Source organism: Ammospiza caudacuta, chromosome Z (assembly GCF_027887145.1).
Source record: "Ammospiza caudacuta isolate bAmmCau1 chromosome Z, bAmmCau1.pri, whole genome shotgun sequence".
Lineage (NCBI taxonomy): Eukaryota > Metazoa > Chordata > Aves > Passeriformes > Passerellidae > Ammospiza > Ammospiza caudacuta.
In genome coordinates this window covers 72029920-72088872 of record NC_080632.1, presented here as the reverse complement: position 1 = coordinate 72088872, position 58953 = coordinate 72029920, and the positions used below count along the sequence as shown (strand labels likewise).

General features: G+C 53.5%; 6 protein-coding genes across 6 annotated transcripts in view; all 6 read right to left on the bottom strand.

Annotated features, from left to right (window-relative positions):
* The window catches only part of LOC131571647 (serine/threonine-protein kinase PAK 3-like), a 2426-nt gene extending 1244 nt beyond the window's left edge, over nt 1-1182 (bottom strand). Inside the window, exons 1-2 of the mRNA XM_058824427.1 lie at nt 1076-1182; nt 700-817 (exon numbers count right to left, since the gene is read on the bottom strand). Of these exons, the coding sequence (XP_058680410.1) occupies nt 700-817; nt 1076-1173 (216 nt within the window). The 5' untranslated portion in view covers nt 1174-1182. The remainder of the gene's footprint in view (nt 1-699; nt 818-1075) is intronic.
* A 7729-nt stretch (nt 1183-8911) lies between these two features.
* On the bottom strand, nt 8912-15799 carry LOC131571542 (serine/threonine-protein kinase PAK 3-like). Its single transcript, XM_058824288.1, has 13 exons — nt 15721-15799; nt 14742-14779; nt 14177-14303; nt 14106-14117; nt 13072-13206; nt 12323-12386; nt 11641-11689; nt 11219-11331; nt 10843-10960; nt 9963-10062; nt 9495-9691; nt 9260-9397; nt 8912-9013 (listed from the first exon to the last, which is right to left on the bottom strand). The coding sequence occupies exons 1-13, from the start codon at nt 15797-15799 to the stop codon at nt 8912-8914; spliced, it is 1272 nt and encodes a 423-aa protein (XP_058680271.1).
* A 3262-nt stretch (nt 15800-19061) lies between these two features.
* Nucleotides 19062-25949, bottom strand: LOC131571646 (serine/threonine-protein kinase PAK 3-like). Its single transcript, XM_058824426.1, has 12 exons — nt 25871-25949; nt 24892-24929; nt 24331-24453; nt 23222-23366; nt 22473-22536; nt 21791-21839; nt 21369-21481; nt 20993-21110; nt 20113-20212; nt 19645-19841; nt 19410-19547; nt 19062-19163 (listed from the first exon to the last, which is right to left on the bottom strand). The coding sequence occupies exons 1-12, from the start codon at nt 25947-25949 to the stop codon at nt 19062-19064; spliced, it is 1266 nt and encodes a 421-aa protein (XP_058680409.1).
* A 3262-nt stretch (nt 25950-29211) lies between these two features.
* Nucleotides 29212-36090, bottom strand: LOC131571645 (serine/threonine-protein kinase PAK 3-like). Its single transcript, XM_058824424.1, has 12 exons — nt 36012-36090; nt 35033-35070; nt 34472-34594; nt 33363-33507; nt 32614-32677; nt 31932-31980; nt 31510-31622; nt 31134-31251; nt 30263-30362; nt 29795-29991; nt 29560-29697; nt 29212-29313 (listed from the first exon to the last, which is right to left on the bottom strand). Exons 1-12 carry the CDS (start codon nt 36088-36090, stop codon nt 29212-29214), a joined length of 1266 nt encoding a protein of 421 aa, XP_058680407.1.
* A 3251-nt stretch (nt 36091-39341) lies between these two features.
* On the bottom strand, nt 39342-46219 carry LOC131571644 (serine/threonine-protein kinase PAK 3-like). The gene is made up of 12 exons (XM_058824423.1): nt 46141-46219; nt 45162-45199; nt 44601-44723; nt 43492-43636; nt 42743-42806; nt 42061-42109; nt 41639-41751; nt 41263-41380; nt 40393-40492; nt 39925-40121; nt 39690-39827; nt 39342-39443 (listed from the first exon to the last, which is right to left on the bottom strand). The coding sequence occupies exons 1-12, from the start codon at nt 46217-46219 to the stop codon at nt 39342-39344; spliced, it is 1266 nt and encodes a 421-aa protein (XP_058680406.1).
* A 3252-nt stretch (nt 46220-49471) lies between these two features.
* Nucleotides 49472-56350, bottom strand: LOC131571643 (serine/threonine-protein kinase PAK 3-like). Its single transcript, XM_058824422.1, has 12 exons — nt 56272-56350; nt 55293-55330; nt 54732-54854; nt 53623-53767; nt 52874-52937; nt 52192-52240; nt 51770-51882; nt 51394-51511; nt 50523-50622; nt 50055-50251; nt 49820-49957; nt 49472-49573 (listed from the first exon to the last, which is right to left on the bottom strand). The coding sequence occupies exons 1-12, from the start codon at nt 56348-56350 to the stop codon at nt 49472-49474; spliced, it is 1266 nt and encodes a 421-aa protein (XP_058680405.1).
* Between the last annotated feature and the right edge of the window lie 2603 nt (nt 56351-58953).

Genomic DNA, 58953 nt, shown 5'->3' with positions numbered 1-58953 from the left:
TCAGGGAATTGTGAGCGAGGGCAAAACATCACGCTGCTGTCACCATGAAGAGCTTGCTGCTTCAACACTCTTGGAAGTTTTTTCTAGATTTCCAAGCAAAGGCATCTGGGCTCCCAAAAGTTCCACCGGCCTTGGGTAGGAAGCGCGCCACCTTTGGCTGGGAGGCGGCACGGCAAAGAATTTTGGGGAAGCCTAGTGGCAGCAGAAGAGGAAGCTGCTGGTGACAGCAGCACCTTCGAGCTGTTCCACAATGCATCGCCATGCAGGCTGCAATGCTAGCCTTTGAAGCTGAGGACAGCTCTTTGCCCTTAGCTTGAAATTCTGCCACCCGCATGCTGCCTTCCAGTGGCAAGCAATGTAGGACAGACAGACAGGCTCCAGGCAAACATTCCCAGGCAAAGCTGAGAAGAGGAAGAAAGAGAAATTGAGCCAGTGAGCGAGCACCAAGGCCAGAGGACAGACAGGATGGAAGAGTGCAAGAACAGAGCCTGAGGAGTGCAAGGGCACTGGCAGGCAGTACACTTCCCATGCTCTTTCTTCTCCTGTGTGGCGTGACAGCAGCAGCAGCAGCAGCAGCAGCAGCAGCAGCAGCAGCAGCAGCAAAAGAAAGGTGAGAGCAAGAAATCTCGGCTCTCCTTAAGCTCCAGCTGACAAGCAGCATCCGGGCAGTCTTGGGCAAGCACAAGCGGGATCCCTCACCTCCCAACAGACAGCGCCTATCTGTCCTTCCTCCAGGTACACTGCCCTCAGCACATCAAACAAGGTGCCGCCGTCCATGAACTCCATGGCCAGCCAGAGCTCCGCATCCACCAGGTAGCTGAAAGAAGAAAACCACGGCATGGAGCAACAGAATGGGCATAGCCTCAGTCACCCCAGGGCCTGAGACAGGTTTTTGCAGCTGCTCTCCAAGCTACGGGTGCCACAAGAGACTGTTGAACACCAGCTCCACCTCCTCCCACGCTCTGGACACACGCAGAGAAATCATCCCCAGCTCTGTTCTCTGCCAGCGACCAAAGGGCATCGTCTCTTTGCGCTTGCACCAGCTAAAGCTACATTGACACCAGAATATGCCAACCTGTCTAAGTAGGTAACGATATTGGGACTCCTGTTGTCCCTCATGGCCAGGATTTCATTGGCAGCCAGCTCCTCGGACATCTCCTCCTCGAGTGACATGATCTTGATTGCCACCTGCAATGACATTGGCCACCGGTACCTTGAGAAGACGCACCCCGCTCGAGATCACAAGGAGCACGGAGCGAGTGCTGGTGCAATGAGGCAGCACGCTGGGCCAAAGTGCCTTGTCACTAGACAGCAGAGCTTAGCAGAAGCACCAAAAGCCATCCCAAATGCATTCTGCCGCCTGAGCCTCGACTGTATTTCAGAGGAACAGCCCCTGCTGCAGACATGGAGCTGCCACCCAAACCTCCAAGCACAGCTCACAGCAGCGGGCAAAGCGCTCCAGAGCTGCAAAATGGCGTGGGGCTCTTGGCACTTTACCTGTTGTCCGCTGCTGGTGTCAAGGGCTTTATAAACAGCTCCAAACCCTCTAGAAAGACCAAAGCAGCAGAAAGAGACCTTTATCCCTCTGGCAGTGAAAGCAAGCCCAGGCAGCAGATCTCCCCAGGCTGCCTGGACGCCTTCCTTAGAAAAAATGCCTGGCTGCAGCATCTCTTCGGCCAACAGCATGTTAGCCCGTGAGCCCTCTGCCATGCGGGGCAGGCTGTCCAAGGGAACACTAAGGTGCAGCATGAAGACCAAGGGCCGCTGGAAATCTCCAAGGCGCACACCCTGCCAGGTCATTTCAGAACCTAAGGGGAACTCTCTCCTTGTGCGGGTGTGCATGCATGTGTGTGTCAAAAAAGGGAGAACAATTTGAGTCAGAAGACTGTCCTTGACAATCTGACCTTTCTTGGATGGCAAGGTGCTCTTTCAGGCCACAAAGCTGCAGGGCCAGGGCTTCTCCCAGCTCCTGCTCCTCACTGCTGCAAGCAAGACACTGCCAGCATCAACTTGTCTTTGATGAGGCCTTTGCATTGCTCTGACCGAGCAGTCCAGGCAGGCGACACGAGGTCAAGCCGGAGCCTGACCATGACTGGAGCTTGCCTGACTTCACGCTTGATATTGCACCAGCCAAAGACCTGGCCCACACTTTTGTAAAATGAGCTGACGTCACGCTTACCCTCGCCCGAGTTCCTCAAATGCCGTGTATTTGCCCGTTGGCCGGCCCGGACTCACGATGCTCCCTGAAAGACAAAAGCAGTGCAGGGCGCTCACTCGCACACAGAGACGCCGCTGCCCAGAGCGTCCCAAAGGCAGCCCCACTGCCCGCAGCTCTGGGCCCTTTGCGGTCCCGCGGCTTCCAGCTGCTGAGACCAGCAAGTGGGAGGGCCATCTTCTCCACCTTCCATCAGGTGGCCTTTCCAAGAAGGCCTTGATTTCTTTCAAGAGCAGCATCTCACGCGATAAGCCAAAATGATGAGCCCTTAAGAAGGGGGTCCTAAGAGGTAAGCAAGGGCCTTTGCTGCCTCCGCAGTCACACCCACCATCACTGGCAGGTCCACTGCCAGGGGCACAAAGTGTCTGGGCCGGAGGAGGAGTAAGAACCAGAGCCAGAAAACACCTGGGGCCAGACAGCTCCCTGGGCAATAGTCACTTGCTACGTGCCAGCCTTCTGCTCAAGCAGAAACAACCTCTGCTTTTGTCTTTGGCCCAGAAGGCAGCCCAGGCAGGGCCAAGCCAGGCCCAGCCGCCCTCACAGGCAGCAGGGACTCCCTGAGCGCTGCCGCGCTTCCTCAGAGCAGTACAACACCTTCTGCAGAGAGGCCTAAGTGCCTCTGAGACTGAGGGCCAGCATCTGGCGCAGCCTACACCCAGACACTCGCACAAGACCCTGCTCTGGCAGACAAGAAATGCACCAGACGGACGTACTCAGTGTCTTCAGGCCCTGCTCCTCCCTCATCTCGGGCTGCTGGGCTGCGCTGCTGCAGGAAGTGCCGGCAGCGGGGCTTGAGCTGGCTGCTGCAGGCCATGCTGGTCCGGCGGCACCAGGTTGAATGGCAGAGCCTGTCTTGCGCTGGGACAAGAAAGGATTGCCCGTCAGAAGGGTGGCTGGCACTCATGCCCCCCCCTAAGCGCACAGCAAAAGCAAGGCCTTGGGAAGGTGCTGCCAGCCACGGCCAGGCCTCTCCAGCTGGAGCAGTTCCCATGTCCCCTTCTCAAAGGCACCTTCGGGAGAAGCCCAAAGGCTACTTGGATCCAGCCCCTCCCGACCACCTCCATGCTCCACGTGTTCAGCTTTTCTGCAAGACACTGGCAACAAGGTATCGATGGGGCTGCCAAATCCACAAAGAGATCAGAGCAGGGCCCCAGAGCCTCGCTGCTTTCCTCCTCCTGTCTTTTCCTGGGCCGGAATGAAATCAGCCCGGAGTTGGCAGGCAACAGACTGCTCAGAAGCCCGCAGCGTGTCCCTTCTCTGATCTGTTTCACGGATTTCCCTTCTCTATGGCAGCCTTTAGAGAGCGGCCCTTGGGAGCCGCCTTCCAGCCCTGCCCAGACCCACCCGCCCTTTTACAATGCAGGGCTGCCGAGGATTCTCCTCTCCAAACTCTGCTCTGACCGGCTGGAAGTGAAGCACAGCCTGAAGCTAATTAGTCCACGGAGACAGCAGGTCCCTTCCAGGGGCCAGTGTCTGCCAGGTACCCTGCAAGGCTGTCAACTGCGTATTTGGGCCGCGCTGTCCGCTGACCACAGGCAGCCTGCACTGACAACGGGCACAAGGGGCTGACTCCTGCACTGAGAGTCACTCAATGCTGCCTCCTGTCTGATCCCAAGAGACACTCTGGCGCCCTCTCAGCATCCCAGCTTCAATGTCAAACTTCAGAACCCATTGGCCAGGGCTCCCCAGCTTGCCTGAAGCCGCACTACGTCACAGCAGGCACACGGCTGCCAGCATCTTCAGCCACGAGCAACAAGGGCTGCTCCAAAACGGGTAGCCTGGCCCTGCGCCAAAGGCAGTGCCAAGCTCAGCTGTCACTTACTGGCTCTGCAAGTTCAGGCTGTGAAGGGACAGCGGCTGAAGGTTTCATCTTCCTTTGCTCCTCTTCATCCTCTTCCTCAATGACAGAGGCAGCCAGAGGAGCTGCTGACCCTGCTGTTGTGCCCTGCAGGCAGACAGAAGTGAGAGAGATGGGCAAAAGCCAGTGCCTTAGGAGCTGCTTTCTATTGAGCTGGGAAAGCACCCAGAAGAAGGGCAAATCATAGACTTTGATACAAGTGGGCCTCTGAGTCACGCAAAGCCGAGGAAGCTGGCTGAACGAGCTGCTACTCCATCTTGCTGTGCATTTGAGCTTCCCTGCTGCCTAGAAGCAGCAAGATGCCTTGGAGCTGTCCCTTTTGCCTTTCATCTCTTGAAAGGCTTTTCACTGGAAAATCAGCAAACAGCCAGTGCTCCCTTTGCTACTGCTGATGCCACCGGGCAGCTGGCCTTTCCTTCAGCCTCCCACGCCGGCACTCCACACTCGGCTGCAACAGGCCAAGCTGGCAGAATTGCTGCACAATTCTCACACGCCAGCAACGTCTCAGCTTCCTTTGCCACTCACCAAAGGACAGGCTTGTCTCCATCCGCGTGTCAGGTGACCTGCAGCCAGCAAGGCAAAAGGAACCAGAGGCCCTTAGAAAAGTGCCTGTGCTGGCCACTCCCACAGCACAAGGCAGTCCCAACACAGAGCATTTCCCTTTCCCAACATGCCTCCAGGAGCAACAGCTCTTTCCCACAGCAAGCAAGAGAACAAGAAGGACCCTAGAGGAGCCTCTGGCTACATTTGGGCCTCTTTTGCCAAGAGAGAAATAGGAAGACGGTGCTGGAAATGCCCGCTGCTCTTCAAAACTTTGAGCTTCTCTTGTGCCTAACAGCTCAAGCTACATTTCCCTCTTCCCTTTCCTGCATTTTCCATATACATTCTTTTAAATTGCACGCCCTAATTCCCATCCCTTGGCTGAAGATGATAGCCCAGCAAAGCTTCCACAAAGGGTCCCTTCCCTGTGGCAGCTCCCTGCTGAAGCAGCCCAGGAACAGCTGCTGGGCTCAGCAGCAAACCCTCCCTGCACTGGAGTTTGTGCTGCATGGCCAAGGCAATCGCAGTCTTGGCACAGCATCAAAGGCTCAAGTCATGCAGCCAAGGCCTCTAAGGGGTAGAATATGGAGCAAAAGGTGCTTTCCTTCACTCCTGGAGAGAACCACTGAGTTGGTAGAAATACTTCTGAGGATCTGCCCTCAGAGTCTGCAATTTGCAGCTTGTCTTGCTTGAAGCAGCAAGCTGAGGAAATGACAGACTCCGCTGCCGCGCACTCTCCCGGGGAGGGAAGGCAACCGCTGCAGGTTGCATGGCAAATAGTCTGCACACGCTACCCAGTACAGATGCCCCCTTTGTAGCTGATGCTGCTGGCAGGACATTGACCAAAGCAGTGGCACCTTCACGGCCATTCTGTTCCCAAAGAAACTGGGCCACTGCTGCGGCATAAAGAGCAGAGCCAAGCAAAAGTCGGGCAATGCCAGCCCCAGGAGAAACCTTTACTTACGAGTCAGCTGGGTCAGGTAGTAGCCAGAATAGACAACAGAAAAGATGGTGCAAACGGCGGCACAGACTTGCCCAATCATTTTGGCAGTGCTGTGCGCGTTTGCACGCTGAGTGCCAGCCAAGGGAAAGCCAAGACTCCTCTCGGGGTGCAGGCCGTCTGCTGAGAGCTCCTTGAGCACAAGGATCCTCCTGCAGGGAGCCAGCGGAAGAGCTGCTCTGGACGACCAGGCCTGGCGCGCACCGGGACAACGCTGTGCTGACAGCACTGTGACGTGGCACCTCTGGCTTGACCTCACAATGGCAGCTGCTCTGTGGCTTTCTTGTGCCCAGCAAGACAACCTTGTGTACAGCTGATGCAAAAGAAAAGCCTGGGAAATTCTCCTCACTCACAAAGGCAGTGCTCAAGGCATGCCAGGGGAACTCAGAAAATGCACCAATCCAAGCGGCATCCAAGCAATGCAAGCAAACATGACTCTTGGTCCCAAAAGCTTTGACTGAAAGCAAGTCTGCTTCTTCTAGGTGGCATCCTAGCTGGTTTGGAAAAGCCTAACTTCTTCAGTGACATTTAGATGGCAAACGAAGCAAAGATAATAAATTTCCAGGACTATTGTAGGCTGCAGTTGCTCCTGGAGCACGCGGGTGCATGCTGACCTATGGAGGGGCTTTACAGCTGGCCTGCAAGCAAAGCCGAGTTCATGGAAGAAATAGCAGTTGATGGTTTTTGAGTGTATCCATAGCAAGGAAGAAGACAAGGCCGTCAGCATGGAAACCCATTAGAAGAGATTCAGGAAAAGTTGCGTATGCTAGACTAGGTGCTGAAGTAGATGTGCATACGTGCCTTATAAATTTCTGTAAAACTTTTGCCAGTTGTATTGATGTTAATTGCTTTGCACCAATGGATAGAAGAAGTTATTGTGATGTAGTTAGTGACTTGAGATCACGCTTTGTTAAGAGTGTATAAGCTGGAGAACATGCAGAATAAAACAAACAAACCTTTTTCTTCTTGGACCCTGATCACGTGTGTATGCCACGTCCGGCCTAACGGTGACGCTTGCCCCATCTCTGGGTCAAGAAACAAGTCTTGTCTGACTGGTAACTTTTCAACAAGCTGAGAAAGAAATTAGTAGCTGGACATGCAGATTTCTGAAGAGAGGAAAGAAAAGTGTTGACAAGAATAAACCTAAGTTTTCAATGCCTGAAGCACTCAAAAATAACATGTTTTGGGATAGTGTACCATATGTTAGACAGAGTTAAAACAAACCACAACTCATTAGTATCTGGACTTCATTGCCCACTCTGCTTAGAGATGTTGCTTGAAGGCACTTGGTGTCAAGGATCCAGTTCCTGTAGATCACTGTCGACGTAGATCAAAATCCTCCCAACAAATCAGTGTCAAAACCAGCAAGAGTGAGACTTTTGTCCTTGGCAGTAGCTTCCAGGTGCTCCTGGAAGTCACCAGGCCTTGACACAAAGATGTGTATTCAACGGAGGGAGAGAAGCATCATGCTTAGCTCTAAATGTGACCTTTGCTAGCAGATCACACTAGCAGGCAATAAATTACATTTGTTCTGCACTTCGGCAGAGCCAAGATTGGAATCAAAGTCTAGATCACAGGAGAAGATCACACGAGCCTCAGCTTTTCCAGAAGAGGAAAAATACAAAGGATAGTAAATTTGCGTTGGGTTTACAGGCTATTTTTGCAGATCGATAGACAAGGGATGAAGCTTAAAAGATGAGAGCAAAGGAAAATCAACAGATATGCTGAAAGTGAGTGAAGAGTAAGGGGACCTCAAATTAACTGAAAAGCTGCACAGAAAGCTTCTCTACTTTGTGCACTTGCCTCAAGTTTTCAATGGCAAAATCTAGGAGTACTTCAAACTTATTTTTATTAATTCTAGAAGAAAGACAATCAAAACGGTGTACTTCTGCTTACAGTATCAAGTAAAGCACAGGAAGCCATTAGAGTAAGAAAAATTGTGTTCAGACGGCTGAGGCAGCCTTAGGGGTAGGAGGAATGGGGAGGCGTGGAAATCAGGCCTGTGGGCAACATTCAAGGAGCATCCAGTCCCTGAGCAGTCCCTCTCAGTGGGTATGCCAGCAGATGGAGGCGAAATGGAGCCACAGCTGGGTGGGAAAAGGGCCGGGGTGGGGAGCCGTGCTCAGCAGGGGCTCCTGCATCAAATTGCTCAATGACAGGTGTGCTATGCTGTGTGCATGTTTCCAACACCTGGCAACAGCAGGCTGGCCCAGAGGTGGGAAAAGGCCAAGGAGGCAGCAGAGTGGGAATGGGGCTCTGCAGGAGGCCCTGGTGGTTGCACACCCCTGTAGGGGATGAGGCTGGCCCAGAGGGTCCCTGGGGGTCTGGGGTGAAAAGCGGGGAAAAGAGAAGCAGGGAGGAAATGCCAGATGCTGCCGCTGTGAGAATGCCATTCCATCCCACAGGTGACATAGTGAGAGGAGGGTGGCAACAAAATGGTGATTGCTGCTGATCAGCCTGACATCTGATCAAGACAAGAGGCCCAGAAAGGACTGCACATCTGCCTCCTAGTGCTGTCCTGAATGGCAGCTCATTACCTGGTGTTCATTACCTGTAGGTCTCTCAGCTTCCCACAGGCATGCCACACTTCAGGTAAGCAAAGCTGCTTACCTCACTATGTTCTTTGGGCCTCTGAAAGGGACTGTCCACTTAGCTACAGCCTGGCAAGGAAGGGAGTCTTACAACACTCTGGATATTTTCGACTTTTATTGACACTCGGGCTGAAACAAAGTATCCCCTCGCTGCTTCTTCATCTTCATCATTCTGTCCTGCAGGTGGCCTGCTCAGGCTGACAGCTTGGAGCGCCTGCAGGCTCCAGTTCTGCTGCAGCCCAGCTTTTCCTCTCACTGCTTAATTCTTATTATGACAATTCTTTCATTTCTACTTCAAAGCTTCCCTAAATTAACAACACTCTATCCTAAGCTAAACAATCCTCTACTATCCAAGCTGTCTACGTTCTATAGTCCTTAAAAGTTGATCCCTATAGTTCCTAATTTTTTTCAATTTTCATCTCTTGCAGAAAGAAAAACAACAGAGCTTTAAATTGAACCTAACAACATATCTAACCTAACCTAACCTAACCTAACCTAACCTAACCTAATCTAATCCAACCTAATGCTAACCTAACCCAACCTAACCTAACAGCTAACCTAACAGCTAAACTGAGCAAATATCTACACTATCATGTTTCCTAGCTACGGCACAGCTCCTCTTCAACCTCGGGGGATGGCTGAAGCTCTGCCTAAAGATGACACATCCCCTTTTCCCTCCTCTTGGCTGGCGGGGCATCAGGGCCTCCTCAGGCGCAGGTGTCTCCTCTCCAGTCTTCCTGCACTTGCTTGGCTGAGATGATCAGAGCAGCCAGGCTGGAGGCAGGATCGCCTGAGGTCACGAAGGGATGCTGCCCAGAGGAAAAAGAACAAAGAAAGGAACTCTTACTTTCCAGGATCACTTGAGCCTGCGGGCTCAAGCAGGATTCCCTGGCTACCAGCAAGACACACAAAGAGCACTGAGGGCAGCATGTCCCCCTGCGCCTTCCTGTCCTGGCAGCTTTCTGTGCCACGTGGCCCACACTCCTCCTCCTCCTCATCCCTTCATGCAGGTGTCCTCAGCTGCCAGGGCTTTTTGCCCCTTTGCTTTTTCTTACCTGTAGGAGCTCCTGGGCAGACCAGCGCCTGTCCTCATCTGCCTGCAGGCAGCAGCGGAGGAAGTCGCGCAGGAGAGCCGAGTGGTGCCTGGGGTTCTGCAGTTTTGGGGGCCCGTTCCTTTCTAGCAGTTCAAAAACCTACAGCACATGGATGCAAGAGGACACTCCACCTGCTCCTTTGCTAGCCACACACAGCTCTCTCCACACAGAGCCCTCTTGCTAAGCTGCACCTTACCCGGAGACGGGCTTCCTGCTGGTAAGGAGCTTCCCCTTCCACCATTTCCAGCCCCATGATCCCCAGGGACCAGATGTCCACTTTGGGGCCGTAGGCTTCTCCTCTCACCACCTCCGGTGCCATCCAGCTGGGAGTGCCGATGCTGGAGCTGCGCTTGCTGTGCTCAGGGCTGAGCTGAGCACAGAGGCCAAAGTCACCTGAGGACAAAAACAAAGCCTGTCAAAGCCAGCTACCACTGGCAAAGCAGCCAAAACCATTGCCCTGACCAGGCCATGCTGAATCTAACTGAAAAAGCAGCTGAGCTCTCCTTCCACGTGCCTGGAGCCAGGCAAATAAGGCATCGGCCGCTTCAAAAACACCCTGACGATTCACGCACTGGCCAAGCCGCGCTTCTGCCCCAGTGGCCGTCACCAAAATGCAAGCACACGGCATATGCTGGACATGCTGCAGCCCAGCAGGGATACCCACCCAACTTGACGGATCCGTCCGTGCCCACCAGGACGTTGCAACTTTTGATGTCTCTGTGGATGACTTGGCGGGAATGAAGGAAATGCAGTCCTTGCAGGCACTGAGAGAGAAAAAGGAGGGAGGGAAAGTTAACCTGCAGGATCTGATTTCATCCCACCCGCAAGGAAAGAGCTCAACGGGATTGGCGGCTTTCTCAGGGAATTGTGAGCGAGGGCAAAACATCACGCTGCTGTCACCATGAAGAGCTTGCTGCTTCAACACTCTTGGAAGTTTTTTCTAGATTTCCAAGCAAAGGCATCTGGGCTCCCAAAAGTTCCACCGGCCTTGGGTAGGAAGCACGCCACCTTTGGCTGGGAGGCGGCACGGCAAAGAATTTTGGGGAAGCCTAGTGGCAGCAGAAGAGGAAGCTGCTGGTGACAGCAGCACCTTCGAGCTGTTCCACAATGCATCGCCATGCAGGCTGCAATGCTAGCCTTTGAAGCTGAGGACAGCTCTTTGCCCTTAGCTTGAAATTCTGGCACGCGCATGCTGCCTTCCAGTGGCAAGCAATGTAGGACAGACAGACAGGCTCCAGGCAAACATTCCCAGGCAAAGCTGAGAAGAGGAAGAAAGAGAAATTGAGCCAGTGAGCGAGCACCAAGGCCAGAGGACAGACAGGATGGAAGAGTGCAAGAACAGAGCCTGAGGAGTGCAAGGGCACTGGCAGGCAGTACACTTCCCATGCTCTTTCTTCTCCTGTGTGGCGTGACAGCAGCAGCAGCAGCAGCAGCAGCAGCAGCAGCAAAAGAAAGGTGAGAGCAAGAAATCTCGGCTCTCCTTAAGCTCCAGCTGACAAGCAGCATCCGGGCAGTCTTGGGCAAGCACAAGCGGGATCCCTCACCTCCCGACAGACAGCGCCTATCTGTCCTTCCTCCAGGTACACTGCCCTCAGCACATCAAACAAGGTGCCGCCGTCCATGAACTCCATGGCCAGCCAGAGCTCCGCATCCACCAGGTAGCTGAAAGAAGAAAACCACGGCATGGAGCAACAGAATGGGCATAGCCTCAGTCACCCCAGGGCCTGAGACAGGTTTTTGCAGCTGCTCTCCAAGCTACGGGTGCCACAAGAGACTGTTGAACACCAGCTCAACCTCCTCCCACGCTCTGGAGACACGCAGAGAAATCATCCCCAGCTCTGTTCTCTGCCAGCGACCAAAGGGCATCGTCTCTTTGCGCTTGCACCAGCTAAAGCTACATTGACACCAGAATATGCCAACCTGTCTAAGTAGGTAACGATATTGGGACTCCTGTTGTCCCTCATGGCCAGGATTTCATTGGCAGCCAGCTCCTCGGACATCTCCTCCTCGAGTGACATGATCTTGATTGCCACCTGCAATGACATTGGCCACCGGTACCTTGAGAAGACGCACCCCGCTCGAGATCACAAGGAGCACGGAGCGAGTGCTGGTGCAATGAGGCAGCACGCTGGGCCAAAGTGCCTTGTCACTAGACAGCAGAGCTTAGCAGAAGCACCAAAAGCCATCCCAAATGCATTCTGCCGCCTGAGCCTCGACTGTATTTCAGAGGAACAGCCCCTGCTGCAGACATGGAGCTGCCACCCAAACCTCCAAGCACAGCTCACAGCAGCGGGCAAAGCGCTCCAGAGCTGCAAAATGGCGTGGGGCTCTTGGCACTTTACCTGTTGTCCGCTGCTGGTGTCAAGGGCTTTATAAACAGCTCCAAACCCTCTAGAAAGACCAAAGCAGCAGAAAGAGACCTTTATCCCTCTGGCAGTGAAAGCAAGCCCAGGCAGCAGATCTCCCCAGGCTGCCTGGACGCCTTCCTTAGAAAAAATGCCTGGCTGCAGCATCTCTTCGGCCAACAGCATGTTAGCCCGTGAGCCCTCTGCCATGCGGGGCAGGCTGTCCAAGGGAACACTAAGGTGCAGCATGAAGACCAAGGGCCGCTGGAAATCTCCAAGGCGCACACCCTGCCAGGTCATTTCAGAACCTAAGGGGAACTCTCTCCTTGTGCGGGTGTGCATGCATGTGTGTGTCAAAAAAGGGAGAACAATTTGAGTCAGAAGACTGTCCTTGACAATCTGACCTTTCTTGGATGGCAAGGTGCTCTTTCAGGCCACAAAGCTGCAGGGCCAGGGCTTCTCCCAGCTCCTGCTCCTCACTGCTGCAAGCAAGACACTGCCAGCATCAACTTGTCTTTGATGAGGCCTTTGCATTGCTCTGACCGAGCAGTCCAGGCAGGCGACACGAGGTCAAGCCGGAGCCTGACCATGACTGGAGCTTGCCTGACTTCACGCTTGATATTGCACCAGCCAAAGACCTGGCCCACACTTTTGTAAAATGAGCTGACGTCACGCTTACCCTCGCCCGAGTTCCTCAAATGCCGTGTATTTGCCCGTTGGCCGGCCCGGACTCACGATGCTCCCTGAAAGACAAAAGCAGTGCAGGGCGCTCACTCGCACACAGAGACGCCGCTGCCCAGAGCGTCCCAAAGGCAGCCCCACTGCCCGCAGCTCTGGGCCCTTTGCGGTCCCGCGGCTTCCAGCTGCTGAGACCAGCAAGTGGGAGGGCCATCTTCTCCACCTTTCATCAGGTGGCCTTTCCAAGAAGGCCTTGATTTCTTTCAAGAGCAGCATCTCACGCGATAAGCCAAAATGATGAGCCCTTAAGAAGGGGGCCCTAAGAGGTAAGCAAGGGCCTTTGCTGCCTCCGCAGTCACACCCACCATCACTGGCAGGTCCACTGCCAGGGGCACAAAGTGTCTGGGCCGGAGGAGGAGTAAGAACCAGAGCCAGAAAACACCTGGGGCCAGACAGCTCCCTGGGCAATAGTCACTTGCTACGTGCCAGCCTTCTGCTCAAGCAGAAACAATCTCTGCTTTTGTCTTTGGCCCAGAAGGCAGCCCAGGCAGGGCCAAGCCAGGCCCAGCCGCCCTCACAGGCAGCAGGGACTCCCTGAGCGCTGCCGCGCTTCCTCAGAGCAGTACAACACCTTCTGCAGAGAGGCCTAAGTGCCTCTGAGACTGAGGGCCAGCATCTGGCGCAGCCTACACCCAGACACTCGCACAAGACCCTGCTCTGGCAGACAAGAAATGCACCAGACGGACGTACTCAGTGTCTTCAGGCCCTGCTCCTCCCTCATCTCGGGCTGCTGGGCTGCGCTGCTGCAGGAAGTGCCGGCAGCGGGGCTTGAGCTGGCTGCTGCAGGCCATGCTGGTCCGGCGGCACCAGGTTGAATGGCAGAGCCTGTCTTGCGCTGGGACAAGAAAGGATTGCCCGTCAGAAGGGTGGCTGGCACTCATGCCCCCCCCTAAGCGCACAGCAAAAGCAAGGCCTTGGGAAGGTGCTGCCAGCCACGGCCAGGCCTCTCCAGCTGGAGCAGTTCCCATGTCCCCTTCTCAAAGGCACCTTCGGGAGAAGCCCAAAGGCTACTTGGATCCAGCCCCTCCCGACCACCTCCATGCTCCACGTGTTCAGCTTTTCTGCAAGACACTGGCAACAAGGTATCGATGGGGCTGCCAAATCCACAAAGAGATCAGAGCAGGGCCCCAGAGCCTCGCTGCTTTCCTCCTCCTGTCTTTTCCTGGGCCGGAATGAAATCAGCCCGGAGTTGGCAGGCAACAGTCTGCTCAGAAGCCCGCAGCGTGTCCCTTCTCTGATCTGTTTCACGGATTTCCCTTCTCTATGGCAGCCTTTAGAGAGCGGCCCTTGGGAGCCGCCTTCCAGCCCTGCCCAGACCCACCCGCCCTTTTACAATGCAGGGCTGCCGAGGATTCTCCTCTCCAAACTCTGCTCTGACCGGCTGGAAGTGAAGCACAGCCTGAAGCTAATTAGTCCACGGAGACAGCAGGTCCCTTCCAGGGGCCAGTGTCTGCCAGGTACCCTGCAAGGCTGTCAACTGCGTATTTGGGCCGCGCTGTCCGCTGACCACAGGCAGCCTGCACTGACAACGGGCACAAGGGGCTGACTCCTGCACTGAGAGTCACTCAATGCTGCCTCCTGTCTGATCCCAAGAGACACTCTGGCGCCCTCTCAGCATCCCAGCTTCAATGTCAAACTTCAGAACCCATTGGCCAGGGCTCCCCAGCTTGCCTGAAGCCGCACTACGTCACAGCAGGCACACGGCTGCCAGCATCTTCAGCCACGAGCAACAAGGGCTGCTCCAAAACGGGTAGCCTGGCCGTGCGCCAAAGGCAGTGCCAAGCTCAGCTGTCACTTACTGGCTCTGCAAGTTCAGGCTGTGAAGGGACAGCGGCTGAAGGTTTCATCTTCCTTTGCTCCTCTTCATCCTCTTCCTCAATGACAGAGGCAGCCAGAGGAGCTGCTGACCCTGCTGTTGTGCCCTGCAGGCAGACAGAAGTGAGAGAGATGGGCAAAAGCCAGTGCCTTAGGAGCTGCTTTCTATTGAGCTGGGAAAGCACCCAGAAGAAGGGCAAATCATAGACTTTGATACAAGTGGGCCTCTGAGTCACGCAAAGCCGAGGAAGCTGGCTGAACGAGCTGCTACTCCATCTTGCTGTGCATTTGAGCTTCCCTGCTGCCTAGAAGCAGCAAGATGCCTTGGAGCTGTCCCTTTTGCCTTTCATCTCTTGAAAGGCTTTTCACTGGAAAATCAGCAAACAGCCAGTGCTCCCTTTGCTACTGCTGATGCCACCGGGCAGCTGGCCTTTCCTTCAGCCTCCCACGCCGGCACTCCACACTCGGCTGCAACAGGCCAAGCTGGCAGAATTGCTGCACAATTCTCACACGCCAGCAACGTCTCAGCTTCCTTTGCCACTCACCAAAGGACAGGCTTGTCTCCATCCGCGTGTCAGGTGACCTGCAGCCAGCAAGGCAAAAGGAACCAGAGGCCCTTAGAAAAGTGCCTGTGCTGGCCACTCCCACAGCACAAGGCAGTCCCAACACAGAGCATTTCCCTTTCCCAACATGCCTCCAGGAGCAACAGCTCTTTCCCACAGCAAGCAAGAGAACAAGAAGGACCCTAGAGGAGCCTCTGGCTACATTTGGGCCTCTTTTGCCAAGAGAGAAATAGGAAGACGGTGCTGGAAATGCCCGCTGCTCTTCAAAACTTTGAGCTTCTCTTGTGCCTAACAGCTCAAGCTACATTTCCCTCTTCCCTTTCCTGCATTTTCCATATACATTCTTTTAAATTGCACGCCCTAATTCCCATCCCTTGGCTGAAGATGATAGCCCAGCAAAGCTTCCACAAAGGGTCCCTTCCCTGTGGCAGCTCCCTGCTGAAGCAGCCCAGGAACAGCTGCTGGGCTCAGCAGCAAACCCTCCCTGCACTGGAGTTTGTGCTGCATGGCCAAGGCAATCGCAGTCTTGGCACAGCATCAAAGGCTCAAGTCATGCAGCCAAGGCCTCTAAGGGGTAGAATATGGAGCAAAAGGTGCTTTCCTTCACTCCTGGAGAGAACCACTGAGTTGGTAGAAATACTTCTGAGGATCTGCCCTCAGAGTCTGCAATTTGCAGCTTGTCTTGCTTGAAGCAGCAAGCTGAGGAAATGACAGACTCCACTGCCGCGCACTCTCCCGGGGAGGGAAGGCAACCGCTGCAGGTTGCATGGCAAATAGTCTGCACGCGCTACCCAGTACAGATGCCCCCTTTGTAGCTGATGCTGCTGGCAGGACATTGACCAAAGCAGTGGCACCTTCACGGCCATTCTGTTCCCAAAGAAACTGGGCCACTGCTGCGGCATAAAGAGCAGAGCCAAGCAAAAGTCGGGCAATGCCAGCCCCAGGAGAAACCTTTACTTACGAGTCAGCTGGGTCAGGTAGTAGCCAGAATAGACAACAGAAAAGATGGTGCAAACGGCGGCACAGACTTGCCCAATCATTTTGGCAGTGCTGTGCGCGTTTGCACGCTGAGTGCCAGCCAAGGGAAAGCCAAGACTCCTCTCGGGGTGCAGGCCGTCTGCTGAGAGCTCCTTGAGTACAAGGATCCTCCTGCAGGGAGCCAGCGGAAGAGCTGCTCTGGACGACCAGGCCTGGCGCGCACCGGGACAACGCTGTGCTGACAGCACTGTGACGTGGCACCTCTGGCTTGACCTCACAATGGCAGCTGCTCTGTGGCTTTCTTGTGCCCAGCAAGACAACCTTGTGTACAGCTGATGCAAAAGAAAAGCCTGGGAAATTCTCCTCACTCACAAAGGCAGTGCTCAAGGCATGCCAGGGGAACTCAGAAAATGCACCAATCCAAGCGGCATCCAAGCAATGCAAGCAAACATGACTCTTGGTCCCAAAAGCTTTGACTGAAAGCAAGTCTGCTTCTTCTAGGTGGCATCCTAGCTGGTTTGGAAAAGCCTAACTTCTTCAGTGACATTTAGATGGCAAACGAAGCAAAGATAATAAATTTCCAGGACTATTGTAGGCTGCAGTTGCTCCTGGAGCACGCGGGTGCATGCTGACCTATGGAGGGGCTTTACAGCTGGCCTGCAAGCAAAGCCGAGTTCATGGAAGAAATAGCAGTTGATGGTTTTTGAGTGTATCAATAGCAAGGCAGAAGACAAGGCCGTCAGCATGGAAACCCATTAGAAGAGATTCAGGAAAAGTTGCGTATGCTAGACTAGGTGCTGAAGTAGATGTGCATACGTGCCTTATAAATTTCTGTAAAACTTTTGCCAGTTGTATTGATGTTAATTGCTTTGCACCAATGGATAGAAGAAGTTATTGTGATGTAGTTAGTGACTTGAGATCACGCTTTGTTAAGAGTGTATAAGCTGGAGAACATGCAGAATAAAACAAACAAACCTTTTTCTTCTTGGACCCTGATCACGTGTGTATGCCACGTCCGGCCTAACGGTGACGCTTGCCCCATCTCTGGGTCAAGAAACAAGTCTTGTCTGACTGGTAACTTTTCAACAAGCTGAGAAAGAAATTAGTAGCTGGACATGCAGATTTCTGAAGAGAGGAAAGAAAAGTGTTGACAAGAATAAACCTAAGTTTTCAATGCCTGAAGCACTCAAAAATAACATGTTTTGGGATAGTGTACCATATGTTAGACAGAGTTAAAACAAACCACAACTCATTAGTATCTGGACTTCATTGCCCACTCTGCTTAGAGATGTTGCTTGAAGGCACTTGGTGTCAAGGATCCAGTTCCTGTAGATCACTGTCGACGTAGATCAAAATCCTCCCAACAAATCAGTGTCAAAACCAGCAAGAGTGAGACTTTTGTCCTTGGCAGTAGCTTCCAGGTGCTCCTGGAAGTCACCAGGCCTTGACACAAAGATGTGTATTCAACGGAGGGAGAGAAGCATCATGCTTAGCTCTAAATGTGACCTTTGCTAGCAGATCATACTAGCAGGCAATAAATTACATTTGTTCTGCACTTCGGCAGAGCCAAGATGGGAATCAAAGTCTAGATCACAGGAGAAGATCACACGAGCCTCAGCTTTTCCAGAAGAGGAAAAATACAAAGGATAGTAAATTTGCGTTGGGTTTACAGGCTATTTTTGCAGATCGATAGACAAGGGATGAAGCTTAAAAGATGAGAGCAAAGGAAAATCAACAGATATGCTGAAAGTGAGTGAAGAGTAAGGGGACCTCAAATTAACTGAAAAGCTGCACAGAAAGCTTCTCTACTTTGTGCACTTGCCTCAAGTTTTCAATGGCAAAATCTAGGAGTACTTCAAACTTATTTTTATTAATTCTAGAAGAAAGACAATCAAAACGGTGTACTTCTGCTTACAGTATCAAGTAAAGCACAGGAAGCCATTAGAGTAAGAAAAATTGTGTTCAGACGGCTGAGGCAGCCTTAGGGGTAGGAGGAATGGGGAGGCGTGGAAATCAGGCCTGTGGGCAACATTCAAGGAGCATCCAGTCCCTGAGCAGTCCCTCACAGTGGGTATGCCAGCAGATGGAGGCGAAATGGAGCCACAGCTGGGTGGGAAAAGGGCCGGGGTGGGGAGCCGTGCTCAGCAGGGGCTCCTGCATCAAATTGCTCAATGACAGGTGTGCTATGCTGTGTGCATGTTTCCAACACCTGGCAACAGCAGGCTGGCCCAGAGGTGGGAAAAGGCCAAGGAGGCAGCAGAGTGGGAATGGGGCTCTGCAGGAGGCCCTGGTGGTTGCACACCCCTGTAGGGGATGAGGCTGGCCCAGAGGGTCCCTGGGGGTCTGGGGTGAAAAGCGGGGAAAAGAGAAGCAGGGAGGAAATGCCAGATGCTGCCGCTGTGAGAATGCCATTCCATCCCACAGGTGACATAGTGAGAGGAGGGTGGCAACAAAATGGTGATTGCTGCTGATCAGCCTGACATCTGATCAAGACAAGAGGCCCAGAAAGGACTGCACATCTGCCTCCTAGTGCTGTCCTGAATGGCAGCTCATTACCTGGTGTTCATTACCTGTAGGTCTCTCAGCTTCCCACAGGCATGCCACACTTCAGGTAAGCAAAGCTGCTTACCTCACTATGTTCTTTGGGCCTCTGAAAGGGACTGTCCACTTAGCTACAGCCTGGCAAGGAAGGGAGTCTTACAACACTCTGGATATTTTCGACTTTTATTGACACTCGGGCTGAAACAAAGTATCCCCTCGCTGCTTCTTCATCTTCATCATTCTGTCCTGCAGGTGGCCTGCTCAGGCTGACAGCTTGGAGCGCCTGCAGGCTCCAGTTCTGCTGCAGCCCAGCTTTTCCTCTCACTGCTTAATTCTTATTATGACAATTCTTTCATTTCTACTTCAAAGCTTCCCTAAATTAACAACACTCTATCCTAAGCTAAACAATCCTCTACTATCCAAGCTGTCTACGTTCTATAGTCCTTAAAAGTTGATCCCTATAGTTCCTAATTTTTTTCAATTTTCATCTCTTGCAGAAAGAAAAACAACAGAGCTTTAAATTGAACCTAACAACATATCTAACCTAACCTAACCTAACCTAACCTAACCTAATCTAATCCAACCTAATGCTAACCTAACCCAACCTAACCTAACAGCTAACCTAACAGCTAACCTAACAGCTAAACTGAGCAAATATCTACACTATCATGTTTCCTAGCTACGGCACAGCTCCTCTTCAACCTCGGGGGATGGCTGAAGCTCTGCCTAAAGATGACACATCCCCTTTTCCCTCCTCTTGGCTGGCGGGGCATCAGGGCCTCCTCAGGCGCAGGTGTCTCCTCTCCAGTCTTCCTGCACTTGCTTGGCTGAGATGATCAGAGCAGCCAGGCTGGAGGCAGGATCGCCTGAGGTCACGAAGGGATGCTGCCCAGAGGAAAAAGAACAAAGAAAGGAACTCTTACTTTCCAGGATCACTTGAGCCTGCGGGCTCAAGCAGGATTCCCTGGCTACCAGCAAGACACACAAAGAGCACTGAGGGCAGCATGTCCCCCTGCGCCTTCCTGTCCTGGCAGCTTTCTGTGCCACGTGGCCCACACTCCTCCTCCTCCTCATCCCTTCATGCAGGTGTCCTCAGCTGCCAGGGCTTTTTGCCCCTTTGCTTTTTCTTACCTGTAGGAGCTCCTGGGCAGACCAGCGCCTGTCCTCATCTGCCTGCAGGCAGCAGCGGAGGAAGTCGCGCAGGAGAGCCGAGTGGTGCCTGGGGTTCTGCAGTTTTGGGGGCCCGTTCCTTTCTAGCAGTTCAAAAACCTACAGCACATGGATGCAAGAGGACACTCCACCTGCTCCTTTGCTAGCCACACACAGCTCTCTCCACACAGAGCCCTCTTGCTAAGCTGCACCTTACCCGGAGACGGGCTTCCCGCTGGTAAGGAGCTTCCCCTTCCACCATTTCCAGCCCCATGATCCCCAGGGACCAGATGTCCACTTTGGGGCCGTAGGCTTCTCCTCTCACCACCTCCGGTGCCATCCAGCTGGGAGTGCCGACGCTGGAGCTGCGCTTGCTGTGCTCAGGGCTGAGCTGAGCACAGAGGCCAAAGTCACCTGAGGACAAAAACAAAGCCTGTCAAAGCCAGCTACCACTGGCAAAGCAGCCAAAACCATTGCCCTGACCAGGCCATGCTGAATCTAACTGAAAAAGCAGCTGAGCTCTCCTTCCACGTGCCTGGAGCCAGGCAAATAAGGCATCGGCCGCTTCAAAAACACCCTGACGATTCACGCACTGGCCAAGCCGCGCTTCTGCCCCAGTGGCCGTCACCAAAATGCAAGCGCACGGCATATGCTGGACATGCTGCAGCCCAGCAGGGATACCCACCCAACTTGACGGATCCGTCCGTGCCCACCAGGACGTTGCAACTTTTGATGTCTCTGTGGATGACTTGGCGGGAATGAAGGAAATGCAGTCCTTGCAGGCACTGAGAGAGAAAAAGGAGGGAGGGAAAGTTAACCTGCAGGATCTGATTTCATCCCACCCGCAAGGAAAGAGCTCAACGGGATTGGCGGCTTTCTCAGGGAATTGTGAGCGAGGGCAAAACATCACGCTGCTGTCACCATGAAGAGCTTGCTGCTTCAACACTCTTGGAAGTTTTTTCTAGATTTCCAAGCAAAGGCATCTGGGCTCCCAAAAGTTCCACCGGCCTTGGGTAGGAAGCACGCCACCTTTGGCTGGGAGGCGGCACGGCAAAGAATTTTGGGGAAGCCTAGTGGCAGCAGAAGAGGAAGCTGCTGGTGACAGCAGCACCTTTGAGCTGTTCCACAATGCATCGCCATGCAGGCTGCAATGCTAGCCTTTGAAGCTGAGGACAGCTCTTTGCCCTTAGCTTGAAATTCTGCCACCCGCATGCTGCCTTCCAGTGGCAAGCAATGTAGGACAGACAGACAGGCTCCAGGCAAACATTCCCAGGCAAAGCTGAGAAGAGGAAGAAAGAGAAATTGAGCCAGTGAGCGAGCACCAAGGCCAGAGGACAGACAGGATGGAAGAGTGCAAGAACAGAGCCTGAGGAGTGCAAGGGCACTGGCAGGCAGTACACTTCCCATGCTCTTTCTTCTCCTGTGTGGCGTGACAGCAGCAGCAGCAGCAGCAGCAGCAGCAGCAGCAAAAGAAAGGTGAGAGCAAGAAATCTCGGCTCTCCTTAAGCTCCAGCTGACAAGCAGCATCCGGGCAGTCTTGGGCAAGCACAAGCAGGATCCCTCACCTCCCGACAGACAGCGCCTATCTGTCCTTCCTCCAGGTACACTGCCCTCAGCACATCAAACAAGGTGCCGCCGTCCATGAACTCCATGGCCAGCCAGAGCTCCGCATCCACCAGGTAGCTGAAAGAAGAAAACCACGGCATGGAGCAACAGAATGGGCATAGCCTCAGTCACCCCAGGGCCTGAGACAGGTTTTTGCAGCTGCTCTCCAAGCTACGGGTGCCACAAGAGACTGTTGAACACCAGCTCAACCTCCTCCCACGCTCTGGAGACACGCAGAGAAATCATCCCCAGCTCTGTTCTCTGCCAGCGACCAAAGGGCATCGTCTCTTTGCGCTTGCACCAGCTAAAGCTACATTGACACCAGAATATGCCAACCTGTCTAAGTAGGTAACGATATTGGGACTCCTGTTGTCCCTCATGGCCAGGATTTCATTGGCAGCCAGCTCCTCGGACATCTCCTCCTCGAGTGACATGATCTTGATTGCCACCTGCAATGACATTGGCCACCGGTACCTTGAGAAGACGCACCCCGCTCGAGATCACAAGGAGCACGGAGCGAGTGCTGGTGCAATGAGGCAGCACGCTGGGCCAAAGTGCCTTGTCACTAGACAGCAGAGCTTAGCAGAAGCACCAAAAGCCATCCCAAATGCATTCTGCCGCCTGAGCCTCGACTGTATTTCAGAGGAACAGCCCCTGCTGCAGACATGGAGCTGCCACCCAAACCTCCAAGCACAGCTCACAGCAGCGGGCAAAGCGCTCCAGAGCTGCAAAATGGCGTGGGGCTCTTGGCACTTTACCTGTTGTCCGCTGCTGGTGTCAAGGGCTTTATAAACAGCTCCAAACCCTCTAGAAAGACCAAAGCAGCAGAAAGAGACCTTTATCCCTCTGGCAGTGAAAGCAAGCCCAGGCAGCAGATCTCCCCAGGCTGCCTGGACGCCTTCCTTAGAAAAAATGCCTGGCTGCAGCATCTCTTCGGCCAACAGCATGTTAGCCCGTGAGCCCTCTGCCATGCGGGGCAGGCTGTCCAAGGGAACACTAAGGTGCAGCATGAAGACCAAGGGCCGCTGGAAATCTCCAAGGCGCACACCCTGCCAGGTCATTTCAGAACCTAAGGGGAACTCTCTCCTTGTGCGGGTGTGCATGCATGTGTGTGTCAAAAAAGGGAGAACAATTTGAGTCAGAAGACTGTCCTTGACAATCTGACCTTTCTTGGATGGCAAGGTGCTCTTTCAGGCCACAAAGCTGCAGGGCCAGGGCTTCTCCCAGCTCCTGCTCCTCACTGCTGCAAGCAAGACACTGCCAGCATCAACTTGTCTTTGATGAGGCCTTTGCATTGCTCTGACCGAGCAGTCCAGGCAGGCGACACGAGGTCAAGCCGGAGCCTGACCATGACTGGAGCTTGCCTGACTTCACGCTTGATATTGCACCAGCCAAAGACCTGGCCCACACTTTTGTAAAATGAGCTGACGTCACGCTTACCCTCGCCCGAGTTCCTCAAATGCCGTGTATTTGCCCGTTGGCCGGCCCGGACTCACGATGCTCCCTGAAAGACAAAAGCAGTGCAGGGCGCTCACTCGCACACAGAGACGCCGCTGCCCAGAGCGTCCCAAAGGCAGCCCCACTGCCCGCAGCTCTGGGCCCTTTGCGGTCCCGCGGCTTCCAGCTGCTGAGACCAGCAAGTGGGAGGGCCATCTTCTCCACCTTTCATCAGGTGGCCTTTCCAAGAAGGCCTTGATTTCTTTCAAGAGCAGCATCTCACGCGATAAGCCAAAATGATGAGCCCTTAAGAAGGGGGCCCTAAGAGGTAAGCAAGGGCCTTTGCTGCCTCCGCAGTCACACCCACCATCACTGGCAGGTCCACTGCCAGGGGCACAAAGTGTCTGGGCCGGAGGAGGAGTAAGAACCAGAGCCAGAAAACACCTGGGGCCAGACAGCTCCCTGGGCAATAGTCACTTGCTACGTGCCAGCCTTCTGCTCAAGCAGAAACAATCTCTGCTTTTGTCTTTGGCCCAGAAGGCAGCCCAGGCAGGGCCAAGCCAGGCCCAGCCGCCCTCACAGGCAGCAGGGACTCCCTGAGCGCTGCCGCGCTTCCTCAGAGCAGTACAACACCTTCTGCAGAGAGGCCTAAGTGCCTCTGAGACTGAGGGCCAGCATCTGGCGCAGCCTACACCCAGACACTCGCACAAGACCCTGCTCTGGCAGACAAGAAATGCACCAGACGGACGTACTCAGTGTCTTCAGGCCCTGCTCCTCCCTCATCTCGGGCTGCTGGGCTGCGCTGCTGCAGGAAGTGCCGGCAGCGGGGCTTGAGCTGGCTGCTGCAGGCCATGCTGGTCCGGCGGCACCAGGTTGAATGGCAGAGCGTGTCTTGCGCTGGGACAAGAAAGGATTGCCCGTCAGAAGGGTGGCTGGCACTCATGCCCCCCCCTAAGCGCACAGCAAAAGCAAGGCCTTGGGAAGGTGCTGCCAGCCACGGCCAGGCCTCTCCAGCTGGAGCAGTTCCCATGTCCCCTTCTCAAAGGCACCTTCGGGAGAAGCCCAAAGGCTACTTGGATCCAGCCCCTCCCGACCACCTCCATGCTCCACGTGTTCAGCTTTTCTGCAAGACACTGGCAACAAGGTATCGATGGGGCTGCCAAATCCACAAAGAGATCAGAGCAGGGCCCCAGAGCCTCGCTGCTTTCCTCCTCCTGTCTTTTCCTGGGCCGGAATGAAATCAGCCCGGAGTTGGCAGGCAACAGTCTGCTCAGAAGCCCGCAGCGTGTCCCTTCTCTGATCTGTTTCACGGATTTCCCTTCTCTATGGCAGCCTTTAGAGAGCGGCCCTTGGGAGCCGCCTTCCAGCCCTGCCCAGACCCACCCGCCCTTTTACAATGCAGGGCTGCCGAGGATTCTCCTCTCCAAACTCTGCTCTGACCGGCTGGAAGTGAAGCACAGCCTGAAGCTAATTAGTCCACGGAGACAGCAGGTCCCTTCCAGGGGCCAGTGTCTGCCAGGTACCCTGCAAGGCTGTCAACTGCGTATTTGGGCCGCGCTGTCCGCTGACCACAGGCAGCCTGCACTGACAACGGGCACAAGGGGCTGACTCCTGCACTGAGAGTCACTCAATGCTGCCTCCTGTCTGATCCCAAGAGACACTCTGGCGCCCTCTCAGCATCCCAGCTTCAATGTCAAACTTCAGAACCCATTGGCCAGGGCTCCCCAGCTTGCCTGAAGCCGCACTACGTCACAGCAGGCACACGGCTGCCAGCATCTTCAGCCACGAGCAACAAGGGCTGCTCCAAAACGGGTAGCCTGGCCGTGCGCCAAAGGCAGTGCCAAGCTCAGCTGTCACTTACTGGCTCTGCAAGTTCAGGCTGTGAAGGGACAGCGGCTGAAGGTTTCATCTTCCTTTGCTCCTCTTCATCCTCTTCCTCAATGACAGAGGCAGCCAGAGGAGCTGCTGACCCTGCTGTTGTGCCCTGCAGGCAGACAGAAGTGAGAGAGATGGGCAAAAGCCAGTGCCTTAGGAGCTGCTTTCTATTGAGCTGGGAAAGCACCCAGAAGAAGGGCAAATCATAGACTTTGATACAAGTGGGCCTCTGAGTCACGCAAAGCCGAGGAAGCTGGCTGAACGAGCTGCTACTCCATCTTGCTGTGCATTTGAGCTTCCCTGCTGCCTAGAAGCAGCAAGATGCCTTGGAGCTGTCCCTTTTGCCTTTCATCTCTTGAAAGGCTTTTCACTGGAAAATCAGCAAACAGCCAGTGCTCCCTTTGCTACTGCTGATGCCACCGGGCAGCTGGCCTTTCCTTCAGCCTCCCACGCCGGCACTCCACACTCGGCTGCAACAGGCCAAGCTGGCAGAATTGCTGCACAATTCTCACACGCCAGCAACGTCTCAGCTTCCTTTGCCACTCACCAAAGGACAGGCTTGTCTCCATCCGCGTGTCAGGTGACCTGCAGCCAGCAAGGCAAAAGGAACCAGAGGCCCTTAGAAAAGTGCCTGTGCTGGCCACTCCCACAGCACAAGGCAGTCCCAACACAGAGCATTTCCCTTTCCCAACATGCCTCCAGGAGCAACAGCTCTTTCCCACAGCAAGCAAGAGAACAAGAAGGACCCTAGAGGAGCCTCTGGCTACATTTGGGCCTCTTTTGCCAAGAGAGAAATAGGAAGACGGTGCTGGAAATGCCCGCTGCTCTTCAAAACTTTGAGCTTCTCTTGTGCCTAACAGCTCAAGCTACATTTCCCTCTTCCCTTTCCTGCATTTTCCATATACATTCTTTTAAATTGCACGCCCTAATTCCCATCCCTTGGCTGAAGATGATAGCCCAGCAAAGCTTCCACAAAGGGTCCCTTCCCTGTGGCAGCTCCCTGCTGAAGCAGCCCAGGAACAGCTGCTGGGCTCAGCAGCAAACCCTCCCTGCACTGGAGTTTGTGCTGCATGGCCAAGGCAATCGCAGTCTTGGCACAGCATCAAAGGCTCAAGTCATGCAGCCAAGGCCTCTAAGGGGTAGAATATGGAGCAAAAGGTGCTTTCCTTCACTCCTGGAGAGAACCACTGAGTTGGTAGAAATACTTCTGAGGATCTGCCCTCAGAGTCTGCAATTTGCAGCTTGTCTTGCTTGAAGCAGCAAGCTGAGGAAATGACAGACTCCACTGCCGCGCACTCTCCCGGGGAGGGAAGGCAACCGCTGCAGGTTGCATGGCAAATAGTCTGCACGCGCTACCCAGTACAGATGCCCCCTTTGTAGCTGATGCTGCTGGCAGGACATTGACCAAAGCAGTGGCACCTTCACGGCCATTCTGTTCCCAAAGAAACTGGGCCACTGCTGCGGCATAAAGAGCAGAGCCAAGCAAAAGTCGGGCAATGCCAGCCCCAGGAGAAACCTTTACTTACGAGTCAGCTGGGTCAGGTAGTAGCCAGAATAGACAACAGAAAAGATGGTGCAAACGGCGGCACAGACTTGCCCAATCATTTTGGCAGTGCTGTGCGCGTTTGCACGCTGAGTGCCAGCCAAGGGAAAGCCAAGACTCCTCTCGGGGTGCAGGCCGTCTGCTGAGAGCTCCTTGAGTACAAGGATCCTCCTGCAGGGAGCCAGCGGAAGAGCTGCTCTGGACGACCAGGCCTGGCGCGCACCGGGACAACGCTGTGCTGACAGCACTGTGACGTGGCACCTCTGGCTTGACCTCACAATGGCAGCTGCTCTGTGGCTTTCTTGTGCCCAGCAAGACAACCTTGTGTACAGCTGATGCAAAAGAAAAGCCTGGGAAATTCTCCTCACTCACAAAGGCAGTGCTCAAGGCATGCCAGGGGAACTCAGAAAATGCACCAATCCAAGCGGCATCCAAGCAATGCAAGCAAACATGACTCTTGGTCCCAAAAGCTTTGACTGAAAGCAAGTCTGCTTCTTCTAGGTGGCATCCTAGCTGGTTTGGAAAAGCCTAACTTCTTCAGTGACATTTAGATGGCAAACGAAGCAAAGATAATAAATTTCCAGGACTATTGTAGGCTGCAGTTGCTCCTGGAGCACGCGGGTGCATGCTGACCTATGGAGGGGCTTTACAGCTGGCCTGCAAGCAAAGCCGAGTTCATGGAAGAAATAGCAGTTGATGGTTTTTGAGTGTATCAATAGCAAGGCAGAAGACAAGGCCGTCAGCATGGAAACCCATTAGAAGAGATTCAGGAAAAGTTGCGTATGCTAGACTAGGTGCTGAAGTAGATGTGCATACGTGCCTTATAAATTTCTGTAAAACTTTTGCCAGTTGTATTGATGTTAATTGCTTTGCACCAATGGATAGAAGAAGTTATTGTGATGTAGTTAGTGACTTGAGATCACGCTTTGTTAAGAGTGTATAAGCTGGAGAACATGCAGAATAAAACAAACAAACCTTTTTCTTCTTGGACCCTGATCACGTGTGTATGCCACGTCCGGCCTAACGGTGACGCTTGCCCCATCTCTGGGTCAAGAAACAAGTCTTGTCTGACTGGTAACTTTTCAACAAGCTGAGAAAGAAATTAGTAGCTGGACATGCAGATTTCTGAAGAGAGGAAAGAAAAGTGTTGACAAGAATAAACCTAAGTTTTCAATGCCTGAAGCACTCAAAAATAACATGTTTTGGGATAGTGTACCATATGTTAGACAGAGTTAAAACAAACCACAACTCATTAGTATCTGGACTTCATTGCCCACTCTGCTTAGAGATGTTGCTTGAAGGCACTTGGTGTCAAGGATCCAGTTCCTGTAGATCACTGTCGACGTAGATCAAAATCCTCCCAACAAATCAGTGTCAAAACCAGCAAGAGTGAGACTTTTGTCCTTGGCAGTAGCTTCCAGGTGCTCCTGGAAGTCACCAGGCCTTGACACAAAGATGTGTATTCAACGGAGGGAGAGAAGCATCATGCTTAGCTCTAAATGTGACCTTTGCTAGCAGATCACACTAGCAGGCAATAAATTACATTTGTTCTGCACTTCGGCAGAGCCAAGATTGGAATCAAAGTCTAGATCACAGGAGAAGATCACACGAGCCTCAGCTTTTCCAGAAGAGGAAAAATACAAAGGATAGTAAATTTGCGTTGGGTTTACAGGCTATTTTTGCAGATCGATAGACAAGGGATGAAGCTTAAAAGATGAGAGCAAAGGAAAATCAACAGATATGCTGAAAGTGAGTGAAGAGTAAGGGGACCTCAAATTAACTGAAAAGCTGCACAGAAAGCTTCTCTACTTTGTGCACTTGCCTCAAGTTTTCAATGGCAAAATCTAGGAGTACTTCAAACTTATTTTTATTAATTCTAGAAGAAAGACAATCAAAACGGTGTACTTCTGCTTACAGTATCAAGTAAAGCACAGGAAGCCATTAGAGTAAGAAAAATTGTGTTCAGACGGCTGAGGCAGCCTTAGGGGTAGGAGGAATGGGGAGGCGTGGAAATCAGGCCTGTGGGCAACATTCAAGGAGCATCCAGTCCCTGAGCAGTCCCTCACAGTGGGTATGCCAGCAGATGGAGGCGAAATGGAGCCACAGCTGGGTGGGAAAAGGGCCGGGGTGGGGAGCCGTGCTCAGCAGGGGCTCCTGCATCAAATTGCTCAATGACAGGTGTGCTATGCTGTGTGCATGTTTCCAACACCTGGCAACAGCAGGCTGGCCCAGAGGTGGGAAAAGGCCAAGGAGGCAGCAGAGTGGGAATGGGGCTCTGCAGGAGGCCCTGGTGGTTGCACACCCCTGTAGGGGATGAGGCTGGCCCAGAGGGTCCCTGGGGGTCTGGGGTGAAAAGCGGGGAAAAGAGAAGCAGGGAGGAAATGCCAGATGCTGCCGCTGTGAGAATGCCATTCCATCCCACAGGTGACATAGTGAGAGGAGGGTGGCAACAAAATGGTGATTGCTGCTGATCAGCCTGACATCTGATCAAGACAAGAGGCCCAGAAAGGACTGCACATCTGCCTCCTAGTGCTGTCCTGAATGGCAGCTCATTACCTGGTGTTCATTACCTGTAGGTCTCTCAGCTTCCCACAGGCATGCCACACTTCAGGTAAGCAAAGCTGCTTACCTCACTATGTTCTTTGGGCCTCTGAAAGGGACTGTCCACTTAGCTACAGCCTGGCAAGGAAGGGAGTCTTACAACACTCTGGATATTTTCGACTTTTATTGACACTCGGGCTGAAACAAAGTATCCCCTCGCTGCTTCTTCATCTTCATCATTCTGTCCTGCAGGTGGCCTGCTCAGGCTGACAGCTTGGAGCGCCTGCAGGCTCCAGTTCTGCTGCAGCCCAGCTTTTCCTCTCACTGCTTAATTCTTATTATGACAATTCTTTCATTTCTACTTCAAAGCTTCCCTAAATTAACAACACTCTATCCTAAGCTAAACAATCCTCTACTATCCAAGCTGTCTACGTTCTATAGTCCTTAAAAGTTGATCCCTATAGTTCCTAATTTTTTTCAATTTTCATCTCTTGCAGAAAGAAAAACAACAGAGCTTTAAATTGAACCTAACAACATATCTAACCTAACCTAACCTAACCTAACCTAACCTAATCTAATCCAACCTAATGCTAACCTAACCCAACCTAACCTAACAGCTAACCTAACAGCTAACCTAACAGCTAAACTGAGCAAATATCTACACTATCATGTTTCCTAGCTACGGCACAGCTCCTCTTCAACCTCGGGGGATGGCTGAAGCTCTGCCTAAAGATGACACATCCCCTTTTCCCTCCTCTTGGCTGGCGGGGCATCAGGGCCTCCTCAGGCGCAGGTGTCTCCTCTCCAGTCTTCCTGCACTTGCTTGGCTGAGATGATCAGAGCAGCCAGGCTGGAGGCAGGATCGCCTGAGGTCACGAAGGGATGCTGCCCAGAGGAAAAAGAACAAAGAAAGGAACTCTTACTTTCCAGGATCACTTGAGCCTGCGGGCTCAAGCAGGATTCCCTGGCTACCAGCAAGACACACAAAGAGCACTGAGGGCAGCATGTCCCCCTGCGCCTTCCTGTCCTGGCAGCTTTCTGTGCCACGTGGCCCACACTCCTCCTCCTCCTCATCCCTTCATGCAGGTGTCCTCAGCTGCCAGGGCTTTTTGCCCCTTTGCTTTTTCTTACCTGTAGGAGCTCCTGGGCAGACCAGCGCCTGTCCTCATCTGCCTGCAGGCAGCAGCGGAGGAAGTCGCGCAGGAGAGCCGAGTGGTGCCTGGGGTTCTGCAGTTTTGGGGGCCCGTTCCTTTCTAGCAGTTCAAAAACCTACAGCACATGGATGCAAGAGGACACTCCACCTGCTCCTTTGCTAGCCACACACAGCTCTCTCCACACAGAGCCCTCTTGCTAAGCTGCACCTTACCCGGAGACGGGCTTCCCGCTGGTAAGGAGCTTCCCCTTCCACCATTTCCAGCCCCATGATCCCCAGGGACCAGATGTCCACTTTGGGGCCGTAGGCTTCTCCTCTCACCACCTCCGGTGCCATCCAGCTGGGAGTGCCGACGCTGGAGCTGCGCTTGCTGTGCTCAGGGCTGAGCTGAGCACAGAGGCCAAAGTCACCTGAGGACAAAAACAAAGCCTGTCAAAGCCAGCTACCACTGGCAAAGCAGCCAAAACCATTGCCCTGACCAGGCCATGCTGAATCTAACTGAAAAAGCAGCTGAGCTCTCCTTCCACGTGCCTGGAGCCAGGCAAATAAGGCATCGGCCGCTTCAAAAACACCCTGACGATTCACGCACTGGCCAAGCCGCGCTTCTGCCCCAGTGGCCGTCACCAAAATGCAAGCGCACGGCATATGCTGGACATGCTGCAGCCCAGCAGGGATACCCACCCAACTTGACGGATCCGTCCGTGCCCACCAGGACGTTGCAACTTTTGATGTCTCTGTGGATGACTTGGCGGGAATGAAGGAAATGCAGTCCTTGCAGGCACTGAGAGAGAAAAAGGAGGGAGGGAAAGTTAACCTGCAGGATCTGATTTCATCCCACCCGCAAGGAAAGAGCTCAAGGGGATTGGCGGCTTTCTCAGGGAATTGTGAGCGAGGGCGAAACATCACGCTGCTGTCACCATGAAGAGCTTGCTGCTTCAACACTCTTGGAAGTTTTTTCTAGATTTCCAAGCAAAGGCATCTGGGCTCCCAAAAGTTCCACCGGCCTTGGGTAGGAAGCGCGCCACCTTTGGCTGGGAGGCGGCACGGCAAAGAATTTTGGGGAAGCCTAGTGGCAGCAGAAGAGGAAGCTGCTGGTGACAGCAGCACCTTCGAGCTGTTCCACAATGCATCGCCATGCAGGCTGCAATGCTAGCCTTTGAAGCTGAGGACAGCTCTTTGCCCTTAGCTTGAAATTCTGCCACCCGCATGCTGCCTTCCAGTGGCAAGCAATGTAGGACAGACAGACAGGCTCCAGGCAAACATTCCCAGGCAAAGCTGAGAAGAGGAAGAAAGAGAAATTGAGCCAGTGAGCGAGCACCAAGGCCAGAGGACAGACAGGATGGAAGAGTGCAAGAACAGAGCCTGAGGAGTGCGAGGGCACCGGCAGGCAGTACACTTCCCATGCTCTTTCTTCTCCTGTGTGGCGTGACAGCAGCAGCAGCAGCAGCAGCAGCAAAAGAAAGGTGAGAGCAAGAAATCTCGGCTCTCCTTAAGCTCCAGCTGACAAGCAGCATCCGGGCAGTCTTGGGCAAGCACAAGCGGGATCCCTCACCTCCCGACAGACAGCGCCTATCTGTCCTTCCTCCAGGTACACTGCCCTCAGCACATCAAACAAGGTGCCGCCGTCCATGAACTCCATGGCCAGCCAGAGCTCCGCATCCACCAGGTAGCTGAAAGAAGAAAACCACGGCATGGAGCAACAGAATGGGCATAGCCTCAGTCACCCCAGGGCCTGAGACAGGTTTTTGCAGCTGCTCTCCAAGCTACGGGTGCCACAAGAGACTGTTGAACACCAGCTCAACCTCCTCCCACGCTCTGGAGACACGCAGAGAAATCATCCCCAGCTCTGTTCTCTGCCAGCGACCAAAGGGCATCGTCTCTTTGCGCTTGCACCAGCTAAAGCTACATTGACACCAGAATATGCCAACCTGTCTAAGTAGGTAACGATATTGGGACTCCTGTTGTCCCTCATGGCCAGGATTTCATTGGCAGCCAGCTCCTCGGACATCTCCTCCTCGAGTGACATGATCTTGATTGCCACCTGCAATGACATTGGCCACCGGTACCTTGAGAAGACGCACCCCGCTCGAGATCACAAGGAGCACGGAGCGAGTGCTGGTGCAATGAGGCAGCACGCTGGGCCAAAGTGCCTTGTCACTAGACAGCAGAGCTTAGCAGAAGCACCAAAAGCCATCCCAAATGCATTCTGCCGCCTGAGCCTCGACTGTATTTCAGAGGAACAGCCCCTGCTGCAGACATGGAGCTGCCACCCAAACCTCCAAGCACAGCTCACAGCAGCGGGCAAAGCGCTCCAGAGCTGCAAAATGGCGTGGGGCTCTTGGCACTTTACCTGTTGTCCGCTGCTGGTGTCAAGGGCTTTATAAACAGCTCCAAACCCTCTAGAAAGACCAAAGCAGCAGAAAGAGACCTTTATCCCTCTGGCAGTGAAAGCAAGCCCAGGCAGCAGATCTCCCCAGGCTGCCTGGACGCCTTCCTTAGAAAAAATGCCTGGCTGCAGCATCTCTTCGGCCAACAGCATGTTAGCCCGTGAGCCCTCTGCCATGCGGGGCAGGCTGTCCAAGGGAACACTAAGGTGCAGCATGAAGACCAAGGGCCGCTGGAAATCTCCAAGGCGCACACCCTGCCAGGTCATTTCAGAACCTAAGGGGAACTCTCTCCTTGTGCGGGTGTGCATGCATGTGTGTGTCAAAAAAGGGAGAACAATTTGAGTCAGAAGACTGTCCTTGACAATCTGACCTTTCTTGGATGGCAAGGTGCTCTTTCAGGCCACAAAGCTGCAGGGCCAGGGCTTCTCCCAGCTCCTGCTCCTCACTGCTGCAAGCAAGACACTGCCAGCATCAACTTGTCTTTGATGAGGCCTTTGCATTGCTCTGACCGAGCAGTCCAGGCAGGCGACACGAGGTCAAGCCGGAGCCTGACCATGACTGGAGCTTGCCTGACTTCACGCTTGATATTGCACCAGCCAAAGACCTGGCCCACGCTTTTGTAAAATGAGCTGACGTCACGCTTACCCTCGCCCGAGTTCCTCAAATGCCGTGTATTTGCCCGTTGGCCGGCCCGGACTCACGATGCTCCCTGAAAGACAAAAGCAGTGCAGGGCGCTCACTCGCACACAGAGACGCCGCTGCCCAGAGCGTCCCAAAGGCAGCCCCACTGCCCGCAGCTCTGGGCCCTTTGCGGTCCCGCGGCTTCCAGCTGCTGAGACCAGCAAGTGGGAGGGCCATCTTCTCCACCTTTCATCAGGTGGCCTTTCCAAGAAGGCCTTGATTTCTTTCAAGAGCAGCATCTCACGCGATAAGCCAAAATGATGAGCCCTTAAGAAGGGGGCCCTAAGAGGTAAGCAAGGGCCTTTGCTGCCTCCGCAGTCACACCCACCATCACTGGCAGGTCCACTGCCAGGGACACAAAGTGTCTGGGCCGGAGGAGGAGTAAGAACCAGAGCCAGAAAACACCTGGGGCCAGACAGCTCCCTGGGCAATAGTCACTTGCTACGTGCCAGCCTTCTGCTCAAGCAGAAACAATCTCTGCTTTTGTCTTTGGCCCAGAAGGCAGCCCAGGCAGGGCCAAGCCAGGCCCAGCCGCCCTCACAGGCAGCAGGGACTCCCTGAGCGCTGCCGCGCTTCCTCAGAGCAGTACAACACCTTCTGCAGAGAGGCCTAAGTGCCTCTGAGACTGAGGGCCAGCATCTGGCGCAGCCTACACCCAGACACTCGCACAAGACCCTGCTCTGGCAGACAAGAAATGCACCAGACGGACGTACTCAGTGTCTTCAGGCCCTGCTCCTCCCTCATCTCGGGCTGCTGGGCTGCGCTGCTGCAGGAAGTGCCGGCAGCGGGGCTTGAGCTGGCTGCTGCAGGCCATGCTGGTCCGGCGGCACCAGGTTGAATGGCAGAGCGTGTCTTGCGCTGGGACAAGAAAGGATTGCCCGTCAGAAGGGTGGCTGGCACTCATGCCCCCCCCTAAGCGCACAGCAAAAGCAAGGCCTTGGGAAGGTGCTGCCAGCCACGGCCAGGCCTCTCCAGCTGGAGCAGTTCCCATGTCCCCTTCTCAAAGGCACCTTCGGGAGAAGCCCAAAGGCTACTTGGATCCAGCCCCTCCCGACCACCTCCATGCTCCACGTGTTCAGCTTTTCTGCAAGACACTGGCAACAAGGTATCGATGGGGCTGCCAAATCCACAAAGAGATCAGAGCAGGGCCCCAGAGCCTCGCTGCTTTCCTCCTCCTGTCTTTTCCTGGGCCGGAATGAAATCAGCCCGGAGTTGGCAGGCAACAGTCTGCTCAGAAGCCCGCAGCGTGTCCCTTCTCTGATCTGTTTCACGGATTTCCCTTCTCTATGGCAGCCTTTAGAGAGCGGCCCTTGGGAGCCGCCTTCCAGCCCTGCCCAGACCCACCCGCCCTTTTACAATGCAGGGCTGCCGAGGATTCTCCTCTCCAAACTCTGCTCTGACCGGCTGGAAGTGAAGCACAGCCTGAAGCTAATTAGTCCACGGAGACAGCAGGTCCCTTCCAGGGGCCAGTGTCTGCCAGGTACCCTGCAAGGCTGTCAACTGCGTATTTGGGCCGCGCGGTCCGCTGACCACAGGCAGCCTGCACTGACAATGGGCACAAGGGGCTGACTCCTGCACTGAGAGTCACTCAATGCTGCCTCCTGTCTGATCCCAAGAGACACTCTGGCGCCCTCTCAGCATCCCAGCTTCAATGTCAAACTTCAGAACCCATTGGCCAGGGCTCCCCAGCTTGCCTGAAGCCGCACTACGTCACAGCAGGCACACGGCTGCCAGCATCTTCAGCCACGAGCAACAAGGGCTGCTCCAAAACGGGTAGCCTGGCCGTGCGCCAAAGGCAGTGCCAAGCTCAGCTGTCACTTACTGGCTCTGCAAGTTCAGGCTGTGAAGGGACAGCGGCTGAAGGTTTCATCTTCCTTTGCTCCTCTTCATCCTCTTCCTCAATGACAGAGGCAGCCAGAGGAGCTGCTGACCCTGCTGTTGTGCCCTGCAGGCAGACAGAAGTGAGAGAGATGGGCAAAAGCCAGTGCCTTAGGAGCTGCTTTCTATTGAGCTGGGAAAGCACCCAGAAGAAGGGCAAATCATAGACTTTGATACAAGTGGGCCTCTGAGTCACGCAAAGCCGAGGAAGCTGGCTGAACGAGCTGCTACTCCATCTTGCTGTGCATTTGAGCTTCCCTGCTGCCTAGAAGCAGCAAGATGCCTTGGAGCTGTCCCTTTTGCCTTTCATCTCTTGAAAGGCTTTTCACTGGAAAATCAGCAAACAGCCAGTGCTCCCTTTGCTACTGCTGATGCCACCGGGCAGCTGGCCTTTCCTTCAGCCTCCCACGCCGGCACTCCACACTCGGCTGCAACAGGCCAAGCTGGCAGAATTGCTGCACAATTCTCACACGCCAGCAACGTCTCAGCTTCCTTTGCCACTCACCAAAGGACAGGCTTGTCTCCATCCGCGTGTCAGGTGACCTGCAGCCAGCAAGGCAAAAGGAACCAGAGGCCCTTAGAAAAGTGCCTGTGCTGGCCACTCCCACAGCACAAGGCAGTCCCAACACAGAGCATTTCCCTTTCCCAACATGCCTCCAGGAGCAACAGCTCTTTCCCACAGCAAGCAAGAGAACAAGAAGGACCCTAGAGGAGCCTCTGGCTACATTTGGGCCTCTTTTGCCAAGAGAGAAATAGGAAGACGGTGCTGGAAATGCCCGCTGCTCTTCAAAACTTTGAGCTTCTCTTGTGCCTAACAGCTCAAGCTACATTTCCCTCTTCCCTTTCCTGCATTTTCCATATACATTCTTTTAAATTGCACGCCCTAATTCCCATCCCTTGGCTGAAGATGATAGCCCAGCAAAGCTTCCACAAAGGGTCCCTTCCCTGTGGCAGCTCCCTGCTGAAGCAGCCCAGGAACAGCTGCTGGGCTCAGCAGCAAACCCTCCCTGCACTGGAGTTTGTGCTGCATGGCCAAGGCAATCGCAGTCTTGGCACAGCATCAAAGGCTCAAGTCATGCAGCCAAGGCCTCTAAGGGGTAGAATATGGAGCAAAAGGTGCTTTCCTTCACTCCTGGAGAGAACCAGTGAGTTGGTAGAAATACTTCTGAGGATCTGCCCTCAGAGTCTGCAATTTGCAGCTTGTCTTGCTTGAAGCAGCAAGCTGAGGAAATGACAGACTCCGCTGCCGCGCACTCTCCCGGGGAGGGAAGGCAACCGCTGCAGGTTGCATGGCAAATAGTCTGCACGCGCTACCCAGTACAGATGCCCCCTTTGTAGCTGATGCTGCTGGCAGGACATTGACCAAAGCAGTGGCACCTTCACGGCCATTCTGTTCCCAAAGAAACTGGGCCACTGCTGCGGCATAAAGAGCAGAGCCAAGCAAAAGTCGGGCAATGCCAGCCCCAGGAGAAACCTTTACTTACGAGTCAGCTGGGTCAGGTAGTAGCCAGAATAGACAACAGAAAAGATGGTGCAAACGGCGGCACAGACTTGCCCAATCATTTTGGCAGTGCTGTGCGCGTTTGCACGCTGAGTGCCAGCCAAGGGAAAGCCAAGACTCCTCTCGGGGTGCAGGCCGTCTGCTGAGAGCTCCTTGAGCACAAGGATCCTCCTGCAGGGAGCCAGCGGAAGAGCTGCTCTGGACGACCAGGCCTGGCGCGCACCGGGACAACGCTGTGCTGACAGCACTGTGACGTGGCACCTCTGGCTTGACCTCACAATGGCAGCTGCTCTGTGGCTTTCTTGTGCCCAGCAAGACAACCTTGTGTACAGCTGATGCAAAAGAAAAGCCTGGGAAATTCTCCTCACTCACAAAGGCAGTGCTCAAGGCATGCCAGGGGAACTCAGAAAATGCACCAATCCAAGCGGCATCCAAGCAATGCAAGCAAACATGACTCTTGGTCCCAAAAGCTTTGACTGAAAGCAAGTCTGCTTCTTCTAGGTGGCATCCTAGCTGGTTTGGAAAAGCCTAACTTCTTCAGTGACATTTAGATGGCAAACGAAGCAAAGATAATAAATTTCCAGGACTATTGTAGGCTGCAGTTGCTCCTGGAGCACGCGGGTGCATGCTGACCTATGGAGGGGCTTTACAGCTGGCCTGCAAGCAAAGCCGAGTTCATGGAAGAAATAGCAGTTGATGGTTTTTGAGTGTATCCATAGCAAGGAAGAAGACAAGGCCGTCAGCATGGAAACCCATTAGAAGAGATTCAGGAAAAGTTGTGTATGCTAGACTAGGTGCCGAAGTAGATGTGCATACGTGCCTTATAAATTTCTGTAAAACTTTTGCCAGTTGTATTGACGTTAATTGCTTTGCACCAATGGATAGAAGAAGTTATTGTGATGTAGTTAGTGACTTGAGATCACGCTTTGTTAAGAGTGTATAAGCTGGAGAACATGCAGAATAAAACAAACAAACCTTTTTCTTCTTGGACCCTGATCACGTGTGTATGCCACGTCCGGCCTAACGGTGACGCTTGCCCCATCTCTGGGTCAAGAAACAAGTCTTGTCTGACTGGTAACTTTTCAACAAGCTGAGAAAGAAATTAGTAGCTGGACATGCAGATTTCTGAAGAGAGGAAAGAAAAGTGTTGACAAGAATAAACCTAAGTTTTCAATGCTTGAAGCACTCAAAAATAACATGTTTTGGGATAGTGTACCATATGTTAGACAGAGTTAAAACAAACCACAACTCATTAGTATCTGGACTTCATTGCCCACTCTGCTTAGAGATGTTGCTTGAAGGCACTTGGTGTCAAGGATCCAGTTCCTGTAGATCACTGTCGACGTAGATCAAAATCCTCCCAACAAATCAGTGTCAAAACCAGCAAGAGTGAGACTTTTGTCCTTGGCAGTAGCTTCCAGGTGCTCCTGGAAGTCACCAGGCCTTGACACAAAGATGTGTATTCAACGGAGGGAGAGAAGCATCATGCTTAGCTCTAAATGTGACCTTTGCTAGCAGATCACACTAGCAGGCAATAAATTACATTTGTTCTGCACTTCGGCAGAGCCAAGATTGGAATCAAAGTCTAGATCACAGGAGAAGATCACACGAGCCTCAGCTTTTCCAGAAGAGGAAAAATACAAAGGATAGTAAATTTGCGTTGGGTTTACAGGCTATTTTTGCAGATCGATAGACAAGGGATGAAGCTTAAAAGATGAGAGCAAAGGAAAATCAACAGATATGCTGAAAGTGAGTGAAGAGTAAGGGGACCTCAAATTAACTGAAAAGCTGCACAGAAAGCTTCTCTACTTTGTGCACTTGCCTCAAGTTTTCAATGGCAAAATCTAGGAGTACTTCAAACTTATTTTTATTAATTCTAGAAGAAAGACAATCAAAACGGTGTACTTCTGCTTACAGTATCAAGTAAAGCACAGGAAGCCATTAGAGTAAGAAAAATTGTGTTCAGACGGCTGAGGCAGCCTTAGGGGTAGGAGGAATGGGGAGGCGTGGAAATCAGGCCTGTGGGCAACATTCAAGGAGCATCCAGTCCCTGAGCAGTCCCTCTCAGTGGGTATGCCAGCAGATGGAGGCGAAATGGAGCCACAGCTGGGTGGGAAAAGGGCCGGGGTGGGGAGCCGTGCTCAGCAGGGGCTCCTGCATCAAATTGCTCAATGACAGGTGTGCTATGCTGTGTGCATGTTTCCAACACCTGGCAACAGCAGGCTGGCCCAGAGGTGGGAAAAGGCCAAGGAGGCAGCAGAGTGGGAATGGGGCTCTGCAGGAGGCCCTGGTGGTTGCACACCCCTGTAGGGGATGAGGCTGGCCCAGAGGGTCCCTGGGGGTCTGGGGTGAAAAGCGGGGAAAAGAGAAGCAGGGAGGAAATGCCAGATGCTGCCGCTGTGAGAATGCCATTCCATCCCACAGGTGACATAGTGAGAGGAGGGTGGCAACAAAATGGTGATTGCTGCTGATCAGCCTGACATCTGATCAAGACAAGAGGCCCAGAAAGGACTGCACATCTGCCTCCTAGTGCTGTCCTGAATGGCAGCTCATTACCTGGTGTTCATTACCTGTAGGTCTCTCAGCTTCCCACAGGCATGCCACACTTCAGGTAAGCAAAGCTGCTTACCTCACTATGTTCTTTGGGCCTCTGAAAGGGACTGTCCACTTAGCTACAGCCTGGCAAGGAAGGGAGTCTTACAACACTCTGGATATTTTCGACTTTTATTGACACTCGGGCTGAAACAAAGTATCCCCTCGCTGCTTCTTCATCTTCATCATTCTGTCCTGCAGGTGGCCTGCTCAGGCTGACAGCTTGGAGCGCCTGCAGGCTCCAGTTCTGCTGCAGCCCAGCTTTTCCTCTCACTGCTTAATTCTTATTATGACAATTCTTTCATTTCTACTTCAAAGCTTCCCTAAATTAACAACACTCTATCCTAAGCTAAACAATCCTCTACTATCCAAGCTGTCTACGTTCTATAGTCCTTAAAAGTTGATCCCTATAGTTCCTAATTTTTTTCAATTTTCATCTCTTGCAGAAAGAAAAACAACAGAGCTTTAAATTGAACCTAACAACATATCTAACCTAACCTAACCTAACCTAATCTAATCCAACCTAATGCTAACCTAACCCAACCTAACCTAACTGCTAACCTAACAGCTAACCTAACAGCTAAACTGAGCAAATATCTACACTATCATGTTTCCTGGCTACGGCACAGCTCTCTTCAACCTCGGGGGATGGCTGAAGCTCTGCCTAAAGATGACACATCCCCTTTTCCCTCCTCTTGGCTGGCGGGGCATCAGGGCCTCCTCAGGCGCAGGTGTCTCCTCTCCAGTCTTCCTGCACTTGCTTGGCTGAGATGATCAGAGCAGCCAGGCTGGAGGCAGGATCGCCTGAGGTCACGAAGGGATGCTGCCCAGAGGAAAAAGAACAAAGAAAGGAACTCTTACTTTCCAGGATCACTTGAGCCTGCGGGCTCAAGCAGGATTCCCTGGCTACCAGCAAGACACACAAAGAGCACTGAGGGCAGCATGTCCCCCTGCGCCTTCCTGTCCTGGCAGCTTTCTGTGCCACGTGGCCCACACTCCTCCTCCTCCTCATCCCTTCATGCAGGTGTCCTCAGCTGCCAGGGCTTTTTGCCCCTTTGCTTTTTCTTACCTGTAGGAGCTCCTGGGCAGACCAGCGCCTGTCCTCATCTGCCTGCAGGCAGCAGCGGAGGAAGTCGCGCAGGAGAGCCGAGTGGTGCCTGGGGTTCTGCAGTTTTGGGGGCCCGTTCCTTTCTAGCAGTTCAAAAACCTACAGCACATGGATGCAAGAGGACACTCCACCTGCTCCTTTGCTAGCCACACACAGCTCTCTCCACACAGAGCCCTCTTGCTAAGCTGCACCTTACCCGGAGACGGGCTTCCCGCTGGTAAGGAGCTTCCCCTTCCACCATTTCCAGCCCCATGATCCCCAGGGACCAGATGTCCACTTTGGGGCCGTAGGCTTCTCCTCTCACCACCTCCGGTGCCATCCAGCTGGGAGTGCCGACGCTGGAGCTGCGCTTGCTGTGCTCAGGGCTGAGCTGAGCACAGAGGCCAAAGTCACCTGAGGACAAAAACAAAGCCTGTCAAAGCCAGCTACCACTGGCAAAGCAGCCAAAACCATTGCCCTGACCAGGCCATGCTGAATCTAACTGAAAAAGCAGCTGAGCTCTCCTTCCACGTGCCTGGAGCCAGGCAAATAAGGCATCGGCCGCTTCAAAAACACCCTGACGATTCACGCACTGGCCAAGCCGCGCTTCTGCCCCAGTGGCCGTCACCAAAATGCAAGCACACGGCATATGCTGGACATGCTGCAGCCCAGCAGGGATACCCACCCAACTTGACGGATCCGTCCGTGCCCACCAGGACGTTGCAACTTTTGATGTCTCTGTGGATGACTTGGCGGGAATGAAGGAAATGCAGTCCTTGCAGGCACTGAGAGAGAAAAAGGAGGGAGGGAAAGTTAACCTGCAGGATCTGATTTCATCCCACCCGCAAGGAAAGAGCTCAACGGGATTGGCGGTTTCTCAGGGAATTGTGAGCGAGGGCAAAACATCACGCTGCTGTCACCATGAAGAGCTTGCTGCTTCAACACTCTTGGAAGTTTTTTCTAGATTTCCAAGCAAAGGCATCTGGGCTCCCAAAAGTTCCACCGGCCTTGGGTAGGAAGCGCGCCACCTTTGGCTGGGAGGCGGCACGGCAAAGAATTTTGGGGAAGCCTAGTGGCAGCAGAAGAGGAAGCTGCTGGTGACAGCAGCACCTTCGAGCTGTTCCACAATGCATCGCCATGCAGGCTGCAATGCTAGCTTTTGAAGCTGAGGACAGCTCTTTGCCCTTAGCTTGAAATTCTGCCACCCGCATGCTGCCTTCCAGTGGCAAGCAATGTAGGATAGACAGACAGGCTCCAGGCAAACATTCCCAGGCAAAGCTGAGAAGAGGAAGAAAGAGAAATTGAGCCAGTGAGCGAGCACCAAGGCCAGAGGACAGACAGGATGGAAGAGTGCAAGAACAGAGCCTGAGGAGTGCGAGGGCACCGGCAGGCAGTACACTTCCCATGCTCTTTCTTCTCCTGTGTGGCGTGACAGCAGCAGCAGCAGCAGCAGCAGCAAAAGAAAGGTGAGAGCAAGAAATCTCGGCTCTCCTTAAGCTCCAGCTGACAAGCAGCATCCGGGCAGTCTTGGGCAAGCACAAGCGGGATCCCTCACCTCCCGACAGACAGCGCCTATCTGTCCTTCCTCCAGGTACACTGCCCTCAGCACATCAAACAAGGTGCCGCCGTCCATGAACTCCATGGCCAGCCAGAGCTCCGCATCCACCAGGTAGCTGAAAGAAGAAAACCACGGCATGGAGCAACAGAATGGGCATAGCCTCAGTCACCCCAGGGCCTGAGACAGGTTTTTGCAGCTGCTCTCCAAGCTACGGGTGCCACAAGAGACTGTTGAACACCAGCTCCACCTCCTCCCACGCTCTGGAGACACGCAGAGAAATCATCCCCAGCTCTGTTCTCTGCCAGCGACCAAAGGGCATCGTCTCTTTGCGCTTGCACCAGCTAAAGCTACATTGACACCAGAATATGCCAACCTGTCTAAGTAGGTAACGATATTGGGACTCCTGTTGTCCCTCATGGCCAGGATTTCATTGGCAGCCAGCTCCTCGGACATCTCCTCCTCGAGTGACATGATCTTGATTGCCACCTGCAATGACATTGGCCACCGGTACCTTGAGAAGACGCACCCCGCTCGAGATCACAAGGAGCACGGAGCGAGTGCTGGTGCAATGAGGCAGCACGCTGGGCCAAAGTGCCTTGTCACTAGACAGCAGAGCTTAGCAGAAGCACCAAAAGCCATCCCAAATGCATTCTGCCGCCTGAGCCTCGACTGTATTTCAGAGGAACAGCCCCTGCTGCAGACATGGAGCTGCCACCCAAACCTCCAAGCACAGCTCACAGCAGCGGGCAAAGCGCTCCAGAGCTGCAAAATGGCGTGGGGCTCTTGGCACTTTACCTGTTGTCCGCTGCTGGTGTCAAGGGCTTTATAAACAGCTCCAAACCCTCTAGAAAGACCAAAGCAGCAGAAAGAGACCTTTATCCCTCTGGCAGTGAAAGCAAGCCCAGGCAGCAGATCTCCCCAGGCTGCCTGGACGCCTTCCTTAGAAAAAATGCCTGGCTGCAGCATCTCTTCGGCCAACAGCATGTTAGCCCGTGAGCCCTCTGCCATGCGGGGCAGGCTGTCCAAGGGAACACTAAGGTGCAGCATGAAGACCAAGGGCCGCTGGAAATCTCCAAGGCGCACACCCTGCCAGGTCATTTCAGAACCTAAGGGGAACTCTCTCCTTGTGCGGGTGTGCATGCATGTGTGTGTCAAAAAAGGGAGAACAATTTGAGTCAGAAGACTGTCCTTGACAATCTGACCTTTCTTGGATGGCAAGGTGCTCTTTCAGGCCACAAAGCTGCAGGGCCAGGGCTTCTCCCAGCTCCTGCTCCTCACTGCTGCAAGCAAGACACTGCCAGCATCAACTTGTCTTTGATGAGGCCTTTGCATTGCTCTGACCGAGCAGTCCAGGCAGGCGACACGAGGTCAAGCCGGAGCCTGACCATGACTGGAGCTTGCCTGACTTCACGCTTGATATTGCACCAGCCAAAGACCTGGCCCACGCTTTTGTAAAATGAGCTGACGTCACGCTTACCCTCGCCCGAGTTCCTCAAATGCCGTGTATTTGCCCGTTGGCCGGCCCGGACTCACGATGCTCCCTGAAAGACAAAAGCAGTGCAGGGCGCTCACTCGCACACAGAGACGCCGCTGCCCAGAGCGTCCCAAAGGCAGCCCCACTGCCCGCAGCTCTGGGCCCTTTGCGGTCCCGCGGCTTCCAGCTGCTGAGACCAGCAAGTGGGAGGGCCATCTTCTCCACCTTTCATCAGGTGGCCTTTCCAAGAAGGCCTTGATTTCTTTCAAGAGCAGCATCTCACGCGATAAGCCAAAATGATGAGCCCTTAAGAAGGGGGCCCTAAGAGGTAAGCAAGGGCCTTTGCTGCCTCCGCAGTCACACCCACCATCACTGGCAGGTCCACTGCCAGGGGCACAAAGTGTCTGGGCCGGAGGAGGAGTAAGAACCAGAGCCAGAAAACACCTGGGGCCAGACAGCTCCCTGGGCAATAGTCACTTGCTACGTGCCAGCCTTCTGCTCAAGCAGAAACAACCTCTGCTTTTGTCTTTGGCCCAGAAGGCAGCCCAGGCAGGGCCAAGCCAGGCCCAGCCGCCCTCACAGGCAGCAGGGACTCCCTGAGCGCTGCCGCGCTTCCTCAGAGCAGTACAACACCTTCTGCAGAGAGGCCTAAGTGCCTCTGAGACTGAGGGCCAGCATCTGGCGCAGCCTACACCCAGACACTCGCACAAGACCCTGCTCTGGCAGACAAGAAATGCACCAGACGGACGTACTCAGTGTCTTCAGGCCCTGCTCCTCCCTCATCTCGGGCTGCTGGGCTGCGCTGCTGCAGGAAGTGCCGGCAGCGGGGCTTGAGCTGGCTGCTGCAGGCCATGCTGGTCCGGCGGCACCAGGTTGAATGGCAGAGCGTGTCTTGCGCTGGGACAAGAAAGGATTGCCCGTCAGAAGGGTGGCTGGCACTCATGCCCCCCCCTAAGCGCACAGCAAAAGCAAGGCCTTGGGAAGGTGCTGCCAGCCACGGCCAGGCCTCTCCAGCTGGAGCAGTTCCCATGTCCCCTTCTCAAAGGCACCTTCGGGAGAAGCCCAAAGGCTACTTGGATCCAGCCCCTCCCGACCACCTCCATGCTCCACGTGTTCAGCTTTTCTGCAAGACACTGGCAACAAGGTATCGATGGGGCTGCCAAATCCACAAAGAGATCAGAGCAGGGCCCCAGAGCCTCGCTGCTTTCCTCCTCCTGTCTTTTCCTGGGCCGGAATGAAATCAGCCCGGAGTTGGCAGGCAACAGTCTGCTCAGAAGCCCGCAGCGTGTCCCTTCTCTGATCTGTTTCACGGATTTCCCTTCTCTATGGCAGCCTTTAGAGAGCGGCCCTTGGGAGCCGCCTTCCAGCCCTGCCCAGACCCACCCGCCCTTTTACAATGCAGGGCTGCCGAGGATTCTCCTCTCCAAACTCTGCTCTGACCGGCTGGAAGTGAAGCACAGCCTGAAGCTAATTAGTCCACGGAGACAGCAGGTCCCTTCCAGGGGCCAGTGTCTGCCAGGTACCCTGCAAGGCTGTCAACTGCGTATTTGGGCCGCGCTGTCCGCTGACCACAGGCAGCCTGCACTGACAACGGGCACAAGGGGCTGACTCCTGCACTGAGAGTCACTCAATGCTGCCTCCTGTCTGATCCCAAGAGACACTCTGGCGCCCTCTCAGCATCCCAGCTTCAATGTCAAACTTCAGAACCCATTGGCCAGGGCTCCCCAGCTTGCCTGAAGCCGCACTACGTCACAGCAGGCACACGGCTGCCAGCATCTTCAGCCACGAGCAACAAGGGCTGCTCCAAAACGGGTAGCCTGGCCGTGCGCCAAAGGCAGTGCCAAGCTCAGCTGTCACTTACTGGCTCTGCAAGTTCAGGCTGTGAAGGGACAGCGGCTGAAGGTTTCATCTTCCTTTGCTCCTCTTCATCCTCTTCCTCAATGACAGAGGCAGCCAGAGGAGCTGCTGACCCTGCTGTTGTGCCCTGCAGGCAGACAGAAGTGAGAGAGATGGGCAAAAGCCAGTGCCTTAGGAGCTGCTTTCTATTGAGCTGGGAAAGCACCCAGAAGAAGGGCAAATCATAGACTTTGATACAAGTGGGCCTCTGAGTCACGCAAAGCCGAGGAAGCTGGCTGAACGAGCTGCTACTCCATCTTGCTGTGCATTTGAGCTTCCCTGCTGCCTAGAAGCAGCAAGATGCCTTGGAGCTGTCCCTTTTGCCTTTCATCTCTTGAAAGGCTTTTCACTGGAAAATCAGCAAACAGCCAGTGCTCCCTTTGCTACTGCTGATGCCACCGGGCAGCTGGCCTTTCCTTCAGCCTCCCACGCCGGCACTCCACACTCGGCTGCAACAGGCCAAGCTGGCAGAATTGCTGCACAATTCTCACACGCCAGCAACGTCTCAGCTTCCTTTGCCACTCACCAAAGGACAGGCTTGTCTCCATCCGCGTGTCAGGTGACCTGCAGCCAGCAAGGCAAAAGGAACCAGAGGCCCTTAGAAAAGTGCCTGTGCTGGCCACTCCCACAGCACAAGGCAGTCCCAACACAGAGCATTTCCCTTTCCCAACATGCCTCCAGGAGCAACAGCTCTTTCCCACAGCAAGCAAGAGAACAAGAAGGACGCTAGAGGAGCCTCTGGCTACATTTGGGCCTCTTTTGCCAAGAGAGAAATAGGAAGACGGTGCTGGAAATGCCCGCTGCTCTTCAAAACTTTGAGCTTCTCTTGTGCCTAACAGCTCAAGCTACATTTCCCTCTTCCCTTTCCTGCATTTTCCATATACATTCTTTTAAATTGCACGCCCTAATTCCCATCCCTTGGCTGAAGATGATAGCCCAGCAAAGCTTCCACAAAGGGTCCCTTCCCTGTGGCAGCTCCCTGCTGAAGCAGCCCAGGAACAGCTGCTGGGCTCAGCAGCAAACCCTCCCTGCACTGGAGTTTGTGCTGCATGGCCAAGGCAATCGCAGTCTTGGCACAGCATCAAAGGCTCAAGTCATGCAGCCAAGGCCTCTAAGGGGTAGAATATGGAGCAAAAGGTGCTTTCCTTCACTCCTGGAGAGAACCACTGAGTTGGTAGAAATACTTCTGAGGATCTGCCCTCAGAGTCTGCAATTTGCAGCTTGTCTTGCTTGAAGCAGCAAGCTGAGGAAATGACAGACTCCGCTGCCGCGCACTCTCCCGGGGAGGGAAGGCAACCGCTGCAGGTTGCATGGCAAATAGTCTGCACGCGCTACCCAGTACAGATGCCCCCTTTGTAGCTGATGCTGCTGGCAGGACATTGACCAAAGCAGTGGCACCTTCACGGCCATTCTGTTCCCAAAGAAACTGGGCCACTGCTGCGGCATAAAGAGCAGAGCCAAGCAAAAGTCGGGCAATGCCAGCCCCAGGAGAAACCTTTACTTACGAGTCAGCTGGGTCAGGTAGTAGCCAGAATAGACAACAGAAAAGATGGTGCAAACGGCGGCACAGACTTGCCCAATCATTTTGGCAGTGCTGTGCGCGTTTGCACGCTGAGTGCCAGCCAAGGGAAAGCCAAGACTCCTCTCGGGGTGCAGGCCGTCTGCTGAGAGCTCCTTGAGCACAAGGATCCTCCTGCAGGGAGCCAGCGGAAGAGCTGCTCTGGACGACCAGGCCTGGCGCGCACCGGGACAATGCTGTGCTGACAGCACTGTGACGTGGCACCTCTGGCTTGACCTCACAATGGCAGCTGCTCTGTGGCTTTCTTGTGCCCAGCAAGACAACCTTGTGTACAGCTGATGCAAAAGAAAAGCCTGGGAAATTCTCCTCACTCACAAAGGCAGTGCTCAAGGCATGCCAGGGGAACTCAGAAAATGCACCAATCCAAGCGGCATCCAAGCAATGCAAGCAAACATGACTCTTGGTCCCAAAAGCTTTGACTGAAAGCAAGTCTGCTTCTTCTAGGTGGCATCCTAGCTGGTTTGGAAAAGCCTAACTTCTTCAGTGACATTTAGATGGCAAACGAAGCAAAGATAATAAATTTCCAGGACTATTGTAGGCTGCAGTTGCTCCTGGAGCACGCGGGTGCATGCTGACCTATGGAGGGGCTTTACAGCTGGCCTGCAAGCAAAGCCGAGTTCATGGAAGAAATAGCAGTTGATGGTTTTTGAGTGTATCCATAGCAAGGAAGAAGACAAGGCCGTCAGCATGGAAACCCATTAGAAGAGATTCAGGAAAAGTTGTGTATGCTAGACTAGGTGCCGAAGTAGATGTGCATACGTGCCTTATAAATTTCTGTAAAACTTTTGCCAGTTGTATTGACGTTAATTGCTTTGCACCAATGGATAGAAGAAGTTATTGTGATGTAGTTAGTGACTTGAGATCACGCTTTGTTAAGAGTGTATAAGCTGGAGAACATGCAGAATAAAACAAACAAACCTTTTTCTTCTTGGACCCTGATCACGTGTGTATGCCACGTCCGGCCTAACGGTGACGCTTGCCCCATCTCTGGGTCAAGAAACAAGTCTTGTCTGACTGGTAACTTTTCAACAAGCTGAGAAAGAAATTAGTAGCTGGACATGCAGATTTCTGAAGAGAGGAAAGAAAAGTGTTGACAAGAATAAACCTAAGTTTTCAATGCCTGAAGCACTCAAAAATAACATGTTTTGGGATAGTGTACCATATGTTAGACAGAGTTAAAACAAACCACAACTCATTAGTATCTGGACTTCATTGCCCACTCTGCTTAGAGATGTTGCTTGAAGGCACTTGGTGTCAAGGATCCAGTTCCTGTAGATCACTGTCGACGTAGATCAAAATCCTCCCAACAAATCAGTGTCAAAACCAGCAAGAGTGAGACTTTTGTCCTTGGCAGTAGCTTCCAGGTGCTCCTGGAAGTCACCAGGCCTTGACACAAAGATGTGTATTCAACGGAGGGAGAGAAGCATCATGCTTAGCTCTAAATGTGACCTTTGCTAGCAGATCACACTAGCAGGCAATAAATTACATTTGTTCTGCACTTCGGCAGAGCCAAGATTGGAATCAAAGTCTAGATCACAGGAGAAGATCACACGAGCCTCAGCTTTTCCAGAAGAGGAAAAATACAAAGGATAGTAAATTTGCGTTGGGTTTACAGGCTATTTTTGCAGATCGATAGACAAGGGATGAAGCTTAAAAGATGAGAGCAAAGGAAAATCAACAGATATGCTGAAAGTGAGTGAAGAGTAAGGGGACCTCAAATTAACTGAAAAGCTGCACAGAAAGCTTCTCTACTTTGTGCACTTGCCTCAAGTTTTCAATGGCAAAATCTAGGAGTACTTCAAACTTATTTTTATTAATTCTAGAAGAAAGACAATCAAAACGGTGTACTTCTGCTTACAGTATCAAGTAAAGCACAGGAAGCCATTAGAGTAAGAAAAATTGTGTTCAGACGGCTGAGGCAGCCTTAGGGGTAGGAGGAATGGGGAGGCGTGGAAATCAGGCCTGTGGGCAACATTCAAGGAGCATCCAGTCCCTGAGCAGTCCCTCTCAGTGGGTATGCCAGCAGATGGAGGCGAAATGGAGCCACAGCTGGGTGGGAAAAGGGCCGGGGTGGGGAGCCGTGCTCAGCAGGGGCTCCTGCATCAAATTGCTCAATGACAGGTGTGCTATGCTGTGTGCATGTTTCCAACACCTGGCAACAGCAGGCTGGCCCAGAGGTGGGAAAAGGCCAAGGAGGCAGCAGAGTGGGAATGGGGCTCTGCAGGAGGCCCTGGTGGTTGCACACCCCTGTAGGGGATGAGGCTGGCCCAGAGGGTCCCTGGGGGTCTGGGGTGAAAAGCGGGGAAAAGAGAAGCAGGGAGGAAATGCCAGATGCTGCCGCTGTGAGAATGCCATTCCATCCCACAGGTGACATAGTGAGAGGAGGGTGGCAACAAAATGGTGATTGCTGCTGATCAGCCTGACATCTGATCAAGACAAGAGGCCCAGAAAGGACTGCACATCTGCCTCCTAGTGCTGTCCTGAATGGCAGCTCATTACCTGGTGTTCATTACCTGTAGGTCTCTCAGCTTCCCACAGGCATGCCACACTTCAGGTAAGCAAAGCTGCTTACCTCACTATGTTCTTTGGGCCTCTGAAAGGGACTGTCCACTTAGCTACAGCCTGGCAAGGAAGGGAGTCTTACAACACTCTGGATATTTTCGACTTTTATTGACACTCGGGCTGAAACAAAGTATCCCCTCGCTGCTTCTTCATCTTCATCATTCTGTCCTGCAGGTGGCCTGCTCAGGCTGACAGCTTGGAGCGCCTGCAGGCTCCAGTTCTGCTGCAGCCCAGCTTTTCCTCTCACTGCTTAATTCTTATTATGACAATTCTTTCATTTCTACTTCAAAGCTTCCCTAAATTAACAACACTCTATCCTAAGCTAAACAATCCTCTACTATCCAAGCTGTCTACGTTCTATAGTCCTTAAAAGTTGATCCCTATAGTTCCTAATTTTTTTCAATTTTCATCTCTTGCAGAAAGAAAAACAACAGAGCTTTAAATTGAACCTAACAACATATCTAACCTAACCTAACCTAACCTAATCTAATCCAACCTAATGCTAACCTAACCCAACCTAACCTAACTGCTAACCTAACAGCTAACCTAACAGCTAAACTGAGCAAATATCTACACTATCATGTTTCCTGGCTACGGCACAGCTCCTCTTCAACCTCGGGGGATGGCTGAAGCTCTGCCTAAAGATGACACATCCCCTTTTCCCTCCTCTTGGCTGGCGGGGCATCAGGGCCTCCTCAGGCGCAGGTGTCTCCTCTCCAGTCTTCCTGCACTTGCTTGGCTGAGATGATCAGAGCAGCCAGGCTGGAGGCAGGATCGCCTGAGGTCACGAAGGGATGCTGCCCAGAGGAAAAAGAACAAAGAAAGGAACTCTTACTTTCCAGGATCACTTGAGCCTGCGGGCTCAAGCAGGATTCCCTGGCTACCAGCAAGACACACAAAGAGCACTGAGGGCAGCATGTCCCCCTGCGCCTTCCTGTCCTGGCAGCTTTCTGTGCCACGTGGCCCACACTCCTCCTCCTCCTCATCCCTTCATGCAGGTGTCCTCAGCTGCCAGGGCTTTTTGCCCCTTTGCTTTTTCTTACCTGTAGGAGCTCCTGGGCAGACCAGCGCCTGTCCTCATCTGCCTGCAGGCAGCAGCGGAGGAAGTCGCGCAGGAGAGCCGAGTGGTGCCTGGGGTTCTGCAGTTTTGGGGGCCCGTTCCTTTCTAGCAGTTCAAAAACCTACAGCACATGGATGCAAGAGGACACTCCACCTGCTCCTTTGCTAGCCACACACAGCTCTCTCCACACAGAGCCCTCTTGCTAAGCTGCACCTTACCCGGAGACGGGCTTCCCGCTGGTAAGGAGCTTCCCCTTCCACCATTTCCAGCCCCATGATCCCCAGGGACCAGATGTCCACTTTGGGGCCGTAGGCTTCTCCTCTCACCACCTCCGGTGCCATCCAGCTGGGAGTGCCGACGCTGGAGCTGCGCTTGCTGTGCTCAGGGCTGAGCTGAGCACAGAGGCCAAAGTCACCTGAGGACAAAAACAAAGCCTGTCAAAGCCAGCTACCACTGGCAAAGCAGCCAAAACCATTGCCCTGACCAGGCCATGCTGAATCTAACTGAAAAAGCAGCTGAGCTCTCCTTCCACGTGCCTGGAGCCAGGCAAATAAGGCATCGGCCGCTTCAAAAACACCCTGACGATTCACGCACTGGCCAAGCCGCGCTTCTGCCCCAGTGGCCGTCACCAAAATGCAAGCGCACGGCATATGCTGGACATGCTGCAGCCCAGCAGGGATACCCACCCAACTTGACGGATCCGTCCGTGCCCACCAGGACGTTGCAACTTTTGATGTCTCTGTGGATGACTTGGCGGGAATGAAGGAAATGCAGTCCTTGCAGGCACTGAGAGAGAAAAAGGAGGGAGGGAAAGTTAACCTGCAGGATCTGATTTCATCCCACCCGCAAGGAAAGAGCTCAAGGGGATTGGCGGCTTTCTCAGGGAATTGTGAGCGAGGGCGAAACATCACGCTGCTGTCACCATGAAGAGCTTGCTGCTTCAACACTCTTGGAAGTTTTTTCTAGATTTCCAAGCAAAGGCATCTGGGCTCCCAAAAGTTCCACCGGCCTTGGGTAGGAAGCGCGCCACCTTTGGCTGGGAGGCGGCACGGCAAAGAATTTTGGGGAAGCCTAGTGGCAGCAGAAGAGGAAGCTGCTGGTGACAGCAGCACCTTCGAGCTGTTCCACAATGCATCGCCATGCAGGCTGCAATGCTAGCCTTTGAAGCTGAGGACAGCTCTTTGCCCTTAGCTTGAAATTCTGCCACCCGCATGCTGCCTTCCAGTGGCAAGCAATGTAGGACAGACAGACAGGCTCCAGGCAAACATTCCCAGGCAAAGCTGAGAAGAGGAAGAAAGAGAAATTGAGCCAGTGAGCGAGCACCAAGGCCAGAGGACAGACAGGATGGAAGAGTGCAAGAACAGAGCCTGAGGAGTGCGAGGGCACCGGCAGGCAGTACACTTCCCATGCTCTTTCTTCTCCTGTGTGGCGTGACAGCAGCAGCAGCAGCAGCAGCAGCAAAAGAAAGGTGAGAGCAAGAAATCTCGGCTCTCCTTAAGCTCCAGCTGACAAGCAGCATCCGGGCAGTCTTGGGCAAGCACAAGCGGGATCCCTCACCTCCCGACAGACAGCGCCTATCTGTCCTTCCTCCAGGTACACTGCCCTCAGCACATCAAACAAGGTGCCGCCGTCCATGAACTCCATGGCCAGCCAGAGCTCCGCATCCACCAGGTAGCTGAAAGAAGAAAACCACGGCATGGAGCAACAGAATGGGCATAGCCTCAGTCACCCCAGGGCCTGAGACAGGTTTTTGCAGCTGCTCTCCAAGCTACGGGTGCCACAAGAGACTGTTGAACACCAGCTCAACCTCCTCCCACGCTCTGGAGACACGCAGAGAAATCATCCCCAGCTCTGTTCTCTGCCAGCGACCAAAGGGCATCGTCTCTTTGCGCTTGCACCAGCTAAAGCTACATTGACACCAGAATATGCCAACCTGTCTAAGTAGGTAACGATATTGGGACTCCTGTTGTCCCTCATGGCCAGGATTTCATTGGCAGCCAGCTCCTCGGACATCTCCTCCTCGAGTGACATGATCTTGATTGCCACCTGCAATGACATTGGCCACCGGTACCTTGAGAAGACGCACCCCGCTCGAGATCACAAGGAGCACGGAGCGAGTGCTGGTGCAATGAGGCAGCACGCTGGGCCAAAGTGCCTTGTCACTAGACAGCAGAGCTTAGCAGAAGCACCAAAAGCCATCCCAAATGCATTCTGCCGCCTGAGCCTCGACTGTATTTCAGAGGAACAGCCCCTGCTGCAGACATGGAGCTGCCACCCAAACCTCCAAGCACAGCTCACAGCAGCGGGCAAAGCGCTCCAGAGCTGCAAAATGGCGTGGGGCTCTTGGCACTTTACCTGTTGTCCGCTGCTGGTGTCAAGGGCTTTATAAACAGCTCCAAACCCTCTAGAAAGACCAAAGCAGCAGAAAGAGACCTTTATCCCTCTGGCAGTGAAAGCAAGCCCAGGCAGCAGATCTCCCCAGGCTGCCTGGACGCCTTCCTTAGAAAAAATGCCTGGCTGCAGCATCTCTTCGGCCAACAGCATGTTAGCCCGTGAGCCCTCTGCCATGCGGGGCAGGCTGTCCAAGGGAACACTAAGGTGCAGCATGAAGACCAAGGGCCGCTGGAAATCTCCAAGGCGCACACCCTGCCAGGTCATTTCAGAACCTAAGGGGAACTCTCTCCTTGTGCGGGTGTGCATGCATGTGTGTGTCAAAAAAGGGAGAACAATTTGAGTCAGAAGACTGTCCTTGACAATCTGACCTTTCTTGGATGGCAAGGTGCTCTTTCAGGCCACAAAGCTGCAGGGCCAGGGCTTCTCCCAGCTCCTGCTCCTCACTGCTGCAAGCAAGACACTGCCAGCATCAACTTGTCTTTGATGAGGCCTTTGCATTGCTCTGACCGAGCAGTCCAGGCAGGCGACACGAGGTCAAGCCGGAGCCTGACCATGACTGGAGCTTGCCTGACTTCACGCTTGATATTGCACCAGCCAAAGACCTGGCCCACGCTTTTGTAAAATGAGCTGACGTCACGCTTACCCTCGCCCGAGTTCCTCAAATGCCGTGTATTTGCCCGTTGGCCGGCCCGGACTCACGATGCTCCCTGAAAGACAAAAGCAGTGCAGGGCGCTCACTCGCACACAGAGACGCCGCTGCCCAGAGCGTCCCAAAGGCAGCCCCACTGCCCGCAGCTCTGGGCCCTTTGCGGTCCCGCGGCTTCCAGCTGCTGAGACCAGCAAGTGGGAGGGCCATCTTCTCCACCTTTCATCAGGTGGCCTTTCCAAGAAGGCCTTGATTTCTTTCAAGAGCAGCATCTCACGCGATAAGCCAAAATGATGAGCCCTTAAGAAGGGGGCCCTAAGAGGTAAGCAAGGGCCTTTGCTGCCTCCGCAGTCACACCCACCATCACTGGCAGGTCCACTGCCAGGGACACAAAGTGTCTGGGCCGGAGGAGGAGTAAGAACCAGAGCCAGAAAACACCTGGGGCCAGACAGCTCCCTGGGCAATAGTCACTTGCTACGTGCCAGCCTTCTGCTCAAGCAGAAACAATCTCTGCTTTTGTCTTTGGCCCAGAAGGCAGCCCAGGCAGGGCCAAGCCAGGCCCAGCCGCCCTCACAGGCAGCAGGGACTCCCTGAGCGCTGCCGCGCTTCCTCAGAGCAGTACAACACCTTCTGCAGAGAGGCCTAAGTGCCTCTGAGACTGAGGGCCAGCATCTGGCGCAGCCTACACCCAGACACTCGCACAAGACCCTGCTCTGGCAGACAAGAAATGCACCAGACGGACGTACTCAGTGTCTTCAGGCCCTGCTCCTCCCTCATCTCGGGCTGCTGGGCTGCGCTGCTGCAGGAAGTGCCGGCAGCGGGGCTTGAGCTGGCTGCTGCAGGCCATGCTGGTCCGGCGGCACCAGGTTGAATGGCAGAGCGTGTCTTGCGCTGGGACAAGAAAGGATTGCCCGTCAGAAGGGTGGCTGGCACTCATGCCCCCCCCTAAGCGCACAGCAAAAGCAAGGCCTTGGGAAGGTGCTGCCAGCCACGGCCAGGCCTCTCCAGCTGGAGCAGTTCCCATGTCCCCTTCTCAAAGGCACCTTCGGGAGAAGCCCAAAGGCTACTTGGATCCAGCCCCTCCCGACCACCTCCATGCTCCACGTGTTCAGCTTTTCTGCAAGACACTGGCAACAAGGTATCGATGGGGCTGCCAAATCCACAAAGAGATCAGAGCAGGGCCCCAGAGCCTCGCTGCTTTCCTCCTCCTGTCTTTTCCTGGGCCGGAATGAAATCAGCCCGGAGTTGGCAGGCAACAGTCTGCTCAGAAGCCCGCAGCGTGTCCCTTCTCTGATCTGTTTCACGGATTTCCCTTCTCTATGGCAGCCTTTAGAGAGCGGCCCTTGGGAGCCGCCTTCCAGCCCTGCCCAGACCCACCCGCCCTTTTACAATGCAGGGCTGCCGAGGATTCTCCTCTCCAAACTCTGCTCTGACCGGCTGGAAGTGAAGCACAGCCTGAAGCTAATTAGTCCACGGAGACAGCAGGTCCCTTCCAGGGGCCAGTGTCTGCCAGGTACCCTGCAAGGCTGTCAACTGCGTATTTGGGCCGCGCGGTCCGCTGACCACAGGCAGCCTGCACTGACAACGGGCACAAGGGGCTGACTCCTGCACTGAGAGTCACTCAATGCTGCCTCCTGTCTGATCCCAAGAGACACTCTGGCGCCCTCTCAGCATCCCAGCTTCAATGTCAAACTTCAGAACCCATTGGCCAGGGCTCCCCAGCTTGCCTGAAGCCGCACTACGTCACAGCAGGCACACGGCTGCCAGCATCTTCAGCCACGAGCAACAAGGGCTGCTCCAAAACGGGTAGCCTGGCCGTGCGCCAAAGGCAGTGCCAAGCTCAGCTGTCACTTACTGGCTCTGCAAGTTCAGGCTGTGAAGGGACAGCGGCTGAAGGTTTCATCTTCCTTTGCTCCTCTTCATCCTCTTCCTCAATGACAGAGGCAGCCAGAGGAGCTGCTGACCCTGCTGTTGTGCCCTGCAGGCAGACAGAAGTGAGAGAGATGGGCAAAAGCCAGTGCCTTAGGAGCTGCTTTCTATTGAGCTGGGAAAGCACCCAGAAGAAGGGCAAATCATAGACTTTGATACAAGTGGGCCTCTGAGTCACGCAAAGCCGAGGAAGCTGGCTGAACGAGCTGCTACTCCATCTTGCTGTGCATTTGAGCTTCCCTGCTGCCTAGAAGCAGCAAGATGCCTTGGAGCTGTCCCTTTTGCCTTTCATCTCTTGAAAGGCTTTTCACTGGAAAATCAGCAAACAGCCAGTGCTCCCTTTGCTACTGCTGATGCCACCGGGCAGCTGGCCTTTCCTTCAGCCTCCCACGCCGGCACTCCACACTCGGCTGCAACAGGCCAAGCTGGCAGAATTGCTGCACAATTCTCACACGCCAGCAACGTCTCAGCTTCCTTTGCCACTCACCAAAGGACAGGCTTGTCTCCATCCGCGTGTCAGGTGACCTGCAGCCAGCAAGGCAAAAGGAACCAGAGGCCCTTAGAAAAGTGCCTGTGCTGGCCACTCCCACAGCACAAGGCAGTCCCAACACAGAGCATTTCCCTTTCCCAACATGCCTCCAGGAGCAACAGCTCTTTCCCACAGCAAGCAAGAGAACAAGAAGGACCCTAGAGGAGCCTCTGGCTACATTTGGGCCTCTTTTGCCAAGAGAGAAATAGGAAGACGGTGCTGGAAATGCCCGCTGCTCTTCAAAACTTTGAGCTTCTCTTGTGCCTAACAGCTCAAGCTACATTTCCCTCTTCCCTTTCCTGCATTTTCCATATACATTCTTTTAAATTGCACGCCCTAATTCCCATCCCTTGGCTGAAGATGATAGCCCAGCAAAGCTTCCACAAAGGGTCCCTTCCCTGTGGCAGCTCCCTGCTGAAGCAGCCCAGGAACAGCTGCTGGGCTCAGCAGCAAACCCTCCCTGCACTGGAGTTTGTGCTGCATGGCCAAGGCAATCGCAGTCTTGGCACAGCATCAAAGGCTCAAGTCATGCAGCCAAGGCCTCTAAGGGGTAGAATATGGAGCAAAAGGTGCTTTCCTTCACTCCTGGAGAGAACCAGTGAGTTGGTAGAAATACTTCTGAGGATCTGCCCTCAGAGTCTGCAATTTGCAGCTTGTCTTGCTTGAAGCAGCAAGCTGAGGAAATGACAGACTCCGCTGCCGCGCACTCTCCCGGGGAGGGAAGGCAACCGCTGCAGGTTGCATGGCAAATAGTCTGCACGCGCTACCCAGTACAGATGCCCCCTTTGTAGCTGATGCTGCTGGCAGGACATTGACCAAAGCAGTGGCACCTTCACGGCCATTCTGTTCCCAAAGAAACTGGGCCACTGCTGCGGCATAAAGAGCAGAGCCAAGCAAAAGTCGGGCAATGCCAGCCCCAGGAGAAACCTTTACTTACGAGTCAGCTGGGTCAGGTAGTAGCCAGAATAGACAACAGAAAAGATGGTGCAAACGGCGGCACAGACTTGCCCAATCATTTTGGCAGTGCTGTGCGCGTTTGCACGCTGAGTGCCAGCCAAGGGAAAGCCAAGACTCCTCTCGGGGTGCAGGCCGTCTGCTGAGAGCTCCTTGAGCACAAGGATCCTCCTGCAGGGAGCCAGCGGAAGAGCTGCTCTGGACGACCAGGCCTGGCGCGCACCGGGACAACGCTGTGCTGACAGCACTGTGACGTGGCACCTCTGGCTTGACCTCACAATGGCAGCTGCTCTGTGGCTTTCTTGTGCCCAGCAAGACAACCTTGTGTACAGCTGATGCAAAAGAAAAGCCTGGGAAATTCTCCTCACTCACAAAGGCAGTGCTCAAGGCATGCCAGGGGAACTCAGAAAATGCACCAATCCAAGCGGCATCCAAGCAATGCAAGCAAACATGACTCTTGGTCCCAAAAGCTTTGACTGAAAGCAAGTCTGCTTCTTCTAGGTGGCATCCTAGCTGGTTTGGAAAAGCCTAACTTCTTCAGTGACATTTAGATGGCAAACGAAGCAAAGATAATAAATTTCCAGGACTATTGTAGGCTGCAGTTGCTCCTGGAGCACGCGGGTGCATGCTGACCTATGGAGGGGCTTTACAGCTGGCCTGCAAGCAAAGCCGAGTTCATGGAAGAAATAGCAGTTGATGGTTTTTGAGTGTATCCATAGCAAGGAAGAAGACAAGGCCGTCAGCATGGAAACCCATTAGAAGAGATTCAGGAAAAGTTGTGTATGCTAGACTAGGTGCCGAAGTAGATGTGCATACGTGCCTTATAAATTTCTGTAAAACTTTTGCCAGTTGTATTGACGTTAATTGCTTTGCACCAATGGATAGAAGAAGTTATTGTGATGTAGTTAGTGACTTGAGATCACGCTTTGTTAAGAGTGTATAAGCTGGAGAACATGCAGAATAAAACAAACAAACCTTTTTCTTCTTGGACCCTGATCACGTGTGTATGCCACGTCCGGCCTAACGGTGACGCTTGCCCCATCTCTGGGTCAAGAAACAAGTCTTGTCTGACTGGTAACTTTTCAACAAGCTGAGAAAGAAATTAGTAGCTGGACATGCAGATTTCTGAAGAGAGGAAAGAAAAGTGTTGACAAGAATAAACCTAAGTTTTCAATGCCTGAAGCACTCAAAAATAACATGTTTTGGGATAGTGTACCATATGTTAGACAGAGTTAAAACAAACCACAACTCATTAGTATCTGGACTTCATTGCCCACTCTGCTTAGAGATGTTGCTTGAAGGCACTTGGTGTCAAGGATCCAGTTCCTGTAGATCACTGTCGACGTAGATCAAAATCCTCCCAACAAATCAGTGTCAAAACCAGCAAGAGTGAGACTTTTGTCCTTGGCAGTAGCTTCCAGGTGCTCCTGGAAGTCACCAGGCCTTGACACAAAGATGTGTATTCAACGGAGGGAGAGAAGCATCATGCTTAGCTCTAAATGTGACCTTTGCTAGCAGATCACACTAGCAGGCAATAAATTACATTTGTTCTGCACTTCGGCAGAGCCAAGATTGGAATCAAAGTCTAGATCACAGGAGAAGATCACACGAGCCTCAGCTTTTCCAGAAGAGGAAAAATACAAAGGATAGTAAATTTGCGTTGGGTTTACAGGCTATTTTTGCAGATCGATAGACAAGGGATGAAGCTTAAAAGATGAGAGCAAAGGAAAATCAACAGATATGCTGAAAGTGAGTGAAGAGTAAGGGGACCTCAAATTAACTGAAAAGCTGCACAGAAAGCTTCTCTACTTTGTGCACTTGCCTCAAGTTTTCAATGGCAAAATCTAGGAGTACTTCAAACTTATTTTTATTAATTCTAGAAGAAAGACAATCAAAACGGTGTACTTCTGCTTACAGTATCAAGTAAAGCACAGGAAGCCATTAGAGTAAGAAAAATTGTGTTCAGACGGCTGAGGCAGCCTTAGGGGTAGGAGGAATGGGGAGGCGTGGAAATCAGGCCTGTGGGCAACATTCAAGGAGCATCCAGTCCCTGAGCAGTCCCTCTCAGTGGGTATGCCAGCAGATGGAGGCGAAATGGAGCCACAGCTGGGTGGGAAAAGGGCTGGGGTGGGGAGCCGTGCTCAGCAGGGGCTCCTGCATCAAATTGCTCAATGACAGGTGTGCTATGCTGTGTGCATGTTTCCAACACCTGGCAACAGCAGGCTGGCCCAGAGGTGGGAAAAGGCCAAGGAGGCAGCAGAGTGGGAATGGGGCTCTGCAGGAGGCCCTGGTGGTTGCACACCCCTGTAGGGGATGAGGCTGGCCCAGAGGGTCCCTGGGGGTCTGGGGTGAAAAGCGGGGAAAAGAGAAGCAGGGAGGAAATGCCAGATGCTGCCGCTGTGAGAATGCCATTCCATCCCACAGGTGACATAGTGAGAGGAGGGTGGCAACAAAATGGTGATTGCTGCTGATCAGCCTGACATCTGATCAAGACAAGAGGCCCAGAAAGGACTGCACATCTGCCTCCTAGTGCTGTCCTGAATGGCAGCTCATTACCTGGTGTTCATTACCTGTAGGTCTCTCAGCTTCCCACAGGCATGCCACACTTCAGGTAAGCAAAGCTGCTTACCTCACTATGTTCTTTGGGCCTCTGAAAGGGACTGTC

Excerpts from the sequence above, each read along its gene's own strand:
- LOC131571542 (XM_058824288.1), bottom strand. The coding sequence starts at position 15,799 with ATGATTGGGCAAGTCTGTGCCGCCGTTTGCACCATCTTTTCTGTTGTC. Across the intron at positions 14,304-14,741 it reads GGAGACAAGCCTGTCCTTTG|GGCACAACAGCAGGGTCAGC; the intron begins GTGAGTGGCAAA and ends GTCTGCCTGCAG. Across the intron at positions 10,961-11,218 it reads ATCGTTACCTACTTAGACAG|CTACCTGGTGGATGCGGAGC; the intron begins GTTGGCATATTC and ends TTCTTCTTTCAG.
- LOC131571646 (XM_058824426.1), bottom strand. The coding sequence starts at position 25,949 with ATGATTGGGCAAGTCTGTGCCGCCGTTTGCACCATCTTTTCTGTTGTC. Across the intron at positions 24,454-24,891 it reads GGAGACAAGCCTGTCCTTTG|GGCACAACAGCAGGGTCAGC; the intron begins GTGAGTGGCAAA and ends GTCTGCCTGCAG. Across the intron at positions 22,537-23,221 it reads GCAGGGCCTGAAGACACTGA|GGAGCATCGTGAGTCCGGGC; the intron begins GTACGTCCGTCT and ends TTTGTCTTTCAG.
- LOC131571645 (XM_058824424.1), bottom strand. The coding sequence starts at position 36,090 with ATGATTGGGCAAGTCTGTGCCGCCGTTTGCACCATCTTTTCTGTTGTC. Across the intron at positions 30,363-31,133 it reads TAGGCGCTGTCTGTCGGGAG|TGCCTGCAAGGACTGCATTT; the intron begins GTGAGGGATCCC and ends TTTCTCTCTCAG. Across the intron at positions 29,314-29,559 it reads CTGCCCAGGAGCTCCTACAG|CATCCCTTCGTGACCTCAGG; the intron begins GTAAGAAAAAGC and ends TCCTCTGGGCAG.
- LOC131571644 (XM_058824423.1), bottom strand. The coding sequence starts at position 46,219 with ATGATTGGGCAAGTCTGTGCCGCCGTTTGCACCATCTTTTCTGTTGTC. Across the intron at positions 44,724-45,161 it reads GGAGACAAGCCTGTCCTTTG|GGCACAACAGCAGGGTCAGC; the intron begins GTGAGTGGCAAA and ends GTCTGCCTGCAG. Across the intron at positions 41,381-41,638 it reads ATCGTTACCTACTTAGACAG|CTACCTGGTGGATGCGGAGC; the intron begins GTTGGCATATTC and ends TTCTTCTTTCAG.
- LOC131571643 (XM_058824422.1), bottom strand. The coding sequence starts at position 56,350 with ATGATTGGGCAAGTCTGTGCCGCCGTTTGCACCATCTTTTCTGTTGTC. Across the intron at positions 54,855-55,292 it reads GGAGACAAGCCTGTCCTTTG|GGCACAACAGCAGGGTCAGC; the intron begins GTGAGTGGCAAA and ends GTCTGCCTGCAG. Across the intron at positions 53,768-54,731 it reads AGCCTGAACTTGCAGAGCCA|CGCAAGACACGCTCTGCCAT; the intron begins GTAAGTGACAGC and ends TTCTTGTCCCAG.